Source organism: Vanellus vanellus (assembly GCF_965231255.1).
Source record: "Vanellus vanellus genome assembly, chromosome: Z".
Taxonomy (NCBI): Eukaryota; Metazoa; Chordata; class Aves; order Charadriiformes; family Charadriidae; genus Vanellus; species Vanellus vanellus.
Window position 1 is genome coordinate 1048699 of NC_138908.1, and position 60948 is coordinate 1109646.

The 60948-nt window shown below is 45.4% G+C and overlaps 1 protein-coding gene across 1 annotated transcript; it reads right to left on the bottom strand.

The window, feature by feature from the left end:
- Window positions 1–31690: 31690 nt before the first annotated feature.
- RHOBTB3 (Rho related BTB domain containing 3) lies at window positions 31691–59983 on the bottom strand (the record flags this gene model as incomplete). Its single annotated transcript, XM_082496944.1, is given in 13 exon segments — window positions 31691–31806; window positions 34336–34432; window positions 35430–35596; window positions 36775–36948; window positions 40391–40502; window positions 42150–42262; window positions 44388–44741; window positions 45588–45699; window positions 47892–48043; window positions 50453–50645; window positions 59600–59816; window positions 59914–59962; window positions 59965–59983. Coding segments are annotated over 13 exon segments (1875 nt in total).
- Window positions 59984–60948: the final 965 nt, after the last annotated feature.

Below are 60948 nucleotides of genomic sequence, written 5' to 3' on the forward strand. Positions count from 1 at the left end.
TGACAAAAGCATGGTCTAGACTAGATGGCTCTGTCCAGTTTTCTTTGCGTGGGGTAAGACCTGCTAACCCTCCCATTTGGCTTCAAAAGATCCAATATATCACCCATTTCATTGAAACCGTCATCAAAGGGAGTTAAAGTGTAAGCATGTGTATAAACACAGAAGCGTGGGAAGGTTTTTACACAACCTGATAGAAACATTTAGCTATCGGGTTTCCAGAGTTAGTTTCACGTGCCTAAATTTAGCATGCAAATATGCAATTCAGATGTTCCAATTCTGCATGAAAACTTGAACGCGCTTCATTCCTAAATGACTGGCGAAAAGGCTTACCTGATCCAAGAGGAAAAGTTCATTCATAGAATCATAGAATCATAGAATCAGTGAGGTTGGAAGGGACCTTTAAGATCATCAAGTCCAACCATTAACCTACCCTGATAAAAACACCACCACTCCTAAACCATGTCCCTAAGCACCTCATCTACCCTTTTCTTAAACACCTCCAGGGATGGTGAATCCACCACCTCTCTGGGCAGCTTATTCCAATGTTTAATAACCCTTTCAGTGAAAAAATGCTTCCTAACATCTAATCTAAACCTGCCCTGACATAACTTGAACCCATTTCCTCTTGTCCTATCACTTGTCGCCAGGGAGAAGAGGTCAGCTCCCATCTCTCTAAAACCTCCTTTCAGGTAGTTGTAGAGGGTGATAAGGTCTCCCCTCAGCCTCCTCTTCTCCAGGCTAAACAACCCCAGATCCCTCAGTCGTTCCTCATAAGGTTTGTCCTCCAGACCCTTCACCAGCTTTGTAGCCCTTCTCTGGACACGCTCCAACACCTCAATGTCCTTCTTGTAGTGAGGGGCCCAAAACTGAACACAGTACTCGAGGTGAGGCCTCACCAGTGCCGAGTACAGGGGGATGATTACTTCCCTAGTCCGGCTCACCACACTATTCCTGATGCAGGCCAGGATGGTGTTGGCCTTCTTGGCTGCCTGGGCACACTGCTGGCTCATGCTCAGCCGGTTGTCCACCAACACCCCCAGGTCCTTTTCTGCCAGGCAGCTTTCGAGCCACTCCGCCCCCAGTCTGTAGCGCTGCATGGGGTTGTTGTGACCCAAGTGCAGGACCCGACACTTGGCCTTGTTGAACCTCATACCATTGGCCTCAGCCCATCTGTCCAGCCTGTCCAGATCCCTCTGCAGAGCCAATCTACCCTCAAGCAGATCAACACGCCCCCCCAGTTTAGTGTCGTCTGCGAACTTACTGAGGGAGCACTCGATCCCCTCATCCAGATCGTTGATAAAGATGTACAAAGTCTGTGGGTTTGTTCTTCCAAGTCATATATTCCCGGTGCTTAGGATTTTAGCTGGCCTGGGACGCTCGAGGCAGTGCAGCCCCCAAAGCGGTTTGAAGGTGTATGTGTTATAAAGTCACAGGTTCACAGGTAACGGGACTGTTAAAGACCATCCGCCTCTTGCTGCCAGGGCTGCTTACAGCAGGACATGGGTACCCAACCCCATCCCCATCCCCAACCCCAACCCCAACCCCTGCTGGGGTTTACACTGCCGAATCTCCCCCCTCAACATGGTGTTTTGCACCATTTCAGTGCTCTCGGAAGCTTATCTCATCTGCCCTCTGTTGTTATTGGGCTCCAGTTGTTTCTTTTCACCAATTAACTGTTGCACTCTGTTTCTGGGGATTGTGGTCCTTCCTACCACCAGTCCCTGCACTTCATCTGACCTACAACCTCCCTGAAATGCAATCCTGACAACTGGAAAAAGTACAGGAATAGACATTTAAAAAAAAAAAAAAGTTTTGATGAAATTTCTAGAACTGAAATCAGTAATTGAAAATAAGGTATTTGAAAAAAAGCTTGCAGAGTTACTGTTTCACACAAAGAGACGTTGGGGTCACCCGGAATGGTTTTTGAAATGGTCCTGTGGGGGTGACCATTACTGGGACAGGGGGATGCAGAGTCAATCTTCTCTATCAAACCTGCGCCCCTCTGGCTTTTAGGAGAGCATTTAATCATTGTGTTATAGGCAATGTTTTGGCTGCAGAGATGGCTCTTCACTAAGGAAGCTGATAGTATTATGTACAGTTTTCAAGCTTCTATAGGATCAAAACCTGTACGCAGATATGCTAAATACTATTAGCATTTTCACACACATTTTTATGCAGAGTTTGCACTACACTTCTCCTTCCCTTTTTCCTTATATTAGTGATGTGTTTTAATGTGTTCTCATAGCAGTGGTTTCCCCCAAAGGAAGCATACCTTCCTATTTTTGCAAGAGGTGTAGTGTGCCCGGTGAATACCAAAAAGTAATGTCAGTAAGCCTGGTGAGATTTCACAGAAGATTAGCTCCTCCGTGGCAATACCACCCAGAAAAAGTAATAAATTTAGAATTGGAGAGGTGAGGCGAGGAGAGGAGAGGAGAGGTGATCCTTGCACAACGCCACTGATGTTCAGCCTGGAGAAGGGAAGGCTCTGGGGAGATCTTATTGCGGCCTTCCAGTCCCTAAAGGGGGCTACAGGAAAGCTGTGGAAGGACTGTTTACTGGGACATGTAGCCATAGGATGAGGGCGAATGGCTTTAAACTGGAAGAGGGCAGGTTCAGATTGAACATTAGGAAGAAGATTTTCCCTGTGGGGGTGGTGAGGCACTGGCACAGGTTGCCCAGAGAGGTGGTTGAGGCCCCATCCCTGGAGGTGCTCAAGGCCAGGCTGGAGGTGGCCTTGGGCAACCTGGGCTGGTGGGAGGTGTCCCTGCCCAGGGCAGGGGGGTTGGAACTTGATGATCTTCAAGGTCCTTTCCAACCTAAAGCATTCTATGATTCTGTGATTCTAGACCCTTGAAATACATATAGATAAAGTCTACGCCTACCACAGAACAAGCAGCTCCAGGACAGCAGTAACCAATTCATTATATATCCCTGCAAGCTCGGTAGGACAGGAGACCCCACAGCAGGCACCACAGTGTTTTAAATCGAAAGATGGACTTTTTTCTTGGTTACTGCACGCAGCTGTCCCACGGCACAGGCAGGAGGGTGCACCCGGGCAGACTGACACCACAGCCACAACCTCACGCAGGGAGAACTCTCCCGCACACTGACATCCGCTGTGTCTGTGGCCTCTAATGGAAATATCGGGTGAGCAGCATCCCGAGCCTCTCTCCCTTCCACACTTCAGCTCTTCTCCTTGTCCACTCATAGCCCAGCCATGTTTCCCCACCTCCACCCCTAGCTGGTGCTGTCCAGTAGCCATCACAGCAGGCAGATGCCTGCAGACCATTCCTTCAGGGGTGTTTTTTAACCCTGATGATGCCTGTCCTCTCTTTTATGACCAGCCGTGAGTAAAGCCTTCCCAAGGCTCTCTACAGAGAGCGATCTGCCAACCTCTCATCTGGAAACACAACCAGCAGTTCAAACGCATGTGGGCACCACATGCCGGGGAGAATGAGCCTTTCACCACCGAATTGTAATTCTTGTTTTAATGTCTTACGGCATGGCAGCAGTTATACATGGATTCAAACGGAAGGTTAGAGCTCCAGTTAACTCTGCACTGAGAGCTGATGCTACCAACTAAGACATTTTGCTTCTTGAGTTTTAGTAGCATCCCTCCCGTTCATTTAGTTTTCACCAGATATTGTCAACTGTCCAGCCAGGATCCATGTGCCTCTATTATGTATGAAAGTTAAGCAAACAATCCAATAAGAATAAATTCAGTATTGAACCCAGCCAAGAAAAAAACAGCAAATATAAGTGGTATGTCCATCACCACCCACTCCCACCCCGCTCCCTTCCCTCTCCCCCCCCCTAAAAAAAGGAGTTTCAGAAGTTATCTCCCAGTACACCTACACCATTTCCAATTAATAAGATTGGAAAAATTAATTGTTTGTCCTGTGAGCTCTTCCACACTCAAAGTTTGCAGGCTGGCCACCACGCTGACTGCAACGACAGCAGTGTTGTCTGAAAGGTGAGGCAGTCTCTTGAAGAGAAAAATTCCAAGCCAGGTGGAGGTGGACGTCCAACGGTGGCCTCTGGAGATGATCCCAGCATCAACCAGGGGATGCAGAAGGGGGGCTGTGCCCCCAAAGAGACTGGAGCAATGGGTGTCACAAAACCTCCAGGTAACCCAGACGGGCTTTTAGCTTTTGCTGGCTTTCCTTTTAGGACATTTTAAGGGTGATAAAAACAGAAGCTGACTGTACTTCTTCAGAAAGATAAATGTTTGTACCCAAAATTGGACAGATTGCAGGAACTACTACTTCAGTGTTCTTATCGCTGTGGGCAGGACTACTTAGTTACCTTCACTCACCCAAAACCAGGCCCCTTCTAAATCTGTTAATTTGATGCATGCAGGCTTCAAAGGCACACTTAGGTAGTGCCTAACGTTTGCTGTAGTCTCAGGATGGGAAATCAGGTACTTAAACCAGATGACACCTATTCTGGGGGCTAAGGCTCACCAGCTAAAATTGCCTAGCAGAGAAAATAATCTGGGAAGACCATCCGGTCTCAGGAATCTTCTGTTTTTCCATAAATAAGAGAACAAAAAGTAATACTGGAAGTTGACAGTGAGAAGTTATGCTGCCCCAGACGTTTTGTGGTGTGGGAAGCACATGGCCGGTGCCTGGCATGCCGCTGGTGTGCAAAGAGCTACCTGAGCCCAGCTGCCTCAATCTTACTTTCCGAGGACTCAAAACACATATTTTTCTGTGCACAGTGGAGCAACTTTCCTTCTACAATGCTGACACTGCAGAAAACTGAATTTGGGCAGCCCCTCCTGGGGTAGGGGCAGAGCTCTTGGGCCTGCCTGTCACATGCAGTGTCCCTTAACTGATAAAAAGATAGCATGGGCTCTGGTGTTGGTTTTCCCCTTCTGAATTCACGAAAATAAGAAATTGAATTGATTTTCAAGACCTGCCTGGATGCAGTCCTGAGTAACGTGCTCTAGGCAATCCTGCTTTAGAAGGGGAGTTGGGCTAGATGATCTCTAGAGGTCCCTTCCAACTCTGAAACTCCGTGATTCTGTGATTCCGTGAATTTCATTTTTCTTCTATATTAAGCCTTGCCATTTTAAAAACATCTAAAATGTGAGTGGATTGCTTATATTTGGCAAGTGGCCCAAGATGCTGGTTGGGTTTCCTCATCTCTGTAGACCAGTCCTGGGGTCCTCAGTATCAGAGAGGTGTGGACATACCGGAGTGAGGCCAGCAAAGGGCTACGCAGATGATGAAGGGACTGGAGCACCTGTTGTATGAGAAGAGGCTGAAAGAACTGGGGCTGCTCTGCCTGGAGAAGAGGATGCTCAGGAGGTTCTTACCTGATGGAGGAATGAAGATGATGGAGCCAGGCTCTTCCCAGCGGTGCCCAGTGCCAGGACCAAGGGCAACAGGCACAAAGTGAAATGCAGGATGCTCCCTCTAAACTTAAGGAAAATGTTTTGTTTGTTTTGGTTGCGGAGGCTCCATCCTTGGGGACATTCAAGCACTGATGGGACACATCCCTGAGCAACCACCTTGAGGTGGTGACCCTGCCCTGAGCAGGGCTTGGGCTGGGTGATGTCCAGAGGTCTCTGTCGTCCTATGCAAATTAAACATGTGGAAAATGCTAGGGACACCCAGGCAATATACCATTTTAGTTGAAAAGTGGAGCAGGGCTGAGCGGTTTAACAAAAAGCTGAACTAAATATGAGGCTGAGCCTGCCCAGCAATGGTGTGATACGTTGTGTATGGTCATTTACTGTAATAAAGCAGCTTTGTGTTGGTGAGTGGATGGTATGAGACAAGCTCTGCCCAGAAGAAGGATGCTGTGGCGCTGCAGAAGACCGTGGTCCCACCGAGCTTCTCACCTGTGGGTGCAATGTCATCGCACAGCTCGACATCCAGAGTCTGGGCATGGTTTAGGCCTGAGGGGCTGGATACCCAACTGTATCTTGTATGACTTTAAATCTAAGAAGGATTTCATTCTTAAGATTTTTCCCTCGGCCAAGTTTGCAAAATTGTACTTAATCACGTCCAACTTTCAGAATTGGAAGGGACCTCTAGAGATCATCTAGTCCAACTCCCAAATTGTGTCATACAATATGTGGGTTGAATATCTTTGAGTCTGTTAATATGTTCCCCAAACACATTTTCAACTTAGGCCTGCTAAAGTAACATTTTTGGACTTTTTTTCAATTCTGGCACTGATTCTTTGAACACTTTTGGTTCTCAGTTCACGTCTGGGAGTAAAAGAGAGACCATTTGGGAACTGCAGCAAGGCTGACGCGCCATTTAAGCACTTTTGGAAAATGTAAGCAAAGAATCCCACCCATTCTGGAAGGTTTGCAGGGAGAAACACAAAACAATGTGGTTTTTTCACTTCTGGGATGGGAAGCCTGTATGGCAAAAGGATGGATCTCCATTAGCTTCCCTGCAGGTTTCCTAATGTCCAAACCTGCGTAAGGGGAGAGAGGCCACAGTGGGAGCTCAGCCCCAGCCAGTGCGTGAGCAGTGCCCGCAAACCTTGCACAGCAGCGCAGGCACTGAGATATCACCTGACAGCTAAGCACCTTCCTGCTTGTATACGGTTACTTTGTTTGGCAATTTGGACATTTACAAAACCAGACAGAAAGTAAATGTATTGCTGCTTTAAAGCATACGGTCTGGTGATGGGGTTACATCCTCCTGGGGAGGAGTTTCCAGGGAGGAGGCACTGTGCGGCTCATAAATACCTCTGAGACTGCTGCTGTCCCACCTGCCTGTGAACTCGCTGGTGAAGGGCATCACTCCTGCTCATCTTGAAAGAGCAGCATGGCTGATATGTTTGTGAAGAGCAGAATCAGGGATGACAAAGTGACCCTGTTCATAAAGGCAGGCTGCCCTTACTGCAGGAACGCCGTGGAGATGCTCAAGAAATACAACTTCATGCCCAGACATCTGCAAGTGTTTGACATCACTGGGTTGGAGTATGTCCAGGATTACTTCCAGCAAACAACAGGGCAAAGAACCGTAAGTTCTCACTTTTGTATTTCAGAACTCACCGATCCCTTGCGCCGGCTGCCCCACGACCTGCCCATCTGTGGCAGAGGCTGAACTGCCATCTCTTTCCCCACTATTTTCTGTGACAGACCACAGGGAGAAGCCGACCCCCTTTCCCATTTATAAAAATGCTCCGATTTCCCTGTGGTGTGGTGCCAGGGTGCGCGGCCGTCTCCCCAGCACGGGGACCAGCAGGGCGCAGAGGCCCAGGAGGCTGCGGCACCTCCCAGGACATGCGGTTCCTCCTCCAAACCCCTTCGGGGTTCAACACACAGACGCGTGGGAAAAGCCTGATGTTAAGGCTTGGTTCATGACTCCGACGGCTAAAGAAGGGCTGGTGGGGAGGGGTACCTTCATGTTTTTAGGGCAGCGAGCCAAAGACCCTTCAGAGAACTTCCTACGGCACTGCGCGAGGCAGCACAGGTTTGCAGAGGAGCTGCGAGCTTGTCTGAATTTAGACACTTGCTCTCCCCTCTGACTTTAGGCAGAAAAAGTACTTCAAATTGCATCCTTTCAGCTGGCTGTAAAGTAGATGCTGTGCGTACAAAATTTAGTGGCCGTTTCTTCTTTCGAAGCTCAGCTAAATATTTAGATCTCTCTTAGGGAGCAACGTTGTGTGCTTGAGTTTCAGGAAATAATTTCCTCATCAGCGCTGTCACAAGGGTCAGGACGTTCATGCTTCAGTGTTAGTTATACCTCTGCGTAATGAACACACCTTTTTTTTCCCCCTACAATCTACCTTAGTGATACCGACGGCCAACAGTCTCCACCCACGAAGCCACAGGGCGGTGCTGGGCACATGCTCTCATCCCCGCCTGGGTTTCGGGGGGATTTCTCCCATGCTGGCTGCATGTCCCGACATGTGGCTGGACTCAGCCCAGGGAAAAATCCAGACCTGTACCTTCTGCTTTCAGAACGGTGGGACCACCAGCTGGCCCTGACAGAAAGCGCTCCTGCCTCTGTCCCATGTGGGACACGGGAAAGTGCTGGTGCTAATGCTGCCTGTACCTCCTTCAAAGTCCTCGCTCTCGGAGTCAAGCCTCTGTCCTGGCTTGTGTCTGGTCCTGCCTGCTCAGTTTTGACCTTTTAGGGGTGGCAGAGAGGACCTTATTTCTCGCTTGACTCTCTGTCCCCATCCTGAGTTTGGGAACGGGGCGGCAGCGTGTGGGCACATCTGGATTCCCCCACCCTTCAGGGCAGACAGCCCGGGAGGAGGCTTTGCATGGTGGGAGGGGACGCAGCCTTCAGCCTTTGCTGGTCCATCATGGACCAGGTCATCAGCAAGGTGCTGGAGCCCAGCCTCACACCCCAGCTGTGCTGGGTGGTTTGCCTGGGGGAGGTGGGCAAGATCATTAATGTCTTTGGTCTCAGGGGGCTGTCGCATTGTTAATCTGCATCTCCTGCCTGATGCCTCCCCTGGCCCCAGAAGGGCATGGTGATCACAGAATTATAGAATCGTTTGTGTGGGAAAGGACCTTTAAAGTCATCTAGTCCACCCCCTGCAATGAGCAGGGACACCTTCCACTAGATCAGGTTCCTCAGAGAGTCATCCAACCTGCCCTTGATGATCCCACTGACAGCCCAGGCTGTTCCTCATATGTCACACAGGCCCATGCAAGGCATCTTGCTCAGCTTCTTGGGGCAAGCATCCAACACCCGAGTATCCTGAAGCTCAGCCCTTGGGGTCCTAGAGCACCCTGCTACCCTTTTTCCACACCAATTGCCAATAAACACCTTCTATGCTTCTTCCCATAGCCCCAGCCATCTGTAGCACTGGACATTTTAGGAAAGAGTTGTTAATCCATTTATGTCTTCCCTGGCCCCCACCCACCATGCCATTTCTGAGCTCTGCGACACGCTGCCACATGCCGGTGACCATCCTTGCAGACCTCAGGAAACCTCAGATCCCTACAGCTGGGCATCCACCAAATCACAGCAGCAGTGTTGAGCAGTGCTGGGAACCGCAAGCATATCCCGAAAGCAGAAGTGTTATGCCAGCAGCAGGGGAATTTGGGACAAAGGGAGGGAGGGAGATCATGGCCAACTTTGTTAGTGAAGCCACATACTGAAGGCAGAAACGGACTTCCCAGCAGGAGGGGGATAGGATTAGTAGCAAGAGAAAATGGAAGCAGATTTCCAGGCTGAAGAAGAATGGTGTGAGGTTTGCCAGCAAGAGGAGTTGGTTACTGAAAGCAGAAGGTAATTTCCCATCTGTAGAGGGACGGGGACAGAGGGTTTCCTAGCCGTAGAGGGACAGATGGCATTAATGGGGACAAAGGGGTGACGAGTGCCACTGGGGACAGGGTGTCAGAAGAAAGTTTGTCTTGGCATCTGCTGGGGTTTGAGGGATTTACGGTCATGGGAAAGCTTTCTTCACCAAGTTGGCTGTGCAGGGTGAGGAACAAACTTCTCGATACTCTCTTCAAAGCTCTCTTCTTTCCAGGTCCCACCAGTAACGCGTTACTTCCCTTGCCCATCTCAGCCAGAGGAACACTTCTGGTTTTTGCCTAGGCTTGTGCCTCAAGCACTCCCTTCATGGGGATACCACCCATCCCCAGGGACCCATGGCGCAGGCAATGTCCCTGACACAGCCCACTCTTGCAGCAGCAAGGTGTCATCAGTACCAGAAAGCACTGCGGCGTGGTCCTCGGAGCACTGGGCACCGAGCACTGCTTGTCTGCATCCCTGAGGAGGGATGGAGGCAGAGGTCTGGGAGATGTGCCCAGCCATCTCCCCACCTCCGGTGCAGGCAACGGAGAGCTGTGTGGGCGGGATAAGGGCTGGGAGTGAGTGGAGCAGGGATGGCTCATTTGGGACTCACACTGATAAGGGGATGTGAGGGGCCAGGAGAAGAGCTGGCTGAGATCAAGAAATCCAGGGTGAAGAGTGAAAGGGAAAGGGGGAAGATAAACCAAAATACTGTCGGGGGGGGAGGGGAAGTGTGTCCCCTGGGCTGCCTGCCTGCGGGATGGGGAGCACATCGTATTGGTGGGGGCCCCTCCTCAGGGTGGGGTTGTCCTCCTCCTGAAGTTAGACCTGTCCGTGCCTGCACAGAAGCAGAGGAGAGAGCTTTCTGAGCTGCTCTCTGTGAACTATCCACTTTTGCCCTTCATGTTTTATGCCTGTTCTTGCCCATGCCTTTTCTCTTGAATCCTTGACCTAATACCATCTCAATAATTTCACTTCTGCCTGTGTTTTCATTTCTTTTTGTATCTCCCCTAGCTTTAGCTGGGGTGCCTTTTCCCAGCTGGACGATGATTTTCACTTCCCTCTGTGGAGAGTGGCACATGCATGCCTTAAGGAAGACTCAGATGCCAATGTTTGGTAATTTTTCCTGGTCTTCAAGAGAGGGTTTTGAGTTTTTTTTGGGGGGGGGGTGATTTTTTTTGGTTTATTGGTTTTTGTTGGTGGTGTTTTTTTTTTTTTAAATTTGGTGCAGGGATGGCTTGTTTGTGACACTCACTGGTAAGGGGGTGCTCTGAGTGCCACTCATGCTGCACCCAGGCGACCGTGGTGAGAGGGGCAGGAAAAGGGACCAGCACAGGCAAGAAAACAGCAGACAGTGAGGGCTGTGAGGTAGGAGGAGGGCAAAAGGCCAGGAAAAGGGTACGTGGAGAAGGGGTTGTGCCAGAAATGTAAGGGTGCTGTGCCAAGTGACTTTGACAGTAGTGGTGTCCATCAGGCGTCCAGCAGCGCATCCCACCCAGCAGCCTCACCTGCCCGGGAAGCACTGGGGAGGACGGTGGGACTCCTCGGCACTTGGAGATCCTGCCGTGGGCACACGCACGGCCCTCACGCACTGCAGGTCTGGAGCTGCTCACTCGCTGCTCTGGGATGATGTGTTCGGAGCATACCCAGCGCTGTCCTGGAGCGTGATTTTATCCTCCTGCGGCCTCTATAAAGCGCAGAGTACTCCCCCGCGCCTTCTTTCAGACAGACAGGGGGTTGCGGACAAGAGGAGGATTTTGTAAACCACAGTCTCCTCAGCGTGAAGTCTGCTTCCCAGAAAAATCCTCCCCCGGACTCTTTGCCTTCAGCCACCCAGCTCTACTGATTAATCGGTGGTGTCGTTTTGTGCCCAGGTCCCTCGCGTGTTCATCGGGAGACACTGCATTGGAGGATTTTCTGACCTGGAGAACATGTACTGGAAGCTCCCTGGAATTCTGCGCCAGATTGGTGCCCTCCAGTAGGTGAAGGGTAAGTCCTGGGGAGGCTCTCTGGCCAACAGCAATGCTTTTTCAGTAGTATAGACAAATTTGAATGTTGTTAATACTGAAGCATGGCTTGATGGAGCAGTGTTGTGTGACATGACACAACAGCACAGTGTGAATTCATTTCTGGGGTTCCCAGTTGCAGTATATACATTTGAATTTCTTCCTGCATACTTGAAAGAAATGTCACCAAAATCTCTGATAACGCAGGTTTCAGGGGCTGGACTTTGCCTAGGATCTAGACAAAATGGGTCAGCTTGTATTGTAGATCTTTCTTTGCTTTATTTTTTTAGAGTAATAGACGGTCAGAAGATGGAGCCTGTTGCTCTAAAATAGTCTCTCATTACAGCCTGACTGCTCACAGAAGACGGGCTTTTATTATATTGTAAGCAGCTTAAAAAAAAAAGGTCTGGACGCTCTGTGGGGAACTCACTGTACTTTTCTGCTAGTGGGGAGAGTGGTGACCCTCAGCAGGACTTTCTGAGGTGCTTGCATGCAGTCATGGAGCAATGCTGCAGTGGGGAACCAGTCAGACAGAATGCGTGGAGATGGATAAGGTTTGTGCAGGTCCCGTAGGTGTGTGCGGTGTCTTTTACACAGAGAAGCAGCACGCAGAAGATGAGCAGAGGAGGGAAGAGCTCATCAACACTTAGGCTGAGGTAGCTTAGGGCCATGGGTTTGCAAGTGCAGCTGAGAGGGCCTCTGGGAGTTATTGCTGACAAACAAGAGGAGAGGCATGGAATTGGTCAGGTCAGAGGAGACCTCTGGAGGTCTCTTGTCCAAGCCCTTGCTCCCAGCAGGGTCAGCAATGAGATCAGACCCGGTTGCTCAGGGCTTTACCTGGTCAGCTCTTGGCACACCTTCAAGGACAGAGCCTCTCTGGGAATGTTTCACCCTCCAAATGTGCAAAACTTCTCTGCTTACACGTTCGCTGTCTCTTGTCCTCTCGCCACTCACCACCCTGCAGGACCACCCCTGTGAATGCAGCCCAGGCTGCTGGTGGCCCTCCTTGCTGCCAGGGCATGCTGCTGGCTGGCGCTCACCCCTGTGGCTGATGAGACACCCCCCCGGCCACGTTTTGCAGAGCTGCTCTCCAGCCCGTCATCCCCAGCCTGTGTCACCCAGCGAGGCTGCTCCTGCCAGGCAAAACCCAACTCCGGTTGAATTTCATAAGGCTCCTGCCCACCCACTCCTCCACCCTACCTAGGTCCTGGGCAAGGTTTCCGAATTCCTCCTGTGCAGCCCATCCCTGATCCCTCCTCCTGGGTGCTGCCCTTTTGCCTTAGAGCCCTCACGTGCATCCCTCTCTCAGCCATGATGTTCTCCTGACACATCCGCTTGTTTTCTGGAGTGTCAGGTTTTGGACAGACTGCCTTCAGAGAAGGAGGGTAGAGGACAGGAGAGAGCAGCCTAAAATCTGTGTGTGTGGTAACAAATAGCAAAGCACAGAAGAAATGGAGCAATAACCTAAATGAGCAGAGCAGCAGCAACAGAAGCAGGAGAAGGCAGATGCTGCAGTGGACCATCTCTGGTCCTCCCTGCACCCAAGGGCAAGTGGAGGGAGTGGAGGCAAGGAGAGGGTCGAGTCTTTTAGGAAGTGTCAAATACTTGGCTTTTTGCAGAAAAGGAGGAATGGGCGTTAGGGCAGCCAGCCCTACAAAATAAGGCTGAGGGTCCTGCTCCAAGCAGGTGGTTTAGGGGTCTTTGGGAGTAGATGCTGTGTACCATCACTGTGTTTGTGTGGGCCATGAGTGGGAATGGGCCATGAGTGGGCTTTCAGGAACATGGTTAAGGAAAAAACCCCACGCTAAGTGTGACAGCCCAGATATATGTAACTGTGGGGCTGTATTAATCCCAGTGAGAGAAGAGAACACCTGGGTCTGCCTTTAAACCATACAGGGAAAGACAGACACAGACTGGGGCCCGTTGCTCTCACTCATCAAGTGTCCCTTCAACAACCTGTTGTAGCACGTAGAAGCTTTTTTTAAAGCTTATATTCCACTTCTTCTGAAGAGAAGATGCAGCTGCCTGTACAAACAGACAGGGCTGTGTTCATGGGTGTGAGTGTGTGCAATTCAACACCTGTGCGTGCTACACAATACGGACCTGGGAACCATGACAGCAGCTTGAGTCAAACATGCAAGCACTCATGTGGCTGATTACTTGTTTTCTTTACTGAATAAAACTTACTAGTTTGGTAAGATGATTTTCGCAAATGTGACTGCACTTATAATACGTGTAATATATATAATGTGTGCGTGTATGCACAAAAACTGTGTGCATATAGACAGGCAAACATATATCTGTGTACAGGTGAAATAAGTACTTGTGTATACACATATAAAAGCACTATGTAAAAGGTCTCCAAAGTCTGTATTGTATTAATCAAGTAGTTCCTAACAGCAGTGACCTCTACCCATTACGCCCGATGTTTCTACTTTCAGGAGAAAGACGACCATGATCTATGACCGTTTCCTTTTGATATACACGGTTCTTGGAAGTTCAAGGAAGTTCTTCCTTGCAAATTCCTTCTGCGGGATCGAGTGCAGCTTTTTGGCAAATGCAGGTTCTTTTCCTTTTATTGATCAGTGCTTCGACATGTTAACATCTCTTCATGCTTTCTGTAGCTCCGGAAAGAGATTCAGAACGTGACCTGATTCAGCCCAATAAATATGCTTGCTCTAAGTGGCTGCCTTCATTGTTGTGGCTCTTTTTCTACAGACCCATTCATGCAGTCACCCTAAATGTCCTTTTTCTGTCCACAATCTTTTTCCTCTCTGTCTATCCCAAAACACCTTCTGGAAATTCTCAATGTTTTCCACGTCCTGTAAAATATGTCATTGCAATGGTCCGAGCGGGAGCTATGCATAAACTGTTATAAGGCGGGTATCCTGCAATGCAGTCTTGAAAATAGCCACTGCGGCCTGCATGCTCATCCCCTGCCCTGATGACCCATCCCCTTTTGGCTGGCTTCGCGTGGCAGAGTCATGGCGACTTGTCTCAGCAGCCCTTTTTTGGTAAGGATTTCATTGCAACACGGCTGCTAGGAGAAAGAGATACAGGTTTTTCCTTTTTCACGGTGATCATTCCGAGGGAAGAGCTGTTTGGGGCAGAAAATGCCTGGGGCCGCGCAGCCTGTTTGAGGAGGTTGCTCAGTGCGGAACGCCCCACGGAGACCGTACGGGGCAGATTCAGACCTGACGTGAACAGCGCTGTGTCGGCAAATGGATTTACGGGAAATGCACAGCGCGGCTGCTGCCAAGTCAAACTGGGTGAAGAGTTACTTTAAATTCTTGGCATCAAAATAACACTCTCTCCAAACAAAGAAGTTTAAAGACCGTTTCAACTTGATAATGAGGAAAAAAACCCATGAAGTATAAAAGCCTTCTGAATTCTTCTCACTTTTATTTCTCTCATCCTTTTTCCTCCCTCTTTTTTTTTTTTTTTAACAAAAAAACCCGACAGTTAAAACTTTAGGATTTGCTGAGCAGACAAGCCAAAGGGGAAGAGCCCAGCCCAGCTTTGGGGTGACCGTGTCAGTGTGGCCCCTGACAACTCACCCTTGACAAAACTCCCCCACCATGGGCATGGTTCCCCTCTCCCAGGGTGAAGCTGAGGTGAGGTGGGAAGAGCCGTTCCCCCGCGCCGCCAGCTCGGCAAGAAGCTGTGTGACCTGTTCCCACTGTAAAGCTCCCTGGTGATGCTATCTGGGGCTGCTGGTCATAGAATCATAGAATCATAGAATTAGTGAGGTTGGAAGGGACCTTTAAGATCATCAAGTCCAACCATTAACCTACCGTGATAAAAACACCACCACTTCTGAACTGTGTCCCTAAGCACCTCATCTACCCTTTTCTTAAACACCTCCAGGGATGGTGAATCCACCACCTCTCTGGGCAGCCTATTCCAATGTTTAATAACCCTTTCAGTGAAAATATGCTTCCTAACATCCAATCTAAACCTGCCCTGACATAACTTGAACCCGGTCCTCCAGACCCTCATCAGGAGTCAAAGAGAAGAAATCACGGGCTTTCTCCTCTGCTTGGAAAGGAAGGGGAAAGCCAAATGCTTCGTTCTTGCCGAGTTTAAAGACCTTTACCTCTTGGCAGAATAGCACTCCCGTATTTCAGCGAGTCCTAGATAACTTAAGCTGACTTGTGCAAATTTCTGCAGGTTCATGTTTTCTCAGCATATCATCTTAACCCTCTCCCAGGCAAAGGGCAGTCCCTAAATATGAGAAGCTCAATGCAGACATTTCCTAGATTGCATGACAAGATTTTTTTTTTAAGCCATTCTCAAGCAGAAGTCACTGCTTCCAGTCCTGATATGCAGCCAGAATATCCGCTGGATGAAAAGCTCAAAATCTAATAGCAATCTTTAAACACATTGCTGTGCTGAAACAGTGTCAGGTGAGGCTGCTGTAGGAATTTTCTCATGCACGGTCACACCAGGCACATCTGGAGCTACGTCAGAACTGTTGTTGCAGGGTGTGTTCTACAGAATTTCAGAGGATGGGCAGTAATTATTGCTTCCAATGATGATGAGAGAAGCTGCTCAGGAAAAGCTAAAACTGCAGCCACAAATTTCTATTTTTAGTGCTTGAAAAAGTCATGCTACTTCCCTTCTTGCTTAACATTTTGGAGAACAATTGTACTGGGGTAGCTTTACCGAAGTTAAATTCCATGCCATAAATTAAATACAATGGGGTGTCTTGGTGAAGAGCTGGAGTATTTGGCCTCTCACAGTACCTGCCACATGGTCCTTTCCCAAGGACAGGAAAGAGCTTATCCATGCAGCCATGGAACTGCATCTGTATTGCAAGTTGAACTGGGTCAGGAAAGCAGAAATAGCTAAATACAGACATTAGGTCTAAAATCCTTAGTCTCATGCAATGTTTCAATTTTACCTTCCATAAAGCTTTAATGCATCTTGTTTGTGTGATACAGTTTGAATTTACAGTAAATGACTCTGTTGCTGCAAACCTCCTGTGGTGCTTGCCCTTGTCCATAGCCGGGGAACCGCAGGGTTCAGCTTGGAGTTGCTTCTGGACTTCACCAGTTTCACAGTTAAGTAATAAGTTAAGGTTGATAAGGCTTAGCTGAGGTTTCTTGGGGATCTGGAACAAGAGGTTTATTTGGGTGCACAACAAATACCCAAGGAGTTACATTAACCATAATTGACAAAACATCTGGTTGTTTTTCCTGGATATTCAGACAGTTTCTAAATAATTTGCTACAGAAGAGGCAACCAGGATGTTAATTAGAATTCTTAATACCCATGGGGAAACAAATGTGGTGAATATGGACAGTGACCATTTTTATGCTGGTATGACACACCAGCAGGTATCTGGTGCTTTAATGAATCTGCGGGAAACTGACGGGTAAATTCCACACACCACAGTCTTACATGGCCTGTAGCCTCACGGGTAAATGACTCCAAGAAAACAAAATATCTCTCTCATTATATTTTGCTTGCTTCAAAAGGAAAATCTCCATCACCAGCCAAACAGCTTGAGTACAAACCTCACCTGCCACTCAAAGCAGTAATTTACTGGGAAAACACAGGTCAATGAGCTCAACAGAGAGGAAACCCAACTTCCAGAGGCCATACAGTAATGTAGAATGAAGTGCAGCAATATGCCCTAACTTGGAAGGTAAACTTAAACATAAATTTGCACTTGCTGTCGGCTTCATCTTTCCAGCAAGGTCAAAAATAAAAAGGAAAAACATAACTTGCTTTGCTATAGATGTCATCTATCTGGACTTCTGTAAGGCCTTTGACACAGTCCCCCAAAACATCCTTCTTTCTAAATTAGAGAGATGTGGATTTAGTGGATGGACTCTTTGGTTGGATAAGGAATTGGTTGGATGGCTGCATCCAGAGGGTAAGTGGTCAACGGCTCAATGGCCAGATGGAGATCAGTGACAGTGGTGTCCCTCAGGGGTCTGTACTGGGACCAGTGCTGTTCAATGTCTTCATCAGTGACATGGACAGTGTGATCAAGGGCACCCTCAGCAAGTTTGCAGGTAACACCAAGCTGAGTGGAGCAGTTGACAGGCCTGAGAGATGGGATGCCATCCAGATGGACCTGGACACGCTCGAGAATTGGGCCCGTGTGACCCTCATGAGCTTCAACAAGGCCAAGCGCAGGGTCCTGTGTGTGGGTCAGGGCAACTCCTGGTATCAGCACAGGCTGGGGGATGAAGGGATGGAGAGCAGCCCTGCTGAGAAGGACTTGTGTGTACTGGTAGGTGAAAAGCTGTCCATGAGCCAGCAATGTGCACTCACAGGACCAGAAAGCCCCCGGCCCCCGGGCTGCATCCCCCACAGCGTGGCCGGCAGGGCGAGGGGGGGATTGTGCCCCTCTGCTGTGCTCTGCTCTGGGGAGACCCCCCCACAGTGCTGCCTCCAGCTCAGGGGGTCCCCACAGCAGAAGGACACGGAGCTGTTGGAGTAGGGCCAGAGGAGGCCCTGGAGATGCTGGGAGGGCTGGAGCCCCTCTGCTGGGAGGACAGGCTGGGAGAGGTGGGGGGGTCAGCCTGGAGAAGAGAAGGCTCTGGGGGGACATTAGAGCCCCTTCCAGTGCCTAAAGGGGCTTCAGGAGAGCCGGGGAGGGACTCTGGATCAGGGAGGGGAGCCACGGGACGAGGGGGAATAGTTTTACACTGGAAGAGGGGAGATTCAGACTAGACCTAAAGAAGAAATTCTTTACACTGAGGGTGGTGAGGCACTGGCCCAGGTTGCCCAGCGAGGTGGTGGCTGTCCCATCCCTGGAAACATTCCAGGTCAGGCTGGACGGGGCCTGGAGCAACCTGATCTAGTGGAAAGTGTCCCTGCTCATGGCAGGGGAGGTTGGACTACATGGCCTTTAAAGGTCCCTTCCAACCTTAACCATCCTGTGATTCTATGATTCTAAGAAGCTAAAAAAAATATTTCCAGCCTAACTTTCAGATGTTCTAATGTACATGGGTAAATAATCACATGAGACTGACAGGAGAATTTTTTTTATTTTGCAAGAAAATTGTACATATTCAACCTAAAAACATGTACATTTCATCAGGGTATATGAAAAGAAAAACCATACAGGAGTTTCAGCACATATATCTAATAAAATAGCTTTTCTTCCTTCTAACATTTTTTTTTTCAAATCAAACACACCAAGACCTAAGGGACGATACCAGAGGTTTTTTAATTATCATGTGGAAAAGATTATTAGTGTCGAAAGCTTTCTTTGTTAGTCTCTATAAAGCTTTGTGCTAGCTTGGGACCAGCATACACATATATCGGTACAGCAAGAATTATACGGTGCAATCTACTGTTCAAAAAATTGTCTCCTGAAAGTGGATTTTGAGAATTAGCTCTAATGAAAGACTGGGGGGTTGAAATTCCACTTAAACCTGACTCTGAAACTGTAATCCCAAACCTTCTAAGACCTGCCTAAGGGCACCTGAATTCCCCACCGGCCTCCTTTGATCCCAACACTGCCAATGTCCTCGAAGTTCAAGAGATGTTGGGACCATGGGATGCCCCATGGCACCAGGGGAGGTGGGGTCCCTTGGGCTTTCCACCTCCCTCTGGGGCGGTCGATGGCCCAGGATGCCCTTCTGGGCACCGCCTAGCTCCTGCACCACAAGACCACTCTCCAAACTCCAAACCAGAGGACTAGACCTCTGGGTAATGTGGTAAACTTACCAAAGCATGACAAGTCCATTTCCAAGAGCCCTGGGTGTCACTAGCAGGATAACTCTCTGCATTTCCTGGAAAAGGTCTCAAAGAGCAAGTTTCCCACACCAACACAGAAGGTTTCCTCCTCAGACATTTTATTTTTTTCAAAACCACTTCCTTGTGTAACATTTTTTTTGCAGATGGTTCCTGATTTTTACTTTATACCATGGTAGAAAGGTGGGTTATTTTATGCCATAGCAATTTTTACTTTATACCATACAAAATTATTCATACATACCAAACTCAGTAGTGCCCTCATTCCTGACTGTGATGTATATCATCCTAAAGCCTCCACTAAAAAAAATTGCCAACAGTAACTCACTGTCCTGGTTCTGGCAGGGATGGACTTAATTCCCCCAAGGAGGCGGCAGGGGAGGCAGGCATTCCACACCACCTGACCCATGCCCAGCTATAAGAGGAGCTAGCCGGGAGGGGGGGCCAGTCGCCACTCGAGGGGGGGCTGCTGCGGTGCGGGTCCGGGTCTGGTCGGTGCACTGCGCGGCAGCACTCTAACCACGTCTTTCTGTCTCTTTATCAGTGTTAGTGTTTTTTCTCTTCCCATTTGCTGTTCTGTTAAACTGCACCATCTCAACCCACGAGTTTTGCCTTTTTCTGCCGATTTCTCCCACAGCTGTGGGAGTGAGCGAGCGGCCCCGTGGTTCTTTGTTGCTGGCTGAGGCCAAACCACGACAGTCCTTTGTGGCGCCCAATGTGGGGCTCGATGGGTTGAGGTAACGACAGATCTGACCAGAGCTTGTTAAAATGAAACTCTTATATGCATTTCTCATATTAATTAGGGAGTTGCCGGTAAAAATGTTGCTTCATTTGTTTGCGTGACTGTGTTATGTAAATTCTTATATACTCTATGTACTCCCTGTGATGCTGTTTGTTATCTCGGGGAGAGGGATCAGGACTATCATTTTGCTGCCCTGTGCAATATCAGCTTATGATATGATAACATCACTATTCAGGTGGCTTTGTTGGGGTCTCTATGCAGTATTGCTGTCCTGTCCATACCTTGGTTACCGTCTCTCAGAAGTTATTAATAATCACACCCAATCTATGGGAGAAACAGGGGGAGATACTTTCCCCACCTCTTTTGCCTCCCTTTTCTCCTTTGGACCAGGTATGACACCTTTTGAGAATTTCGAATATCCTTGGGATGCTCAAACCAGCGTGTTCCTATTGCTGTGCCTCCTGAATTTTTGGGGGGTCTTGTTTAGGGTTAAACAACAGTTTAAGACTACCATTCAGAGATCTGCCCCAAAGCCAGATAGTCAGGGGTGGCATGGGATGTGGGAGAACATGGGCAGGTATCTAGAGTACTTCTCACCTCCAATGGTTTGGGACTTCACCCTCAAACAACTACAGGACCCTGACAAAGTAATAGAATACTTGAAAGGAAAATGCTGTGGCTACTCCAGAGAGGCACAACTTATGGCACTGTGCTGGGCCCTGGCCAGTATCTACCAAACACTGCTCAGTACTATGCAGGACCCTCAGGGGAAAGGGGGAAACCCTGGTGGCAGGCACTGTGGCCACTCCAACCCCAGCGGCAGGCACTGCAGCTGAACCGGACAACCAACCCATGCCAGTATCAGTTGCTCCTACACAGAAGAAGAAATACACCAAGAAATCAGTTTGCGTAGTAAAGGATGATGATGAACCAGGGCCATCAAAGGAACAGGAGGAAGAGACAGAACCAGAGATAATCACCCGATCCCTATCCCTGAGTGAGCTGCGATATATGCGAAAAGATTTCAGTCGACTTCCTGGTGAGCACATTGTCACCTGGCTGCTCCGATGCTGGGATAACGGGGCCAGTAGCTTGGAATTAGAGGGCAGGGAAGCTAAGCAGCTGGGATCCTTGTCTAGGGAGGCGGGCAGTGACAAGGCAATTGGGAAATAGACACAAGCCCTCAGCCTCTGGAGGCGACTCCTGGCAGGTGTGAGGGAAAGGTATCCTTTCAGTGAAGATGTTGTATGTCGTCCAAGCAAGTGGACCACCATGGAAAAAGGTATCCAGTACCTGCGGGAATTAGCCGTACGAGAGATGATTTACTTCGACCCAGATAACGCGCAGTTACCCACAGATCCTGATGAAGTCCAGTGCACAAGGCCCATATGGCGGAAGTTTGTACGGAGCGCACCATCATCATATGCCAACTCCTTGGCAGTGATGGAATGGAGAGGTGAAGAGGGACCAACAGTGGATGAGGTGGCTGGACAACTCCATCAATATGAAGAAAGTCTCTCTTACCCCCTTGTCTCAGGTGTGGAGAAACTGTCCCAGAAGGTCCAGCAACTTGAAGAGAGTATGTCCTACTCCCCACCTGTACAGGGCAGCATCTCAGCTATTAGGAGCAGGCGTTTCCCTACTCAAGAGGAAGAGTATAGGGGGTACACACCACGAGGCACCCTGTGGTTTTACCTGCGTGACCATGGAGAGGACATGAGGAGGTGGGATGGACAACCTACCTCGACCCTACGGACACGGTACGTGAGCTGCAAGGAAGAACAATCACAAAAGGGGATCCCTCCAGAAAAAGTGCAGCTCCTGTTTCCAGCAGACAGTTCCCCAGACAGAATGGAAGGCCTGATCTTACCTCGGATCCTCTTGAAGGGACTTCCAAATCATTTTTGCAACAAGTGAGTAATGTATACTATGATCAGGATTAGAGGGGCCCTGCCCCCAGCCAGGTGGGAGAAAGGGACAACCGGGTTTATTGGACTGTGTGGATTCGATGGCCTGGCACATCTGAGCCACAGGAGTATAAGGCTCTGGTGGACACTGGTGCACAATGCACCTTAATACCATCAAATTACAGAGGGGCAGAACCCATTTGTATTTCTGGAGTGACAGGGGGATCCCAAGAGTTGACTGTACTGGAAGCTGAAGTAAGCCTAACTGGGAACGAGTGGCAAAAGCGTCCCATTGCGACTGGCCCAGAGGCTCTGTGCATCCTTGGTAGAGACTATCTCAGGAGAGGGTATTTCAAGGACCCAGAAGGATACCGGTGGGCTTTTGGCATAGCTGCCTTGGAGACAGAGGAAATTGAACAGTTATCCACCTTGCCTGGTCTCTCAGAGGACGGCTCTGTGGTAGGGTTGTTGAGGGTCAAAGAACAACAGGTGCCGATTGCTACCACAACGGTGCATCGACGGCAATATTGCACTAACCGAGACTCTCTGATTCCCATCCATAAGCTGATTGGTCAACTACAGACTCAAGGAGTGATCAGCAAGACTCGCTCACCCTTTAATAGTCCCATATGGCCAGTGCGAAAATCTAATGGAGAGTGGAGGCTAACAGTGGATTATCGTGGCCTGAATGAAGTCACACCACCGCTGAGCGCTGCTGTGCCAGACATGCTAGAGCTTCAATACGAACTGGAGTCGAAGGCAGCCAAGTGGTATGCAACGATTGATATCGCCAATGCATTCTTCTCAATCCCTTTGGCGGCAGAGTGCAGGCTACGGTTTGCTTTCACTTGGAAGGGCATCCAGTACACCTGGAATCGACTGCCCCAGGGGTGGAAACACAGCCCCACCATTTGCCATGGACTGATCCAGACCACACTGGAACAGGGTGAAGCTCCGGAACATCTGCAGTACATTGATGACATCATTGTATGGGGTGACATAGCAGAACAAGTTTTTGAGAAAGGGAATAAAATATTTCAAATCCTTCTGAAAGCTGGCTTTGCCATAAAATGAAGCAAGGTCAAGGGACCTGCACAGGAGATCCAATTTTTAGGAATAAAATGGCAAGATGGACACTGTCAGATCCCAATGGATGTGATCAACAAAATAGCAGCTACGTCCCCACCAACCAGTAAAAATGAAACACAGGCTTTCTTAGGTGTTGTGGGTTTTTGGAGGATGCATATTCCAAATTACAGTTTGATTGTGAGCCCCTCTGTATCAAGTGACGCGGAAAAAGAATGATTTTAAGTGGGGTCCTGAGCAACGACAAGCTTTCGAACAAATTAAGCAGAAAATAGTTCATGCAGTAGCCCAGGGGCCAGTCAGGGCGGGACAAGACGTTAAAAATGTGCTCTACACTGCAGCCGGGGAGAATGGCCCTACCTGGAGCATCTGGCAAAAAGCACCAGGGGAGACTCGAGGTCGACCCCTGGGGTTCTGGAGTTGGGGATACAGAGGATCCGAAGCCCACTATACCCCAACAGAAAAGGAGATATTGGCAGCATACGAGGGGGTTCGAGCTGCTTCGGAGGTGGTTGGCACTGAAGCACAGCTCCTCTTAGCACCTTGACTGCCAGTGCTGGGCTGGATGTTCAAAGAAAGGGTCCCTGCCACACATCATGCAACTGATGCTACGTGGAGTAAGTGGATTGCATTGATCACACAGCGAACTTGAATGGGAAACCCCAGTCGTCCAGGCATACTGGAAGTGATCATGGACTGGCCAGAAGGCAAAGATTTCGGAATATCACTAGAGGAAGAGGTGATGTGTGCAGAAGAGGCCCCACCGTATAATGAACTGCCAGAAAATGAGAAGAAACATGCCCTGTTCACTGATGGGTCCTGCCGAATTGTGGTAAAGCATCGAAAGTGGAAGGCTGCTGTGTGGAGTCCCACACGACGAGTTGCAGAAGCCACAGAAGGACAAGGTGAGTCGAGTCAGTTTGCAGAGGTAAAAGCCATCCAGCTGGCTTTGGACATTGCTGAGCGAGAGAAATGGCCGGTACTTTACCTCTATACTGATTCATGGATGGTGGCAAATGCTCTGTGGGGGTGGTTACAGCAGTGGAAGCAGAACAACTGGCAGCGCAGAGGTAAGCCCATCTGGGCTGCTGAACTGTGGCAAGATATTGCTGCCCAGATTGAGAATCTGGTTGTGAAAGTACGTCATGTAGATGCCCACATCCCCAAGAATCGGGCCACTGAGGAACATCAAAACAACCAGCAGGTAGATCAGGCTGCTAAGATTGAAGTGGCTGAGGTGGATCTGGACTGGCAACGTAAGGGTGAACTCTTCATAGCTCAGTGGGCCCACGATGCCTCAGGCCATCAAGGAAGAGATGCGACATATAGATGGGCTCGTGACCGAGGGGTGGACTTGACCATGGACACTATTGCACAGGTTATCCACGAATGTGAAACGTGTGCTGCCATTAAGCAAGCCAAGCGGTTAAAGCCTCTTTGGTACGGAGGACGATGGCTAAAATATCAATATGGGGAGGCCTGGCAGATTGATTATATCACACTCCCACAAACTCGCCAAGGCAAGCGCCACGTGCTCACAATGGTGGAAGCAACCACTGGATGGCTGGAGACATACCCTGTGCCCCATGCCACCGCCCGTAACACTATCCTGGGCCTTGAAAAGCAAATCCTATGGCAACATGGCACCCCAGAAAGAATTGAGTCAGACAACGGGACTCACTTCCGAAACAGCCTCATAGACACCTGGGCCAAAGAGCATGGCATTGAGTGGGTATATCACATTCCTTATCACGCACCAGCCTCGGGTAAGATAGAACGATATAATGGACTGCTAAAGACTACCCTGAGAGCCATGGGGGGTGGGACCTTCAAACATTGGGATACCCATTTAGCAAAAGCCACCTGGTTAGTCAACACCAGGGGATCTGCCAATCGAGCTGGCCCTGCCCAATCAAAACTTCCACGTACAGTAGAAAGGGATAAAGTCCCTGTAGTGCATATGAAGAATATGTTAGGAAAGACAGTCTGGGTTAGCCCTGCCTCAGGCAAAGGCAAACCCATCCGTGGGATTGCTTTTGCACAAGGACCCGGGTGCACTTGGTGGGTGATGCGAGAGGATGGGGAGGTCCGATGCATACCTCATGGGGATCTGATTTTGGGTGAGAATAACCAATGAATAAATTTTATGATGTTAAATGTTAAATAACCTTGCTGGTGTATGTTATCATTATTATTGCTGTCAATGGTACTACAGAAGAATCACCCAAATCAATGACAGGTGGACTTTGATGAGACTGAGTAAAGTGCAGTGGCAATGTAATAAGAACTGATCTCAGCAGCTGGTGCCCAGCAACTTCCACGACATCGACACCTTCAACCTGTGGACCATGGGCATGGGAGGCATCAGGTACACCAGCCACGAGCTTCAAATACACTACACACCAGTTCAGCGCCACACACCATCTTATGTGCCCTGAGAGACTGTTCTCACCGATGGAGCCTACCGTCATGGACTATGTGAGCTTAATGGACATTTTTAAGGGATGGCTCATAGACTATGGGAACTGTAAGATCTGGGCATGACATAGATGGTATGGAATAAGGGGTGGATAATGTCCTGGTTCCAGCAAGGATGGGGTTAGTTTCCCCAAGGAGGCGGCAAGGGAGGCAAGTATTCCATACCACCTGACCCATGCCCAGCTATAAGAGGAGCTAGCCGGGAGGGGGGGGCAGTCGCCACTCGAGGGGGGGCTGCTGCGGTGCGGGTCTGAGTCCGGTCGGTGCACTGCGCGGCAGCACTCTAACCACGTCTTTCTGTCTCTTTATCAGTGTTAGTGTTTTTTCTCTTCCCATTTGCTGTTCTGTTAAACTGCACCATCTCAACCCACGAGTTTTGCCTTTTTCTGCCAATTTCTCCCACGGCTGTGGGAGTGAGCGAGCGGCCCCGTGGTTCTTTGTTGCTGATTGAGGCCAAACCACGACACTCGCCAAGCATCATGACCTACTTTCAGTCACGTTTCTGAATGATAAAGTACCAGTTTTAAAATTAGCTTAAATATAAACACATTTCTACAGAAAATCCTCAAACAGAACAAAAATAAGAATTTATCAGAAGCATCCTTCTAAGAATTTAAATTTATCAGATGGCCTATGTTTGCAAGGACAGCACATCTGCACCTGATACAGGCGGCATTATGGGGACGCTGATTAAATGGAAAGCTGTTTTATGTCTGAATAGTAGTGTGCATTTATCTGTGAATAAATAATAAATATTTTTACACTGCCTGACTTCTCTGTAGAAAATCTGTGGTTAGCACTGACTAAAATATGTAATAGCAAAATATTTCTCTTGGTTGGATATAAAGTGTTTGTATTTCCATTAAGCCTGTATCTAAATGCCTATAAAACTTTTACAGAAAGTTAAAAATAGTATTTTGTTATTTGTTATCTATACTTAAATTATTGGCAACAGACAAACTTCACCAAAAACCTGGGAAAGCTTTCAAAATATTAAAAATTTAGGACTACATGTGACACAGACAAACATTCACACAACTTTTCTATCAGTTTTGTACAAGGAGTCGGTATGAGGCATATAATCCATACTTTGGATAATTGAGCTGGCTGCTGGTAGAAGCACATCCTGTGACTGGGAATGCTATCAGGTGTCCAGGCACCTTTGTTCATGACTATGCTTAAAAAAATCCAAAGTTTTATTCATAGCTATCCAGTTAAGTTATGCTTTTTTAAAAAAAAAAAAATATCTACTGTAATGAGAGGAAATAACCTTTTTCCACATTTAATTTCAATATATGTTAGTTTCCTACTCATTTTTTTTCTTTAACATTTTCAGTTTTCTTTAGTGATCTTGAAAAAGCAATGTAATGCTCTATATTTTCGACTCCTTATGTGGAAGACATAGGTAAGTATACCTCACCTTTTAAAGAACTTTAGGATGTCCAGATGAAAAGCTAAAAATAAAAAATGAATTATCATTCTTACATAAATCTAACCTCAGGATTTTGAGCCTGGAGCAGCCAGCTGAGTCACAAGCTCTTTTTTTTTTGTGTGTGTGTGTGTCCAAAAATAGGAAAGGAAATACCCTCTCAACCTCTGCAAAATATCACCAGGAAAAAAAAATGCCTATGAGTTTAGCATGGCATTTGAAAAGAACAATTCACCTATAAAACTGTTTTGAAATAGAAAAACAATTCTTATAAGCAAAAAAAAAAAATTCAGATCCAGCAATTTCCTGTTCCATCTTTATCTCAGAGCTGCAGTTTCCAGGTACATTTGAGATGGTCTGCTGTGGATGTTGGGGAAACACTAAATAACTTTTTTGGTGTCTTGTCTTTGTTCTTCTAGGCTCAGACTACGTACCAAAATCCAAGACAGCTGGCAAAGCAGAGTGAAAAGTACAACAAAACTGGTAATGAAGGGTTTACTTCTTTCCATCTAACCCTGAGGAGGGACTTCTCTCCTGTGCGGGCGGCAGAGCACTGGCACAGCTGCCCAGAGAGGGGGGGAGTCTCCCCTTCTGGAGCCATTCCAAACCTGCCTGGACGTGTCCTGTGCCACTGCCGGAGGTGCCCCTGCTCTGGCGGGGGGTGGCACTGGGGGAGCTCCAGAGGGCCCTTCCCACCCTGACCAGTCTGGGATTCCTCGGTAAGACTTCACTTACAGAAAAGTACCCATGCTCTGATAGATAACCTCATGTCAAAGCTGGCTTCATTTTGTTGTTAATATTACACCATACATATAAGTTAGTGGCATGACAAATGAAGGATTTAGGTCAAGAAAACTCTCAATAGCATCTGCAAGGCTCGTTCTTGCCATAATATTCAGGATTTCTCTGTTACATCTAAGCAAGAATCCAGGCAGCCAGAAAACACAATCAGGTTTGTCTCACACGGCGTAGGTTATGAGCACATGATGATAAATCAATTTAAACTGAGTGTCCACTGGGGAGGGTGAAGATCACAGTCCTGCCACAAAAGCCAATGTTCCTCATAGGACTGGCGTACCCATGGGGGTCCCCTCCCTCCACAATGAGCATGTCAGACATTTAGGCTGTCAGCTGCCTGGGAGGAACTAGGATTGTGAGACCCACTTTTCCCAAAAAAGTCACTACTGCCACTGTGTTTTCCACCAAAAAACCTACAAAAGGCTGTTGAGTCCCTGCCAGTACCATGCAGGTATGCTCTCAGCTCTTCCTCACTTTTTTCCTCATGGGGAAAAACACAATATGACCACACTACCAAAGGTGTTCTACAGGTCATTAAAACACACTTTCTTCTGCTATTTACTGGAAGGAGAAATTATTTCAATTTTTAGATATTTAAGAGGCACTAGAGAATATAGTGATGCATAGGGATTCCTCTGGAATTAAAATACCCACTCACATGACTGTAAGAGTCTCAGTAAAAGGAACTACAGACTTAACCTGAAGTAGAAAATGAAGAGTAACTAAAATGCTTATTAAGCCTACCCTTTGTTTTGGAAACCAACAGATGCTGCAGTAATTTTTTGCATTCTGAAATATTTACAGAACTTATGAGTTGGCTTCTCTGCTTCCCTGCACTGCTACTATGCTCCCTATTGTACATAGATTTAAAAAAATAATCTGCTTTCAACAGATGCTGTTTTAGCAGCCAAAAATAAACATGAAAACCAATAAAATAGCCAGTAAAGAAATTAGAAGGGGGAACAGACGACAGTCATGACACTGTCTGTCACTATGTTTAATCCCCATAGGTGTGAAATCCTTGTGCTTGAAATAAATCTTCATGATAGAGCCAGCAGATCCATACCTGCCTCCAAGCCTGGTGTCAGTGGCAGGACTTTGGGTTTTTTGACCATGGGTTGGTTTACGTGACACCATGCCGATGGGGGACTGACAGAGTACCTGTCTCAAAGGGGGAGAAGGTTCTTGGCACAGGAGTTGGCAGGGCTCATCGAAAGGGCTTTAAGATAGATTTGAAGGGGGAAGGGGATGAAGCCAGGCTTTTTAGGAGTAGGGTTGGGGGTGGCATGACAATGTCCGTGGGACAGCATGCTAGTGAGGTCCCTCGATCTGTGACTCAGTGGAACTAGGGGATGGAGAATCACGCAGCAGCAGAGATGTGAGGGTCATTGATGGGTTAAAAATTTTGGCCACGCTTGGGAATAGTCAAGCAGGAATTAGGCCTTCTCCCAGTAAAAAGGTGTCAGGATTAATAGCCCAACCGAAGCGCTTGTACACTAATGCACGCAGCATGGGCAGCAAACAGGAGGAGCTGGAAGCCATTGTGCAGCAGGAAAGCTACGATGTAGCCGCCATGACAGAAACGTAGTGGGATGACTTGCACAACTGGAGTGCTGCCGTGGATGGCTATAGGCTCTTCAGGAAGGATAGACAAGCAAGGAATGGCGGTGGGTTGGCCCTGTATGTCAGGGAGTGTTATGAGTGTTTAGAACTAAACAATGATAATGATAGGGTTGAGTGTTTATGGGTAGAAATCAGGGGGAGGGTCAACAAGGCAGATATCACAGTGGAAGGCTGTTATAGACTGCCCAACCAGGATGAAGAGGCAAATAAAATATTCTATAAACAGCTCGAAGAAGTCTCAAGATTGCAGGCCCTTGTCATCATGGGGGACTTCAATTTACCAGATATCTGCTGGGAATACAATACAGCACAAAGGGAACAATCTAGGAGGTTCCTAGAGCGTGTTGAGGATAACTTGGTGACACAAACTGCTGCCTTGGACTTCCAGAGGGCGGACTTTGGTCTTTTCAGAAGCCTGGTTGACAAAGTCCCTTGGGAGACAGTCCTGAAGGGCAAAGGAGTCCAGAAAGGCTGGACGTTTTTCAAGAAGGAAGTCTCAAAGGTGCAGGAGCTGGCTGTGCCCATGTGCCACTAGACAAGCCAATGGAGAAGACGACCAGCCTGGCTGAATAGAGAGCTGTGGTTGCAACTCAGGGAAAAAAGGATAGTTTATAGCCTTTGGAAGAAGGGGCACACCACTCATGAGGACTAAAAAGATGTAATGAGACTTATGTAGAGACTAGAACTTAACCTGATTTCTGCTGTTAAGGACAACAAAAAAAAGTTTCTATAAAAGGAGGACTAAGGATAATGTCTGTCTTTTAGAAAACGGGGGGTGGAAACATAGTGACAAAGGATGAGTAAAAGGCTGAGGTACTTAACGCCACCTTTGCCTCAGTCTTTAACAGTAAGATCAGTTGTTCCCTGAGTACCCAGCCCCCTGATCTAGTAGATAGGGGAGGGGAGCAGAATGAAGCTCTCATAATCCATGAGGAAATGGTGAGGGACCTGCTGCAGCACTTAGACACACACAAGTCTATGGAGCCAGATGGGATCCACCCAAGGGTACTGAGGGAGCTGGCAAAGGTGCTCGCTCACCAAGCCACTCTCCATCATTTCTGCGCAGTCCTGGCTAACCAGGGAGGTCCCAGTTGACTGGAGGTTAGCAAATGTGACGCCCATCCATAAGGAGGGCCAGAAGGAGGATCTGGAGAACTACAGGCCTGTCAATGTGACCTCAGTGCTGGGGAAGGTTATGGAACAGATCATCCTGAGTGTCATTACATGGCACATGCAGGACAACCTGGGGACCAGGCCCAGTCAGCATGGGTTCATGAAAGGCAGGTCCTGCTTGACAAACCTGATATCCTTCTGTGACAAGGTGACCTATTTAGTGGATGAGGGAAAAGCTGTGGATGTTGTTTATCTAGACTTCAGTAAAGCCTTCGACACAGTTTCCCACAGCATTCTCCTGGAGAAACTGCTGCTCATGGCTTGGATGGGTGTACGCTTCACTCAGTAAAAAACTGTCTGGATGGCTGTGCCTGGAGGGTGGTGGTGAATGGAGTTAACTCCAGTTGGGGGTGGTCACAAGTGGTGTCCCCCAGGGCTCGGTGCTGGGGCCGGTTCTGTTTAATATCTTTATCAATGAGCTGGACAAGGGGATTGAGTGCGCCCTCAGTAGGGCCACGGATGACACCAAGTTGGGTGGGAGGAGGGCAGGAAGGCTGTAGAGAGGGGTCTGGACAGGCTGCATCGATAGGCCGAGGCCAATAGCATGAGGTTCAACATGGGCAAGTACCAGGTCCTGCAACCCCCCGGCTGCTACGGGCTTGGGGCAGAGTGGCGGGAGAGCTGCCCAATGGAGAAGGCCCTGGGGGTGTTGGTCGAGCACCAGCTGAATATGTGCCAGCAGTGTGCCCCAGTGGCCGAGAAAGCCAAAGGCATCCTGGCCTGTATTAGGACCAGTGTGGCCAGCAGGACTGGGGCAGTGATCATGCCCCTGTGCTGAGTACTGGTGAGGCCCCACCGTGAGTGCTGTGTTCGGTTTTGGGCCCCTCACTACAAGGACATTGAGGTGCTGCAGCAAGTTCAGAGAAGGGCAACGGAGCTGGTGAGGGGTCTGGAGCACAAGTCTCATAAGGAGCAGCTGAGGGACCTGGGGGTGTTCAGCCTAGAGGAAAGGAGGCCGAGGGGAGACCTTCTCACTCTCTACAGCTCCCTGAAAGGAGGGTGTAGCGAGAGGGGGGTCAGTCTCTTCTCCCAAAGAGCAGGCAATAGGACAAGAGGAAACAGCCTCAAGTGGCACCAGAAGAGGTTTAGATTGGATATTAGGAAAAATTTCTTCACTGAAGGGGTTGTCCAGCATTGGAATGGGCTGCCCAGGGAAGCGGTGGAGTCGCCATCCCTGGAGGTATTTAAAAGACAGGTAGATGTGGTGCTGAGGGACATGGTTTAGTGGTGATTTGGGCAGTATTAGGTTGATGGAGTTGATGATCTTAAAGGTCCCTTCCAACCTGGACAATTCTATGATTCTATGATTTCTCAATGCTTTAAAGAAAAAAGTAGAGTGATTTACTATCAAAGCGAAGAATGTTAGTAAGCACACTAGAGCATGGCGTACATTGTTCCAGGGCACGTCAGTATCTGATTTTGCTTCTGACATGATTTTTATACTCTGCATAATCCCCAGCCTGAAATTTCCCGGTCGAGATGCGCTTTGCATATGCTCAGCCTCCTCACATTACCGTGCAATGGCATTTCTGAGAGTGGACATAGTTCCTGTAGTCAGCAAGCTGCTTCAGGTACAAATTGGAAGGCCATCTGTGCGTCTCTACAAAATTGCGCTCCTCCACTAAAGAAAGAAATAAAGGAATCAAATGTAATATCCAAACTTACAGCACAAGTGCACAGGCTGCAAAAAGTCTTTTAAAATAGGTTAAAAAGCTTTAGGGATATAAATATAGTTAGAAAAGTAAAAATGAGTTCTGTCCACTTCACATATATCTTACTGTAGTGCAGATGTAAAAGTTACCACACAATGTTCCCTTGCTATTAAGATAACAATAAATAGGTTACTTAACAAAATACAATACTCATTAAAGAGAGCAGAGAGATTATTCTAAAGATGAATATTCTTTATCCTTTGAGGATAACCAGATGAGGTAATCAACTATGAGGGTTTTTCTGTGCTCCAATGCTATAAAGGAGGATATTTCAATTCTTATGCCAATGGTTTGTCCCAAGTTTATAACAAAAAGCGAGGTAAGGAGAGCTACTAAGAATTCAGCAATATTTTCATGGTTTTTTTTGCATGTGCTTTTTGTCACTGATGAAATAATGTAACAAAGTTTTTAGCCATATTATGCCGATGGATCCCCTGCATCACTCTCCCTGAACCTTGGGGTGATGCTGCATGACGGTGTCCTGAGTGACAAAGGCCAACTGCCCGCAACTGCTGCCGCCTGGGATGTGTGCTCCCCCCTGAATGTCCCAGTGAGCGTTTGTGCCCTGGCAAGCCGGATCAGAACGGTTTCAACCATCTACCTATATTTACTTACGCTCTCCTATTTCTTTCCTCTGGCTGACTCAGTGCAAGTTCGATGTAGCAGAGCGTGTCGACCCCTCAGTGAGTCAGCAGAAGGGACTCAGAGGAAAGAGAAAAGCAAAGGACAGGCTTCCAGGTGTGTGGACACCAAATCTCAGAGGATATCAGTCCACTGGCATGGTACCCTTTTCCTTTGAGTCAGCCCACAGGTGCTTTCCAAAATGGCCAGCCTGGTATCAGCCACTCACTGGAGACTTCAGAAATCTCATCCGAACCCCAACAGCTTTAGACTGCCCTGCATCAGCCCTGGATGCTCCGCAAGTGGTGGAAGCATGGAGGAAACTGCAGGTGATGGCACCACAGACCTTTGGCGTGGTGATCCTGTACAGCTCATCCCTGAGTGACTTGCGCACTGTCAGAGCACATGCTGACAAGGGCTGATAAGTGATGCTTATCAAAGGCACCACTGCACAAGTTTCACAACAGGCTCATACACAGCCTGATATCCATTAGGACGACTACAACATGGGAACAGAAGGGCTATTACTATTACTTTCCATGGAAGGAAAAAAAACCCAAACATTTAATAAGTGATATCGATAAGTTCATATCCCACTGGGGAACTGGGAAATGGGTAGATGTGCCTAGTTTGAGCCCTGTGGTGACCCCAAGCCACCACATCTCTGTGCTCTCCTCTGGAAAGCCAGAGGCAGCTCCCACCTTCACCAAATGGAGAGGACAACCTGATTTCTGCAGCTTCAGGAGAACCTCAGGGTGGTTGAGAGCAAAGCCTTGTAGTGAGAAAGACGCCACAAAGTGCTTCCAAATACACCCTGTCACCTGAAGCAGCAGGAAAGAAAGCGGAGCAAGTCCACTGTGGACTGAACCCACTGGTGGGTGACACCGGCCAGCACAGGTGCCCTGTGCTCTCATGTTTAGTCCAGATCTGGCTTTACAAACTGGACATTTCAGAAGATGCACAGATGGACCTCTGAAAACCAAACTTTAGGTCTAAACAAAGCAGGGAGGACCCAGCTCTCACTTCTTTGCACATAACGATTACAGGGTTGTCCATCATCACAAATACATATATGAGCCTTGCAAATGAGGAAAGAGGACCTTTAACATACTCTGGACCAAATAATTGGCTCACTGATAAGAAAAATCTGGAATGCACTGGCTCCATACCAATGGTCTGAATACAAACCATGGGTCAAAGAAATGTACCCGTCAAGATCATCTTCATCAGGGTGATGAAAATCTCATAGGCAAAGAGCAAAACTTTCAGGAGTTACATATCAGGAAACAAATATACTGTTTGGGAAAATAAATATCAGTTCCCTAGAAGAACCTGGGTTATTTAGTTGAATGGACGTTAATTATTTGATTTCATGAGATCTGCTGGAGAGTACTGTAGGAAACCTATTTTCTTAAAAGAAAACCCCAACCCTTAAAAAAAAGGTATCGGAAGAGACTCATTACATTGATTCAAATGTACAAACTAAACAAACTTATATACATAAGGGCCCAGAGGGGTCACCATACAATGACTGCCCTAGTCAATTCAGTTATGTGTGGGAACCTGGCTATCAGCACAGGAACCAATAGACAAGGGGATGCGTTTGTTGGCTGTGCTGCTCTTCACATGTTGCGTGTTGGTGCCACAGTAGGGTGGTGAATCATCCAGCTCAAACAGACTCTGGACTGGAGTAGAGTCTACAGCCTAAAGAAGTCCTAATCATCTTCTCATGCAGGAGTAGTATTGTCCAGTACCTCACTTCTGATCTAAGCAGAATTGAAAAACATTTCTTGTTTTAAAAGTAATTGATAAATTACCTGACAGATCTTGAAATTCAGGCTTTTGACTGAAGATGAGGTAGTTAGTGGCAATGAAATGAAGAAGCCAAGTTGAAAGGCAATCAGAATTGTGAAACTGCAAGGAAAAAGCAAACACAAACAACACAATGCTATCATATCTAAAACACAACCATGCTTTGCATGTCAAAATATTTCAGATATCCACTGTCAACATAGCAGTTTACTAAACAAAGTTTTGATGTGGTGCTGAGGGACATGCTTTAGTGGTGGTTTTGGCACTGTTAGGTCAATGGCTGGACTTGATGATCTTAAAGGTCCCTTCCAACCTAGATGATTCAATGATTCTATGATTCTATGACTGCAGAAGATATCGAAGAAAAAGTCATTGATGGAAATATGTAAACAGATGGGACCCTAAAAACGAACAACAAAACTCTGTCCCCCAGAGGTGTGACCTAACTGCTGGGGCCCCTTTGGTCATGAATCTTGGACATTTTTGTCTTCGGCACAGTAGCAGAGCTTCAGAAGGAGGAAGGTAAGGAGCGTGACTTGTTCTTTTTTTTGTCTCCTCTTTCTCCACATAATCCTGCTCATTTAAGACAGTATCCTGCCTGAGAGTTGTAAATAATTCAGGTTTTATTTTCTTCTTCTGTTTCCAAATCTGTCTTTACTGTCTCTCTTTCTCTCTCTTTTCAGCCTCTAAGCTTTTCTTTTCATGCTTTTAAGGTGTTTCTTTCAATATTCTGTCAGGTTAGATCTCTTTTGCCACTTGCGTATCACAAGATTTTATTTTTGACTAAAAAGGAAGCAGTGCATCTTCACCTGCCTAAAACACATCTGTTCTGGCAGAAGCTGCAGTTAAGCTGAATTACTGCAATGCGTCCCTGATGAAGGAAATCGCACAGATTGTGGTACGGCTGCACGCTCTGCAACGACAGGCTGAAGAAGGCCTTATTTTAGCCAGCCTTGTGCCGCCCCTAATCAACAGATCGTATATCAATGTTTGTCCTTGGGAACGGAAATTATTAAGATCTTGAAAATCTTAACAATTAAACAACTCCTGCTAATTAGAGTCAACATATATATTCTTATTTGATATTTGCAAAACATACCTTAGCCTTTTTGAGCAAGCTAACAATACTGAGGCTTGTGGATGCCAGTTCCCTGCTAGGCATGCTCTGAAGCTGCGTGATAATGTAAAGCTCACAAATATGCTGCAGTCTCATTACTTGGTACATCTCTGCACAGATCAAGAGAGACATAGCTTGGAGAATACTGGCTGAAAAACAAGAAAACAGAAGTTACATGTATTTTACCTTTTTGACGTGATGATCAAAGCCGCTTTTCACCGAGTCATCTTTTAAACACCTAACAAGGAACACTAAATGAAACCACGTTTACCACCTGCTTCTCTTTTTCATTATGCTCATTATAAGTTTGCTATATCACTCTCTTTTTCCAGATAAACTAATTAATTAACAGGAAAAGAGTAGTTAGTACCTCTTAGAAGGTAAGTGTAATAAATTGTTATCAACATCCTGCATTTTGAAGATGCTGAGTCAAGGGCTGCTGGTCTATTTAAAGTAAGTGATGATTAATAAGATGATTTAACTTTCTAACTTCTCTTTCAAAAAAGAACCTCTATGGTACATGTACAGGGAAATATAGTAAAAAGACCAAAAAGAAAATGGAGCTACCGTATTTTTGAACAGTGGTTACATATTTAAACTGATTGACAAAATGTTAGAGAGACTGAAAAGAGAAACATATGGAAAACCTAAGAATAAGGTAGAATTGTTTGAAAAGAAAACAAAAGCAAAAATACACATCACAACATCCTCCATTCGTTCATTACATCAAAGGAAAATTATGTGTATTTAAATCATATTTCATATTCAGTATGTAGATTTTATTCTCATTAAAAAAGACAAAGTTTAAGGTAAAAAGAACACTAGTTCAATTTTTCTTGCTAAATACTCCAGCTGGCAAACTTTTTTCCAGGTTTTACATACAAATAAGATATCCATGCGTATAAACTATTCTTGCAATTTAACCTTGTTTATATTAAATGCAACAAAATATATGCTAAAAAAATGACAATTTTTAAATAAAACCCAGAATTAAGATTAGAAAGCAGTGTTATTGCAATGTAGAAAGAATTGTAATTCTTAATTGTAATTGTAATGGACCAGCTTTTTGAATCTTGCTAGGTAAGCACAAAACAAATACAGCATTTTATTAGTAATACTGTTTCTGCCTGCAGTTGATTTTTACTTGAATAAGACTGATTTCTTCTTTTATTGCACAATATGAACAAGTTCTCTTTCTTGAGACATTAAACATTAAACTATTGTCATTTTTCAATGAAATAAGTGTTGCTACATTACTCTCTATCAATGCCCCACTGCGGAAAAATTAGTAACAGACATACATACATGTATTTTTAAATTTTCTTACCTGGGCAGCAAGAGTCGGTATAAAGATACTCTAGAAAGGAGAGGAAAGTGTCTTTGGAAACCCCATACACTGGAACCAGAATACTATTTGCTTCTAGATAATTACCATTAAACATAGCTGCCATTACCTCACAGCGAGCTACCAGAACTGCTCTGTGGGCTGGTACAGTTGCACCTGCAGGAAGCAAGAGAAAAATCCGTGATGATTTTATATACACAGAAGGATATTGATTTTAAAGATCGTATTTTCTTAGGAGGCCTTCACTTCACTAAACATGATTAAGGTATTTAAAATTAACAATATTCAATAGATAACTAATAACACGCTCACGTCATACCAGTGAAGGTGTTTACTCCATGGCCTACTAGCCACCGGCAAACAAAAAGAAACACCTAAATTTTTCTGATAACCTGCTCCCCATGCAAGGCGCTCCAGATGGGGCAAACTTTCATAAGTCAGAAACAGGCTTTCAACTAGTATAAAATCTGACACTAATGGACTTACACCAGTTTACACTAACTGAACTTCTGGCCCATTGCGTGAATACTCAGTGCTGTGAATTACTGTGCAAACGAGCAATTTGTGTTCATCAGTAGTGAATGTGTGTTCCAGAAGTCAAACTTCCACCTAACCACACAAAGCAGAGAAAGGCAGATTATCCCAGATGAAATGCCATTAAATCCATTAACTACGAATTTAACCATGTATTTTGCCTAAGTGAATTTCATAGAATCACAGAATGGTTTAGGTTGGAAGGGACCATGAAGATCACCTATTTCCACCCCCCTGCCCCGGGCAGGGACCCCTCCCCCCAGCCCAGGTTGCTCCCAGCCCCGTCCAACCCGGCCTTGAATACCTCCAGGGATGGGGCAGCCACAGCTTCTCGGGGCACCCTGCGCCGGGGGTCACCGCCCTCGGAGTGAAATTTCCTGATGGTTGCCTTACACAAATAATGCTGATAAACTTTTTCCAGAAATTTTTAGATTTCATAATATTTGATTTACTTTATTCATTTACTTTACTACAGCATTTGGAAGACCCAGCAGGGTTCGCAGCCCAGGGTGGTAGAGATCTCAGACTGTTAACAAAAATGTTGACAGCCGGAGCCTCCAGCCCTGACAGTGGGACAGCGGCAGAGCACAGCGGAACTCCACAGTCCTGTGGGCAAGGAAGGGCCAAATGAGTGCCGGACAGGGCAGCAACTGAAGGCAGAATGAGAGCTTACTGTCGCATGCAAATGATTTAATCAAAATTATAATAAACAGATCGACTGACATGTAAGATAAATATACTGTAAATACTTATATAGAAGTTACTGCCTTGATCTCCTCCTTAACCACAACCCTGCCACCTACCTAATTCCTTGAAGACATCTGGCACTTTTTCATTTCTGTTCTATTTCTATTCACCTGTGTTTCTACTTCCAAATTCTCTAAGCTGCATACAAAATATCTCTATTTCTAGACAGAGAGGACGCGTCAACGGTGTTATATATTTATGCACGTAACATGAGCAATACACAATGCAGACGTGATGTAAGATATGCACGCAGTTCTGTATGCGGGTGCAATTGGATATCTACCTACTAATTAGGAGGCTCAGTCACGTTATGAGTCTTAACACAGACATAAAGGGCTCCTGTTTTCACTGGCTCCCAAGTAGTTTTGTTAGCTAGAAAGCTGAAAGCAACTCCCAGGACTCACGGAATTAGTTGAAGACTTAAAAATGTATTTGCCCTATCAAGACTAAAGCCTTTGGTTTCTTTTTGTAATTATTTAGTTTTAACACAGTTATTGTGGACCATGGATTAGGGGGAAAGGCTTGGAAGATTCATCAAGATTCATCACATTTTGTTAGTGGATAAGCACACTTTTTTAAAAATACATGCCAACTCATTTGACAGTAACCTTTTTTCTGTGAAATATATAGTGGTGGTATGGAGTCACCCACAAAGCCTCTCTCAGGAGCAGGACACTGAGCGGAATTGTTCCTGTCATTAAACTCAGCATCAGAACTTCGCTCCTGTTTTCAAAGGTCTTTTTGTTTTTTTTTTCTGCATATTACACAGAACATCTAGAAAGAATCTGCTTGTCCTCATGTGCTTTTGAGGGATTAATGCTTCATATTTGGCTCTGAGATTTCAAGCTGAAAATAATTAAACAATTGTGTAGTCCTAAAAGACCATTTCTGCATCAAGGGTGGGCGTGCACAAATGGGGAAAATCATTAGCATCTAAAAGCTGTCTCATTCTTAGTCTCACAGAAGAATGTGATGCTTTTTTTCCCCTTGTGTTTTTATTTTTATGGGTGAACGCATTTAATTTCCAGGGAAAAATCACCCGTGGCACTGCAGCATATTGGTGCACTCAAGCACGTTCTTTGCAGAGCAAATGGGAACAGAAGGCGGTTTCACCAGCGCGGCTCCTACCCGAGCCTTGGCTGAGGAGCACTTGGCATCCCTGTGAGCAGACCTGTGTAACACCACCAACAACTTCACAGCCTGCACAGAAACCCACCCTCTGGTCCCCCACTTTTTAATCCTGGCCACAAAGAGGACTAGATAATTGCCATCATCTCAACAGACTTCTTTGTTTAAAAAACAAAACAAAACAAAACAAAACAAAACAAAACAAAACAAAACAAAACAAAACAAAACAAAAAAATCCCACAATAATTTACATCTTTCTTTTCACATTTGTAAGGTCAAGCAATAGGCAGGTCTAACCTAGGCACCTGCAAGGCTGTAGGTTGCTTTCATAAGGAGCCACCTGCCATACAGAAGTTGCAGAGACCTGAGACAGAAACATGAAGATGGCTACGGGAGCACCTAGAAGGGCAGTAAAACACAGTGGGTGTTGGTGGCACCTAGATCAGCAGGTCATCAAAACCCCAGCACGTCCTGGTGCATCTCTAGGGATGCCCACGCTGGGGGAAGAAAGGCGGTGAATAAAGCCTAAGGGGGCAGAGGAGTGGGACACAAGTCCCTGTCTGCTTCTGGAGGACAGAGAAAGGCACATCCGCAACCAGCACCGGCCTGAAATGGACCGAGGGAAGGTGGTGAGGAGTCAATAACCACCATCTCTGCTCTTTTCACTCAGGGAGAGCGTAGATGTGGCCACTGGAGTCCATGCCTCTCCAAGGTCTGATGCTGGGCTGAGACCTCAGACACATCCTGGTGCTTGCACAAGTGAGAACGCGAGCAAGATAAATACATTTTAAAATAAAATCACCATCCCCTGTCTTGCAGCCCCTCTTTTAGCCCTGGTGCTGTGCCACTGCGTGAGCCTTTCCTGCAGCACATCCCCCACTTTGCCAAGCCTCCGAGGGGCACGTGAGAATCAGAGGGGCACAAAGTCTGCGGTGGTGGGCAGAGGGCATTCGTACGGGCTCAGCCCTGACGAATCACCTTGAGAGCAGATGCTGCTGTAAAGCATCCGTCGGGACAAGCGTTAGCTCTAAGCAAAAAAACTGCTTTCCTCAATGGTAACCAAGGGCATACGCTGTCTTAGTTCTGATGCAACAGACAATACGGTCACTCCATTTCCCGCTTTCCTGCAGAGAGGACCAAAGCCGAAGGCGCAGCGGTGCCCGTGTCAATGGGGGCAGAGGTACCATACCTTGTATTTTGAAGATGACATCAGCTAGGACAGGCGTATTAAAGAACAGCCTGAGAGAAGTATTATACAGCCGTTTTATTTGGTGAGATCTGCAGTCCTTTACAGTGTTTAGCTGCAAAATAAAGTATTCATAAAACACCGTCACGTATAGCTGCCCACAGAATTAAAGATGACATCATTTACACGGGGAAACAAACAACAGCCTTTTGCTTTCTACTTTATGCTCTTTTGCTCGTGCTACCCAGCCGAGCGTCTCGCACGTGCAATCCTCTGCAACCATCTCTATCGTTTATTTTGCTATTTCCCACAGTGCAGCAGCTCCAAGGCGTCTCTCCCTCCTGCACTCACACCCCAGCCCTCGCCTTGGTGCTCTGACCCACGACAAAGCTGCCCCATCCAGCACCTCTGGGCAGGTCTGACGGCGTCACGAATTTCCCACACTCCAAACTTTTTCGTGCCTGCCCTGTTTGGACCCAAGGCTGCAGAAACACAATGCTTGAGGGCACAGAGGGGGAGCACTGATGGCACGCACGGCCACCCCCTGACGCAATGTCACATACAGGTGCAGGGCAGCCACAAGTTGTGTATTTCTTGACATTGCCCTGATATTGCCTCCACAGAGGCAGAGAGAGCTCACAGGCTGAAGCATGGACTCCTCTTACAGTAATCTGGGCACGCTAGCGTCAAGACCCTCCAAACCCCAGTACTTCCAGTTAGTTTTTCAGTTTTGTTTTTCTAACTTCAAAAATGGAATCTAGAGCTACCAAAAGGAACCACATCAAAATCATATTGCTAGGTTGTGATAAGTGAAATTAAGACGAGATTTTAATTTCTGGTTAAAATTCCATCTAATCTGTATAATTAATTTTTATCAAGACAATCATAATTCATTTCTAGTCCTCATGTCTTCAAAGAAAAAAGTTTTAATGTGAAATAAAAGTATCCCAAAGGCATTAAAAAAAAACAAACAGAAGAAACAACAACAGCTCAGGCATATTATCTTAAAGGTTTTCACAACTTTCTAAGTCCAACCCTATGAATGTTTTAGCTGTGGACACTTAGAACTGCCAAGCCTACAGCTGAGCAATCAGAAGCTTAAAACAGCTAAGAAATTTTTTGGTCTTTATATTTAAAGTTATCTCATTCCAAGCTGATTTCCCATTTCAACAACAGAAATACTTTGTGCAAGTTCTCTAGTACCAGGGATTGTATCTATTTTGCTCCATTTGTTCTATCTGTTAAAACTAATCCTATATTGTAACTTTTTATTAACATAATAATGTGACATAAATTACATTTTACTTTGAAGCCATCTGCTGAATCAAATATATTGAGCTATAGAGAGATTTCCACATGACAACACTTATAAGAGAAACAAACTCTCCCGATCTACTGCAGAAACATAACTTTTGGCACATACTCAGGAAAGAAAAGCAAAGCTTTTCTGGGCAGCCTCTACTACGTGAGAATTAGGAATACATAATCGTATTGTTAGACAAAGTGAAAAGCTGTGAATATGAGTAATCTTTTTAGGATATCTACTTGTGTGCTTTTTACCAGTTACATTAATTCTGCACGTTAGATCAGCATCTCTGGGTTTCTGTTTTGCCTGTGAACAACCCACTGGTAAATTAATAAAAGCTGTCTAAGCCAAAGTGAGTTTAAAACAAAGACTGACAAGGAAATCTTGTCTACAAAAGAATTTCCCAAGAACTTGAGTAACTAATACTAACAATTACCCCAAGAGAGTTAGATGTACCTTCCCTGGAGCATTCAGGATACATTTAACTTTCTCAAGCACATGTTCAGTTTTTTCTGGATCCTTCAACTTCTTTTTTATATCCTCTTCTAATTGTTCCCACTGGAAAGCACCTGTCACAAGACCAGGTAAAGTTGGATTATAAATCAGCAGGGCACAGGCCTTAGCAGGCAGAGAAAAGACAATATCAGTGCCAAACAAATCCTGCAGAAACTGTATTTTTTGCACATAAATCAGCCATATCTTTGTGCTTTGAAGGGCAAGATGCAGTCCTTGCACAATAAAACTTCCATTGTACTTCTATAAGAATGACATCAAGTACAGAGAGATCGGGCCATCTCTCTTGCTTTCAAAATCAATTTCTGGATTCCTCCCAGTTCAATCATTACATATTGCAGGTAGACATTCAGAAAAAAAAAAAAAAAAACAAAACAAAACCAAAAACCTGAGTGTTTCAATATTTATGGAAGTTCTTTAGCTTCTGCTCACATTGCTGGTAGCACTGCTTTGCAGGTGTCTGAACCACAAAGGCTTCACGCAGAGTTATATTCTGAATACCGGTAGCTAATGACTGCACAAAGCCCGCAGTGGAATTTGTTTTTTTTCTTGTTTTCCGAGTCAAAGCCATGATATTCTCTTAGGTGTCTCAATAGCTTTCCTTATACACTTCGCTGGAGTAAGTCTCAAAGGCTTGGTCGCCTGGGCTGTTTGGTGACAGCTCTGACCCCAGGGCCAGGCAGCAAACAAGAGCCAGAGACAGACAAAGCTCAGGGTAAAGCACGAGCCAGCACAGCCCTGAGGCATTCTGCCGCAGAAAAGGCTGAAACGGCACACGCAGCATACGGCGTCTTGGCCCTACCAGCTCCTACGTATGCCATAGGGACGGTAAGGGTTTATAACCTCAGGGGCATAATGCCGCGGTCCTGAAAGGCTGAAAATGATGACACTGCCTCATCACCTCTCTTAGTGTCTTCCAAAGACCCCGTCACCTCTCAAAGGTACCAAACAGCACAATGACGTCTGGCAATGCCCTTCAGGCTGGGAGCCGGGACTTAGAGCAGAGTTTCAGCTACTGCTGTGCAAGTTTGCCATGTCTTTGGTTGACATAAGCAAAAGTAAAATTAATACACAGAAGGCAGCAGATGCGCCTATCTTTCACCTGCTGAAATTCCAGGTTTAATACCCTATTCAGGTGACCAATAAACGAAAAAATCAGTTTGTTCACACTGAAAAACTTCTGTATCTGTTCTTTGTGTTTGACACTGCTTTTGGAAAGACCAGAAAGGGATATTTTCAATGACAAACTAAGTGAAAGGTGAAAGAGCCTTCCATGTGTCTTCACAAGCCAGTGTTCATGTCTCAGCTAGTACAGCAGAAATCCTTTACACGTCAGGCAGGTATCAGCCTACAGAGACTGACTGAGCTTCTTTATGGATGCAGCTCTAACAATATAATTATTTGTTTAGGTTTTTTTTTTATTACAGTTAAAATCAGATTGCATCATTAAAAAGCCACCTAATTCTTTCAACAAATATTAAATGTATATTCTTATGTACCAACAGCTTGCAAAATATTTGATAAAGAACAGTATCAGGTACTTCCAGAAAACAAAAAAAATAATTGTCTTTCACCTGAGGATTCCTAAGCAACTTTTAAAAAGATAGAAAAATATCAGTGCCATTTTAATAGAGAGCTGGGATCAGGTAGGTGAGGTCACTGCCTGTACCGAATTGGTTGTGAAACGCGCGTGACATACCACAGCCCCCTGCACTCCAACCAGTTATCCTTGTTTGCTCTTCAGCAGCACCATAGCCAGAAGAGAAACCACTTGAGTCTTCTTAAGTAACCCTGCACTGTCATCAATGTGTTTAGAACATACAACCATTTAAAATATTTCAGAAGCCTGAAATCTGAAACTGTCTCAAACTCTAGATTTTTTTGGCAAAGCTTTTGAATATTACCGATGTTATCTTGTGGACTTTGTTCAGTAAAACACTGCGCTCGATTTATGTTCATTAGATCTGGAATGACAGCTCATTTAGCTTTTATTAAATCCAGGCAAAGGGCTTCTTACATATAGACATTGTTCACCGCAATCCCAAGGACAAAATAGCCGTAGCACCATGGCAGAACATGATCTACCAACAGCAAGGGCATGTTCCTGAAGGTGATGCACACACCCTTCACAGGGCATCAGCTGTCAGAGGAATGAGCAGCCGGACCCGCTCCTGGGGGTACCTGAATAGATGAAGCGGAGGATGTCCGGCAGACAAGAGCAGAAGATGGCATCCTTTACCACCACCCTCACCGGCGGGACGCAGGGGGAGATGACACGGGGGGTCCCCGCCTCCACCGCGAAGAGGCTCTGCGCTGTCCGCACGATGGCGGTGTCGCGGATGTCGGCGGGGCTCTTCACCTCGAAAAGCAGCATGAAGAGGTGGCTGGCGGAGCAGAGGATGACCTTGTGGGCCTCCACCACTGTGCTGAGGTCTTCGGGGTAGAACGCCACGTCCGCGCACTGGCAGCAGCAGAGCAGGTTGTGCAGGTCCGCGTCGTAGTGCGAAGCTTCGCCCTTTAGTATCGGCATTTTTTCTGCGAAAGACAATGAGTTGGGCTGTAGAACTGAATCAGGTACTAACGGCAGGACAACTCTATTCCCAGAGACCTGATCAAATGAAGGACAATTTTTGGAAAAAGTATTCAATAAGAACATTTCTTATATTCTGTTTGAATATGTTTAGTAAAATACTCTAAAAAATGGAAATACTCAGTATAGTAAAAGAAGAAATATAAGAAATGGTTAAGCAAAAAGTACCCATCCTTTTACAAAATCTCTTTAGGCATTTATGTTTGAAAAAAAGCAAGTTGCCTATGAATCCCAAACCTAGAGGATCTGAGCAAATTTCTAGTACATGTGAGAAAAGATAGCCATGTATTTAGAGGTAAATACTTCTCAGTAATCCTTTCACTGAACAAATGCATCAGATGCTCAGAAATCACGTGCAGGAAATCACGTGCAGGAAATCATGTGCAGGGGCATACACCTCTCCCTTGTTTTATTTGCAGCAAATAAAAATATTACTTGATGATATTATAGAATAATTAAGCATGATGTAAGGACTTTCTTTTATAATTTGTCTGTAAAGCTTTTATGTAAAGCTTTTAATAATTTACCTTCGCATTATTTCACCACGTGCACCAGAAAACCACTCCTGTTATTTTTGCCTAAAATAAATTAGAAGTCCATGGCCGTGTTACATACTGCTACACAATTCTCCCCAAATTAATTAAACCATCACTAAAAGATGATGCAACTGTAGCAACAGAACCAGAATAGCTGATGATAGATAGCACAGCTCACAGTCATCATTACAACATGTCAATTGCGCAAAGAATACGGCACACATAACGAGCTAGAGACCAGACATTAGGGAGCACCTGGCTGTTCGAGCTGAGGTGGTTGAACTCGATGGCACTTCTGCGTCTTTTTCCTTTTCTTCATTTTTTCAGATGACTTCTGATTCAAACTTTGGATCATAAAATATTCCAGCTAAAACATGAAATGTTATTTTTTAAAAATCCTAGTTATTTAAGAACAATGTAGACATCAAAGCAAGGAGAACGAGTGGGTGCTGTGGGCAGGACTGAGGCTACCACCGCTATGAACAGTCATACAGGTCACCCAGTCCCAACGCTCCTTTACCAGGAGTGTGTACCAATTTTAGGTAGAACCAGCACAAATTAAAAGACTATTTATTTATTCAAATGACGGCAGGTAGTTCTCTTGTATTGAATCTTCCCAGAAATGACAGGCACAAAGATATTCAATTCACCAACTTACACAGATGCTAATTACAGAGAAGAGTAAGACTTGATGGATAGTGACCACGTACAAGTGATGGAAATAGCAAAACCATAACAAAAGCTCCTCAGCTTGCAACTAACCACCACCACCACGCAGTGTTACCATTTCCTCCAAGAAAGTCACGTTACATCGCGATATTTGTGGGCATGCTTTGTTTCACTGGGACGGACCACAAGTGTCATCACTTCAATAAAAATGGACCTGAGGGAAAACACTCCCTTTTACAGGAATGAAGCGGCACAAAGCGTGGTTCTATTTGAGTTAGTGCATGTCTCAAATGCTTTTATCACCGAAGGTATCGCTGTAGCACATATAGTGCTTTTTAAAAAGTAGAAAAATACTCTGGCTGGACCAGATGTTGAGTGGATTCCTCGTTTTTAATAGGGAATGAAGGGATCCAACAACAACTGGCTAACTGTTGTGCCAGACATTGCGAGTTACTATCGCATCCCATGGAAACACGCTGTACTTACACACCAGGGACAACAGCACGGACCATGTGAAATTACTGTGCCCAAAGAATGGCATTTTTTCGTTCAAGCCCAAATGCCACTGGGAAAGTAACCAAAAGGTTCAAAAAAAAGGCTGATCTTAAAACACCTCATAAAACCGAAAATGAAATATCAGTGTGAAATAATTTTGTGGAGAAGACAAATAAATCTGAAAGAATGTATTTAGAAACTGCTCAGTGGGCTTCCCTGTCTTCAGGAGAGTGAAAAAAGAACAAGCTCATTAGAGGTGGGACATTTTAACAAGTGTCTCAGCTCCTGCCTCGCTCAGCTTCACTGCGCCTGACCCCAGGCTCTGCGCAGGATTGCAAACTGAATCACAACTGTGAGCGGAGCGACCACAAGAATATGCTAAAAATCACACAATTCAACAATCTTACCTGTCTCACTTTACAAGCAGAACAGCTGTGAGAGTTTGAGCAATTAAAATAAAAAATATCAGAATATTATGGAATAATTCAGCTTGGAAGGGACCTGTGGATGTCACCCACTCAGGGCACTGGATCAAAACAGGACTCATCTTCCAAGTGGGATGTGGTTATCGAGTGCCTCATCCAGCTAGGTTTTGATTATCCCATCCCAGCAAGATAAAAGGACAGGAATAGAGGTGGGAAATTCTTGCAGTGTTTACTGTGACTTTCCTAAACCTTCCTAGAAGGTAGTTAAAACCAGAGCAACCCCGGTAATGTCAATCCAGCTAGAATCATAGAATCACAGGATGGTTTGGGTTGGAAGGGTCCTTCAAGACCACCCAGTCCCACCCTCTGCCCCGGGCAGGGAACCCTCCCCCCAGCCCAGGTTGCTCCCAGCCCCGTCCAACCCGGCCATGAACACCTCCAGGGATGGGGGAGCCACAGCTTCTCAGGGCACCCTGCGCCAGGGGCTCACCACCCTCAGAGGGAAAAATTTCTTCCTGATATCTCATCTAAATCTCCCCTCTTCCATCTTAAATCCATTCCCCCCATCCTATCACTCCATGCCCTTGTAACAAGTCCCGCTCCAGCCTGTGTATGAAATCATAGAATGGTTTGGGTTGGAAGGGACCTTGAAGATCATCTATTTCCACCCCCCTGCCCCGGGCAGGGACCCCTCCCCCCAGCCCAGGTTGCTCCCAGCCCCGTCCAACCCGGCCTTGAACCCCTCCAGGGATGGGGCAGCCACAGCTTCTCGGGGCACCCTGCGCCAGGGGCTCACCGCCCCCACAGGAGAGAATTTCTTCCTGATGTCTAATCTAAATCTTGCATTGGTGGGAACTCGCCTTTGGTGGGAGGGCTCGTGGTTGTCTCTGCTCGCTCTCCAAAGCCCTGACATCGGCCATGCACCTCCCACGTGTGACACCCGCTTTCATCCCAGCGGTTTCTCACTCACCACTCCTCCAAAGTACTTCTGTATGTAGAAGTCATTAAGAGTGTGCAATTCGAGGTAAGTGGCTCCTAGGTCCTTGGCAAGCTGAACTCCCTCGGAGGTGGTGACACAGCTCCTCCTGTCTGAAGTGCACAGGGGGCAGGTGCAAGGCACTCCTGGTGTAAAAAGTCATGCAAAAAAAGCAATGTTTTTGTCAAATAATCCAGAGTATTTAGCTTCCTAAATAATTATAAAGATGTATTATTTAGAAAAGAACAAAAAAGGAAATGGGAACACAGCCATTTTATAGCAAGAAATCTATAATTACTGCAAAAGCCCTTCTCGCTACTCAGTTTAAACTGTTAGCTGCCATGCAAAGTTCACCTTACATTTTATTAGCATTAATTTACATTCAGTTTTGATACAGCAGAAAAGTCATGCAGGACTCCCAGAAGCCCGGTTTGGCTTAGGGCCCCAGTATTGTTATACGCACAGGTGTCGTACTAGCCTGTAGGTGTTACCATTCATTAATGTACCCTTAAACTTGTTTAATTACTGTGGCCTGTCCGTGCAGGAAGCACACACAGTAAGGGAAGGGGAAAATTTCCACTGCAGTCCCAGCTGTTACAGGCACGTAGGTTCTGTGGGATATGATTCAATTACACATATTTTACATGATTTTTTTTTTTAAGCCAAAATAGGTATTTTTGAAGATTATGGCAGTTAACTCATAAAAATTTCTTAGCCGCCTCGGCTCAGCTTCTCTGAATGCCTGTAAGAACTTGCTGGCCATGGATGTGCTTTCAAACGTGCTCTGCACGCTCTGCATTAACTTCCTCTGCTCAGACCTATGGATAACATGTAATAACACAGCTTTTTTTATTATTATTTCTTTTGGCAGCACTGTTCGCTACTACAGAGGATTAAGATCTTAGTAATTTGTATGAGCAAACTGCTGTGTTCACACATACCTCCTAGAAACAAAAGGGTTCTGTGTGTGCACAGCAGTCTGCTCCGGCAGGTCCCAGAGCCAAACCGCGGATAGAGAGCCCGACTTCTCCCACAGTCACATCATTTATGGAGGAAGACAGAAAAAAAGAAAAAAAAAAAAGGGGGGGGGGGGGGAAGGGAGAAAAAGGAGAGGGGAAAGAAAAATGCCAGTAGTGGAGTCACTCAGATTGGTGATATCCTGTGCTTAAATAAAAAGCGTAAGAAACAGCATTGGGGAGACAAACATTAGTGTAGTGAGACCTTTGCTTTAAAACAGCAGATTTACCAGCCCTGCATGAATCAGAGCATAAAAATATTTGATCATTACCATTGAATTACTAAACAGAAGCAAATAATGATTTAATTGTTATAGAGTTCTTTAACAGTTCTATTTCAATCACCGAGCAAAAAGATTTATAAGTAGACCCAAGCAAAACTGACATTACGTCCACAGAAGACACACTTCAATAGCTTAATATTTCTTTGTACATTATAAAATAAATGGCTGCATCTACATCATCCATCATGTCCCCTACTCATAGCGGGAGGGATGCTCAGAAAACTTGTTTTTCTCATATTTTAAAGTAAAAGACAACTAATAGGCTCAAGTTTTACCTTCATTCCTTTAGGAAAAAGAAATTTTAAAAATCAGGCCCCATGACAAAATAAACCACATGAAAATCAACAAAAGCATATTGCAAAGTATTTGGAAATACAAAATAGTTTGTATGTTTGTTCTGTTGGTATCTGTAGTATTCTTTCTCAACTTTATTTCCCTGATGTAAACAGATGGGAGTTACTAATGTCTACCCAAACCGTGAACATGCTCTCAGCCACGTCGCCCTCATCGGCTGCTGGACACTTGCGTGTCCTCTTGGTCCTTACACAGTTGTGCGACTGTGATTTTCATACTGATTAAATGGCAGCAGCAACAAGTTTAAAAAGTAAGCGTAACATTGATTTGCACTGCTGTCATAGCAGACTCCTCATCAGCCGGGACAGGGCATTGTGCGAACGCATAAGCTATACCATAGCAATACCACACCTACACCACAGCTACTGCCATGACAGTCAACTCTGTCGATGTGGCAGCATGTGGCACTTTGTGGAACCTGAAGAACTGCTGAGTCCATTCATCTGATGACATCCCAGTGAATTTTGAGGCTTTTCCCACCCCCTCTCCAGTGGCTACAAGCTGATGGACTTAGTTTTAATCTCATACGCTAGAGATACTTTGCACCTGAGACGTGGCCAGAGAGAACTGGTAACCACAGGGTTCTCCTCATACACTCAAATGCACACTGCTTAATCCCAAGCACTAGATTTGATCCCCGTGGGCGATGGCTCCACAAGAAGAGTCATCGCAGAGGTCAAAGCAGGATAGGATGCCTTTCATCGCCAGGGTTCATTAAGCGTAATGTTCCTGCCAATACACCAGTCTACAGAGCCATAGCACATGCACATATTACTGTCACCCTGACAGACTAATTGTTTCTGTTAGCAACTTGGAAAAATAATCAGCTGCTACTGAAATTACAGCACATCCAACTTGCAAGTGAGATTTTAACTATTACTACAGGAAACTGGATACATACCGTTTTTTCTTGCACCAATAGCAGAAATTATTACCGGAACGGAGCATTGGTTTAATGCCTTTTTTATCATTGGGACATAACTGTCCTTTAGTTCTTGAAATGAAGTCTTGTCATTGACAGAGTATTTAATCACAATAATATCAGCTCCTCCAATGAGACTGCGAGAGGTGTACCAGTCACTGTCAAATATATCCTAAATAGAAAAAACACTGATCAAGAATTTCCTGTCTACAAAGGAAAAGGTGAACTACTCAACAGTCTTAATGCAAAAGCTTTCTGAAGTATTTTTAACTGATAACTTAATCTCTTATTTGAAGGCATGAAACAAAGAGCAGAATTCATGCTTTGTAATTTCCTTGTTTGGAGAACAAGTTGCTCATTATAATAAGCAATAAATCTCTTTTATGAATTCAGGAATTCTTCAGGAAGAAGAAGAAACAGGGTTTATCCAGGAATATACTTTGCAGGGAGAAACTTCATTGGTTTAATTACTTAACTTTCAAAAGTTTTTATTAAGGAAATAAAAGCAGCTTCAGTGGTAGAGGTTTCCACCAATTCATACAAACCCATTATTTATCACAACATTTTAGGGAAAGGGTTACACAGAACTATGCTAGGTACTTATGAACCTTTAAATACAAGTTCCATCAGCTGGGTGGGATTTTTGTCTGCTTCACAAGAGCTTCCGTGTCGCTTTAACAAATGACAGTGTCTTCAGAATAAGGACTTTAATCACATAACTAAACTTTCTTTTTTGACTTCACATTCTATTTGTCATTGTTCTGTGCTTTAAGTGTGACTGACACTCTAAAAATACTTTGTATCCTATTAATTTACAACTGTGCTGTAACCACATGTAACATCCAGTCATTACTTTTATATTTGTCATGAGAACTATAATTTCACAATTTCTCCTTTACCTAAAGGTAGCTCATAAACACCAACGAAAGTCTTGCACACAAGCTCAATTGAAAATTCTTGACTGAAATCTGGAACCGGTCCAGAGAACTGAAAATCAACCCCAAAAATAAAATACTATCACCTCTTGCAACAGAAAGACCTTATTGTGGCCTTTCAGTACTTAAAGAGGGCCTATAAGAAAGATGGAGAGATACTTTTTACCAGGGCCTGTAGTGACAGGAAAAGAGACAATGGATTTAAACTGAAAGAGGTGAAATGTAGGTAGGATGTAAGGAAGAAATTTTTTATATGAGGGGGTGAGCCCCTGGCACAGATTGCCCCGAGAAGCTGTGGCTGCCCCATCCCTGGAGGGGTTCAAGGCCGGGTTGGACGGGGCTTGGAGCAACCTGGGCTGGGGGGAGAAGTCCCTGCCCAGGGCAAGGGGGTTGGAACATGATGATCTTTGGGGTCCCTTCCAACCCAAACCATTCTGTGATTTTATAACAGTCCTGTACAACATAAGGCAAAGCTAGAAGAACTTGGGATCTAGGGAAAAAAATGGAAACAAGCAATGATGAAATAAAGAACATGTGGAAGAGAGGAGTAAGTGAGCACAGAAGTGACAAAAGGGACCCAAAGTTTTGGTTGAGGATAGTCAACGTGATTATTGAAGAACAGGTCACAGAAATAAGACCATTATGGGTGGGAACCAGAGAAATACAAAAGATCATTAAGATCAACAAGTGACTTGCATTGCCAATATAATTATTTTTGATCACTTCAAAAGAGTCACTGTTTTGAATCTGTGGAGAAGTAGCTGCAATGCTCTAAAGTACAAGTAGCATGAATTTGATGGAAATGTATCAGTTGGCAAATATTTGCCTAGACTGTCAGTGCATGTCATACCCAATATAGGTCTTGTCTTTACAAAGAAATAGGTCAGGAAATAAAGTATAATAGGTATTGCCATTAATTTCTTTAATAGAAGTTCTTGTTCTGTAATAAGAAAACCACAGGAAAATGCCAGATTATAAGGAATAGCTGTTCAATGATTCACCACGTTCACAAGAGCTTTAAGAGCACTCCTCTTGGTATTTGTTTTTCCAGTCAACTCAGTTAGAGACTATTATAATCCCAGGCTAAGGAAAATCTCCACCAGCATTTAACAGAATCATTTAAGATGTGCTAAGAATATAAAGTTAACACATAAACACAAGTTTAGCGCCTGTAGCAGTAAGACTACCAGCTACAGTGCTTTGAGACAACCAGCTGGATGGGCATTTGCAGAACCTGATCACAGAGTCAGGCAAAAATTGAAAATTTTCAAGGGACAGCTTTAATATGTTTTAGCTGATGAAGATGATCTCAACAGAGAATTTTTAGTGGGGTTGTATACGTTTAACATGGCGAAGTCTTAAGAGAAAAATGCAACACGAAGCAAACCCAAATATAGAATATTTAGTTTTTCTATGCTGGCAGACAGAAATCATGCCTGTTCCTTTGTAATTTCCTTCTAGCTCCCTGTCTCCAAGCTCAGCCCAGGTGTGCACATGCCCACCTCTCTGAACTTGGTGATAATCAGCAGTATCACCGGCAAGGTCTAGAGCACCAGTGCACAAAGACAAAAGGACTCCGCCACAACTGTAAGCACTAATAATAAAAAATGTTTAATAAACTTCTTACAGAATGTAGTATTAGTCATATGTTTGCTTATGGTTTATAGCTCCCCCCATTTTACAACAGAGCTAAATCTCTAGTGCATTATGACACCATTTCATGTTACAATATGAAAAGATTTTGGGAAGATTTCTGATTTTTGGTCAACATGAACACAGCCATGCCCAAGGAAAGAACCAGCTCTGATCCTCGTCCTTAGCTTCAGCATAAACCTGGTCCTGACCTACAGCAGAGGGCAGGGACTCTAGATACCAAAATGTACCGAGCTGTGGCTCCATCCTGACACCAGCCCCACCAGCCGCAGAGGACAGGACACCAGGTACCTGATACACACCCAGACACGCACTCTGCTCTGGCCCCAGCCCTCATCCTGGCTCTCCAAGGAGAGCATCGCCCAGTAAAACACCAGCCTGGAACACCCTCTGCGCCCCAACCTCAACCAGTGGCAGCTCTAATGCTCTTCTTGTTGATGGGAATCCCAGCAGAGTGCGCTGCAGTAGACTTGTGTTTGTCTGCATGTGCATCATCTAACAAACAGTGGCTTAAGAGGCTGATGCAGGAAAAAAAATAAATAGATGGTTTGGTTTTTTTCAAGTGAAAATCATACTAATATGAAAAGCAGTTATATTTTGGAAAACAAAACAACAACAAAAAGAAAATATGGCCATTACCTCATATGATTCCCCTCCCCTTTTCGTACTTAGCCCCACTTGCCATATTTCCATCTTTGCAGGTATAGGGAAACCTAGCAAAATCCTTATTGAAAACAGCCGCACAGGTGTGCAAATGCACCTCTTTGTTTAACTCTTAGGGGAAAGAAATCCTATGGAAGTGCGTTGCAGCAGGTTTGTGGAGGTCTGTGCTTTCCACCACTGCCTGTAACACCACTGTCTGTCACTCTTAATCCCATCAGGAAAGATTTTACCAAAGTTTATGAAGTTCTGGTGGGGATGGAGCCCACTTTCCCAGGGTAAGGGCTGGCCCTGGGCATATCAAGAAGTGAAAAATGCAGAATGTGCCGACCCTACGTCCCACAACACCTGATTTCTGTTACCGTTGTGCAGTTTCTCTATTCCCTCACATATTCAACACCCTTGAAAGCCCATTCTTGAAAGTGGATGCTACATTTAGAAACATAGAGGAGAAAGACATGTTCGTAGAGGTCTTGTTGCAATTATTTTCATTTTGCATCAAGTGTAGCATAGACTGCACAGATTGCTGCTTTGTGCTGGGAAAATATTCCAAAAAAAGTCTCTGACAATAAAGGGTTATTTGCCCAAGGCATCATGGAGACAGAGCATTATCACTTTTAGCGAAGCTTTCATGCAAAAATGACAGAGGGGATCTAGATGATGAACAATAGTTCAGATTCAGGAATAATGTTAATTCCTGGGTCCATCTATGAAATTTATGTAGCAGCTACTCCTCATCATACTTCCTGCTCTTGCCATTTCCCAAGACAGCCATTGACAAAAGGAAAAAAGTAACTGCATAGCCAAGGTTATTGTAATATGACCTTCTTAATTATAATTAAACTCCTGTTGTTATTCCTCTCAGGACTTATTAGAAAAAAGCTTCATCCTTCCCTTGCATGTCTCCATTATACACGTCTCATAATATATTCTTCCCATTAGTAAATCATACTTCTCAAGCACTAGCATTGAAAATAAAGCCTTCAGACGCAATGAAGACTTGATTTTCCTACAAAATCACATGACGCCTCGAGAGGATAATACTTGCTTTGTTAAAAATAATTTAAGAATGCCTTTATGGAATGGCAGTGAAATCCACTGTGGCCTTGCAATGCCCACGCTCTGTCTAAAAGCTGTCCGTATATGTCCCCGCATCCACCCAGCCAAGCCCTTGACCTGGGGCAGCAGCAATAGCAAATGCTCTTTGGGGGGACAAGGGAGCCTGGCCACCCCCAAGGACCATTCCCAGGATTTCCCTGGGATCCAGGAGGGCTGCAGTGGGAAATTTGGAAAGTTCATCTCTGCCTAAGGATGCATTTACAGACCCATCCTCCATTAACAGACCCTTCTTTCCAGCGATTCTTCCCACACCACGTATAACATCCTTCCTCCATTTTTTTAAGGTTTCTCTGTAATTTCTCTTCAGTGAGGTCCACAGCATAACAAATTTTGCAGGTGTACTTTCCACAACTTACTAGAACCCTGAACTTACTCAGCTGAGTAACCTGCAGCACAGAAGGAAGCATCTTCTTCAGAAATCAAGGGAATTCAGACCACAACACTGGAATGCCGCTTCTGTTTTTCACCCGAGGCTTTCCAAAACAGCTTTAACTGGTTGAGCTGACCCAGAAATAAAATTAATGAAGGCTTGCATTGTCCTGTGTTGTCCTCTTATAAAGCAATGTAATAATGTTTGTAAAAAGCAAAAATAAAGAATGCAGTAGGGAGGATAATTTACTGGGATACGATCCGTTGTTGTAAACTGCCAACTTGGGATAGTGAAGCTTAAAAATGAGAACGGACAACATACTAAAAAATGAAAAGTTTACAAAAAAAACGAAGTTTAAAAAAAATGAAAAGCTGTGGTTTTGTACTGAAGCAGTAGTATGACTGGATTTCTAAAAATAATAAATGAAATTAAAAAGTGGATCAGGTTCCTTTACATGTTAAGGGCCAGCCAGCCTAGCCAGCACAGGGAGCACAACGACATTGTGCAGGGAAAAAGCCAGATAATGACACTATGGATGATACCGTGGAGATAAGAAAGCTCGCGGGGCTCAGGGAACTGCTACTGTTGGTGCAGGACGAAAAGCAGACATGAAAATGAGGAAAGACTCATAGAAAGACATTGTTGAAAGGGAGAATTTGAAAAAAACAATTCACAGAAGATGTTTTCAAAATTGCAGTTAATATGTTCAGGCACTAGTGAGCCCCAGGGAGGCGTGCAGCTCTGTGCAGGCCTCCGGAGCAGGTACAGACACAGCACAGCGTCCGTCACCCTGCCCGTGCCGAACCCTGCACAAGGCTCTCTCCAAACCCAGCTGCTCTGTTTTCTCAATTTGTAACATTTCTGCTACTGGGAACGGAACGATGTCAGTGATTCTCTAGGAACCTGGGCAGTTTTTATAAACTAGGGGGGAAAAAAATAATCTGGAGGTGTTGTTACCTAAGGAAAAAAAAACCAACAGACAAACAACAAAAAAAACCCAAATCCAGGCGGCTCACAGGAGGGAAAAACAATGGACAGTGAGACCCCCAGCCCAGGACCGAAACATTCTCGTATCTTTATGGTACTGCTCTGAGCAGGAGAGGAAACAACAAGAGAGGTAATGCAGGTAGGGGACACTCATAGTGTCTGTCTCTTTTCTGGCAGAAAAGAAATTCTGCCATTTCTTTTCCAGCATCATAATTAAATGAATCAAAATACGAATTATAGCTCCAATGCTATGCTTCATTCTGGAGTTGAGGAAGATTCACTTGCCATCAGATATTACAAAATTTGCCTGCACTTTTTTCTGCCGTTTTTACTTGTACATATGCAGAAGCATAAAAAAATTCAGTGTGAAGTGGCTAAAGTTGCAAACTATACACAACCCAATAAAATGTCAACTCAGTCCCCAAGACTGTGAAATCTGATATACTCAGAGTGCTAAATAAAGCAACTTTTTCCAAAGCAAATCTTAAAATTAATCTTGCAAGTTACTCTTTGTAAGTTACTCGCTCCCACACTGAGGTTTACCTCCCCCAAAAATTAGAAAAACTGGGATGTGCTATTTCAACATGCCTGAGGAGAGCACAAGTCAAGCATGCGTTAGCAACTGATCAGCTATTAAAATCACAACATTCAGCACTGATGTTAGCACACGTATATATTTTCCCTAGTTTTTCACATCTCCTCTCACTCTGGGTCTGCAGTTTTTATTAAAATGTTTTCCAGCCACATGAATCACCAGGCTGTCAGTCCCCTGGCGTATCTGTCCCCTGCAGGTAGGACATACCAGCAGGCAGCTCTGCGAACACAGCGCAGGACACTGCAGCCCATAATGATATACCCAGTGACTGACACACAGAGATCAACGTGCTTTGGGAAACAGTGATATTTGGCCCCCGGATTTTGAAAATTACGCTCTAACGCTATCTCTACAACCCCGTGTCATCTCTGTTAATGATAACATCCTCCCCAAAGTCAGCTCATCCATCCTGCACCCTGCAACTGCCATGGGAAAGGGAGTTTCTCACAACATGTTGCTACTGTTTTACCTCTGCCAGGAAGCCTTGCTTCCCACCTCTGCAGTTTGGCAGCCACCTTTGGTCGCCTTCAGCTTAGAAAATACCATACTCTCACAGCAGCGCTGCTGGTGTTTCACCAACTAGATGCCCAGCAGCATGATGCCACTACGGCTGCCTTCACTGCATGGTCCAGACCTTTCATGTTTCTCCAACCCATCAGTGCACAAGCACTTTGGCAGCTGCTGAAAAACCTTGCTGCAGCCCTTTCAAAGAGACATATAGTACCTAGTAAGATGCCCAATATCATAATACCACCAGGAAGAGTCCAATCGAAGACACCTGAGCAGTTGACCCCTCCTGCAGACTCAAAAAGTTGAGCAGTGCCCTGGGCTGAAAAAGACATGTGCAGCAGCAGACCGAAATATGAGCAAACTCACCCCGTACCACAACCTGTCTCACAAAAGGGTCCTCCCATGCACTGGGGAGCTCTATATGGTAAACTTGCCCCCACGCTGCTTTTCCAGATGGATAGCTGTAGAGAACAAAGAGCAGTTGGGCACCCTTGAGTTTGGAGACTCACAGGTATCACTTGCCAAGTTTATACCTAATAAGTTTGCCTTAATCATATGGATTTAATCTAGATAAGATATAAATCTCAGGTAAAATGCAAATCCGCTTTTATGTTGAACTCAGACAATAGAGGTGGAAATAATGCAATAATGCAAGGCCCACCATACCACCACCTCTATGTTTCAGTAATGTGCCACAAGGATCCTTTCCCATGAAGAATATGACTTGAGGCATTGTCAGTCAACATTTGGGATTGTCCTGCACTATTTCCCAGGCTACCAAAGGAATAGTCCTGAAGGACCACCGTGACAGAGCAAACCTCAAGCATCCAGACTATGGGAATCAGTGCTGTTCTGCCTAACCCTAGCAAGGAGACAGCTTCATTCAGAACAAATGACCTCCTGCAGAGTCCAGTCCAGCTATCTGAGATGTCTTCTGCTAAGCAAAACATCCCAGTTGTTCCTCATCTTTCCCAGTAACAAATCTCCTGCCTCCTTTAGCTGAGAAAGGAAAAAACAAGAGGCCTCAGAAACATAATGCTCCAGGCAATAACAAGCTAGCTTTTCAAGGGCAAAACTGATAAGGTCTCCAGAACTGAAGAACCTTGTTTTGTAGAAGATCAAATGCAAATAAAACAACATAAAAACATGTGAACTGTGTCTCCAATCTAGGTCCTGTCTTCACCCTTCTCCAGCTACCCCTGCCCGCCTTCCCCCCTCCCTCACCAACCTCCAACCCTCTCAAACACCCTTTGAAGTCCTCCAGCCTTAATTTACATTCGGGAGCTTTTACTCATTGCTGCGCTCCAATGACTCCAGCAAACTGCACGTGTGGGTCACATGCAGCTTCAAAAGATTAAAACCAGGATTCCCCCGGCCCATCTGAGCCAGTGTCTGTAACTGCAGCTGACAAAAAAGCCTGGGAAATAGAGAACAGTTTGGTGGCGAAACTGGACCATTCAGTTGTAGGATTACAAACTCCTGACTGTGTATTTCTGGAACTGTTAGGATTCCTGCAGATTCCAAAACAAGTTTTCCTTACAGGACTGCAAAAATCACCCCAAAATAGAATTATGGAGCTGAAACTGATTATTGTTTTAGTTACTAAAAGCTGCTAAGCTTAATTTCTTTTAAGGCTACTGTCATTAAATATGTTTTAATTTAGATTATCAGTATCATTTATTGCATAATCATTGACCTGCTCGTACTCCTAAGTAAGTTATCTCACATACTAACAAAAGGGCTGACAACCTGGAACCGTGCCAAGATCCTTTTTATTTACCTTCAAATAAAGGAAATAATGTTAAAATGTGATTATTCATTATAACAGACAATAAAATTACTCCGTATGCTGTATTTTGCAAGATATAAAAATCTTATAATCTGTCAAAGCTGGGAAACTGATTGCCTTTTAATTTTTACAGAAAAAAAATGTTTTGTTTTATTGTTGATAAATATTTGGAGAGCATGTTATGATGCAGTGTCACAAAAAAAAGGGTTCTTGTTTATTTCGGGTTTATTTTCAATAAATTTTTCACTCAACAGCACACTTGAAAATACCGCCTTCCTACAGAGGAGGTGGGCTTGTTAATGAAAAACTTTCTGTAGCACCTTCAAGACTTTGCAGCGTTTGCCTGGTTATATTTTATATGCATTTACTATTTGCAATAATTAAAATATTAATAAAATCCCACAAGAATGAAAATAATTTTAAATTAGGATCTGTTTTCATTTGATTAAATCAGCTAACACTGTTAAGTGTTAAAAAGAAGTTAAAAGGATTGAGACCCATCTCTTACCCAGAGAGGACAGTCGTGTACCACCAGTCTGACATTGCCAAACACGCAGGCTTGATACTCAGTAAAAACTAGGTTTCCAACGTGACTGGCAGACAAGCTGCTGTCGATCTGGGAAATGAGAGCGCTTCTCCTGAGATAGCTCCAGATCAGGCTTGGCTGCTGATTGTCCTCAGGAAACCCGTCTCTTTCATTCCCAAAGGCTACAATATTAACCGACCTAAAATAAAAATAATAAAGACAAAGCTGTGTTAACAAAGATGAAGGGCAGGGATAAGCAAGAGAAAAAAAAAAAATCCCCTTAAATCAAAACAAACATAATAATCCTTCCGAATCCTCTTCCCTCCCCAGATTTTAGCACTCCCCGTAATCAACAGCAAAACACATACATGATCTCAAATCCAATAGGAGGATGAGAGCAAAGTGAAACGGAGACCTGGAAGCGCTGCTCGCATTACAACCCCAGCTGGCTTGGCTTTTTATTTGTTGGTGCCCAGGCTCAGCCTTGCTGCTGCAACCTCCTGGGGCTCTTGCTGCGTTCCCTCAGCTGCGGCTGGTATGGTTAATGGGGTGCCGGCTGCTCCGGGCGATGGATTGCAGCCACACGCCAGAGCTGCAGCAGAGCAGTAGCAGTAGCAGTAACGGCGGTAGCAGTGGTAGCAGTAGCAGCAGTAGAAACAGTAACAGCAGTAGAAGTAGCAGTAGCAGCAGCAGCAGCAGCAGCAGCAGCAGCAGTAGTAGCAGTAGCAGCAGCCCCGGCACTGGTGGCTGCGCTACTGAGTGGCTGTAGGTGAACTCGAGGCGTCGGGCGAGTGTCCGGCTGCTCGGTCACGGCCATCGCACCCTGACGTCAGTCGGCAGGAGCGGAGCAGAGCAGACGCACTTGGCAGAGCTGACATTCCTGCAGAACCAACACGGTGCAGCCAGGTCAGCCAAGGCAGAGAAAGGCACTGGAGCAGGGGCTGTGTGCGGGACACACTTCTGCTGCCACCCTGCAGAAAAAGGACCAACATCGCGATGCCAGGGTGCTGCCACAGCTCATCCACTCTGGAGGACCGACCAGCTCTGAGGGACCGTCACGGCTGAAGGAGAGAGCACTGTGAAGATCCTCTCTTAAAGTATTTAAACATGCCAGGAAGCATTTTAGCATTTGTGTGATGTTTAAAGCACTGTTTTCCAAAAAACAATAAATAATAAAATATATACAAATACCTGGAACTAAATCCATTCCAAAATGGCATGTTCTCTGTCAGATACCACTATACACATTACAGTAAAAAAAAACAAAACAAAACAAAACAAAAACAGACAAACAAACAAACAAACAAAAAAACCCAACAAAATAAAAATAT